We start from the raw sequence: 72,089 nt of genomic DNA, 5'->3' as shown, positions 1-72,089 counted from the left end.
ACTTTATTTATTTTTCTTAACCCGGGCCCTATTTAAACATTGTCTGGCATGATGTTAACTAGTACAGGCCATAACCTCACTGATCGCTTTAGTTTAGAGAGACTTAGCACTGCTGCATCCTATCACCAGGCTCCTATCCAATCCAATGGGGCAAGTGTTTTAGCTTTCAAAAACCTTTTCCAAAATGGGAGTCTCACAGTATAATCAGATGTGTCTTCATATGTTCTACTGAGGGAATGGTTGCAAACTGTACATTGCATCAAAAGTTCTGAGTTTCATAGGCCTTGTGCTAAGTTGCCTAGTTTGTATGCGTTACTTACTGGCCTGTGAAACTCATAACATTTGATACTATACGATTTGCAACCATTTCCTCAGTGGAACATATGAAGACACATCTGATTATACTGTGAGCTGATTATCCCTTTTGGAGAAGTACAAGTCTCATGGTTTTTGAAGACCTAATCGGAAGGTTCCCTGTTCGATTCTCGCTCCTCCCGGACAGCTTGACGATGTGTCCTTGAGCAAGATACTTAACCCCTAAATGCTCCGGTTGAGCAGGTTGGCACCTTGCATGGTTGCATGTGTGAATGTGTGAGTGAATGCGTGAATGTTAGGAATAAATTGTCAAGCACTTTGGATAAAAGCGCAAAAAAAATGCAGCCATTTACCATTTCCCATGTACCCCTGCCTCTGGAACCGCATGTAGCCCTGTTGACCTGGGATTAGATCCTGCCACGGCCTTCTCTTATGTAGCCTACCTGTGGAAGGCTCACCTGCCTATGGAGGAAATACATGTTTAATTGAGTTGGCTGCTCCGCTAACAGAACTTTAATTGAGTGTTTTCTCCCCACAGGTAAAAAGTTTGATCTGAGAGTGTATGTGCTGGTGACATCAGTGAGTATGTCATCTTTGTCATTTCCATGATGATGACTTGTTCTCTTGTGACACCCCTTGTGACTAATCATAACTGTGTGTGTGTGTGTGTGATCCTTCAGTATATCCCTCTGAGGGCCTGGCTGTATCGAGACGGCTTCGCCCGCTTCTCCAGCACACGCTTCTCCATCGACAGTATTGATGACCAGTGTATCCTTCTCACACAGGGTTGGGATAGTAGCGGATCACATGTAATAACAGTAATAACATAATTGTAATTGTACAATCATAATTGTAATTACATTATAATTATATTATAATGACACAGTAATCAGATCACATATATTACACCTTTTTTCAAGGTTTGAGAATAACAGAATAAACTGAACCAAATATACAATAGGGAGGTGTAGTCTGACGTCACTGTTGCTCCACCCGTATAGGGTTTTATCATTGGGAAAATGGATTATCGGCTATTGTAACAATTCTGCGGCATGGAAATTGAAAAGCTTTCCACTTTTGCACAAAATGAGTTCCCTTCTATCACTAACATTATTGTTTAAGCATTTTTGGTTGAAATAAAAGTTGGCGATTTTTTTTATGATTAATTGCGAATATTTTCATGTTGAGCTATAGATTGTGGATGAATAAACACAGAAAGGTACACCATGCAAATGTTAATGCTTTATTTGTTTTAAATGAGACGATTTAGAAATGGGCAATGGGGAAATACATTGCATTGGAAAGAGGGTGGAACATGAAAAACGGCAATGACGTAACCACTACACCTCCCTATACATGATATGTATTAATCATTTCACAACTGGGTTGGAACAGCATGATCTTTTCAATTAAGGGTGTAGGCAATTTGACCAGAGGTGGCCAGCATCATGAAGAGATTACATTATTAGGCCATTATTTTAAGAAGGTGATGATACCTGTATGGTACTGTAGATTAGGAGTTCCCAATTCTTTGGACCCCATCTGGAAAGATTTGTTTTCTTCAGGGACCCCTATCTGAGAAGATTTTTGTTGTATGGTAGGATTTAGATTTATAGATGCTTGATCACATTCTGGATGTTTTATATCCTTAATGCCTATTCAGACGTGCACCTCACCAATGTGGCTGTTCAAAAGACTGCACCAGACTACGATCCTGAAAAGGTGTGTAGGGGAGAACGGGGGACATTGTCACACGGGTAGGTTGTCACATTAATTATATTTCAGCACCAGAAGGTCCTGTCTCCCATACTTTTGTATTTAAATGTCCAGAATTGTGGTCAGAGTTCACCTACATTGTCATCTTTGGAGTGAAACAGCTGAATTTGAGGTGAGAGGGCTTTTTCTGTTTTTCATGTCCATTTTTAAATATTCCGCTCAGTATTTGTCTTCTAGGCTTTTACACAATTGGTTTATAATGAAACAATTATTAACCTTAAAAAGTGTGAAGGGATAGCTATAGTTTAGATTGTTATTAGCTAGCTAACTAGTTGTTAGATGGCTGTTAGCCTTGATGCTATCAAGACATTCCAGTTGGGCTTGGTCTTCACATTTTTTTGGGGGTTGGTTGTCACATGGAGTGCCCAGACCCTACATTTGCCATCACTGTAACAAGTGAATGAGTGTTCTTATTTTTTATTTTTTTTTATATAGGATGGCCTAAAGATGTGTTCCTGTTTATGTTCATGTTAAGATGCATTAAGTTATATTTGTCAACTTGTTAATGCAATTAAACTTTCAAATTTAGTTCTGCCTTGTCTTATTTTAAAGATTTTTTCCCATTAAAACACATGGTGACAACCAACCCCATAGTGTGTGACAACCATCCCCACCTGTCTTTGATAGGTGATTAACTCTTTGTTACAATACGTTGGAAAATGAGAGGGATACACATTTCAAGCCAATATCTTAAGCTTCAATTTAATGTAGGAATGACTATTGAAAGATGTTTTGATAATGAGCAATTCACACTAGAGTAAAAAGTGTGACAACGTCCCCCGTTCTCCCCTACTTCAAAGACCCTCAGACGTTATGTCATATAGGTAGATTTATACCAGTTTTCTATCAGTGGTTTTTTAAACAGGTCATTTTACCTACTGTATGATGCTCTACCAGACATAGTCACATTATCACAAGAATTACCACAAGACAGAAATACAGCACATACAGAAAAGTACTTGATTAACACAAGTTACTTTCAACTTCAAGTATGGAGGTAACCCTCTTTTGCCTGGCGTCCCAAATCTGAACCTTCCTGAACTTGAACTTCATGGGTTTGTGATGGATTATTAGTTAGTGTGTATGTCAAAGTACCTCATACATGGTACCATATTGAAGATAACAACTAGGGCTTTCCATCATTTACATTTACATTTACATTTAGTCATTTAGCTGACGCTTTTATCCAAAGCGACTTACAAGTTCTGTACGACAAGCCATCAGGAAGAGCACAACTCTATCAGCTGAGTAACAATGTTCATCAAAGTGTTGAGTGCTACAGTGTAGGTTAGTTTATTAGGACAAGTGCATGACAGTATGGTTAGTTAGGGTTAGATTTTTTTTTTTTTTTTTTTTTAATTCAGATAATGGTTGAAGAAGTGAGTCTTTAGTCGACGGCGAAAGATTGGACGTGTTTCGGCTGTCCTAACTGGGGTGGGTAGTTCATTCCACCATTGTGGGGCAAGGACTGAGAATAGGCGACTTCTCTTTGATGACCCTCCCGGAGCTTGGATAGGAGTAGGTCTGAGGCGGCCAGAAGATGCAGAGCGTAGGGGTCTTGAGGGTGTGTAGTTAGAGACCATTGACCGGAGGTAGGCGGGAGCAGTTCCCTTTGCCGCACGGTATGCTAGGTCAAGGGCCTTGAAGCGGATTCGTGCAGCAATGGGGAGCCAGTGCAGGTCCCTAAGAAGTGGGGTGACATGGGCCGACTTCGGTAGGTTTGAGATCAGGCGGGCCGCTGCGTTCTGAATGAGTTGAAGAGGCTTAGTGGCAGTGGCCGGGAGGCCAGCGAGCAGTGCGTTGCAGTAGTCGAGGCGGGAGATGACTGTTGATTGGACGAGGAGTTGGGTGGCTTCTTTTGTCAGGAAGGGGCGTATCCTTCTGACGTTGCTCAGGAGGAATCGGCAGGTTCTGGTTGTCGCTGCGATGTGAGCAGAGAAGTTCAACTGGTCGTCGAGGACAACACCAAGGTTCTTGGCGGTCGGGGACGCGGTCACAGCTGCATTCTCGACTGTGATGGAAAGGTCGGTCAGGGGGGAGGATTTGGCCGGCAGGTGGAGCAATTCTGTTTTGCTTAGGTTCAGTTTGAGGTGGTTGGTCGTCATCCAGGCGGAGATGTCGGACAGACAGGCCGAGATCCGCTCAGAGACGTGGATATCTGAGGGAGGGAAGGAGAGGAAGAGTTGAGTATCGTCGGCATAACAGTGGTAGGAGAAGCCATGAGACGTGATAATGTTACCCAGTGATTTAGTGTAGAGGGAGAAGAGAAGGGGTCCTAAAACCGAGCCCTGGGGGACACCCGTCCGCAGGGGGCGGGTGGCCGACAGGGTCCCTCTCCATGACACTTGGTAGGAGCGGTCATTGAGGTATGATGACAACCATGTCAGCGCAGAGCCAGCCACTCCCATTCCTGCGAGGGCCGCGAGGAGGATCTGGTGGTTGACTGTGTCGAAGGCTGCAGATAGATCTAGGAGAATCAGGACAGAGGAGAGGCCTTTCGCTTTTGCTAAGTGAAGTGCCTCTGTGACCGCAATGAGGGCTGTCTCTGTGGAGTGACCAGTCCTGAAGCCTGACTGATTAGGGTCTAGGAGGTCATTCTGTAAGAGATAAGCAGTAAGTTGGTTGGATACAGCACGTTCAAGTGTTTTAGAAAGGAAGGAGAGAAGAGAGACAGGACGGTAGTTGCCTATGACGGTAGGGTTCAGGGATGGTTTTTTTATGAGGGGCGTGACTCTGGCTTGTTTTAGGGAGGTGGGGACCACCCCCGAGTTGAGTGAGGAGTTGATGGTTGCAGTTAGGAATGGGAGGATGTCTGGTGCTATGGACTGGAGGAGTGGGGAAGGTAGCCGGTCCAGCTGGCATGTAGTCGGACGGTTCGACGTTACCAGTGTCAGGGTCTCGGCTTCTGTAATGGGAGAGAAAGATGACAGAGTGAAGGATGAGGTTCTCGATTCAGCATTTGGAATGGGTGGGGGTTGGGAGAAGGAGCTGCGGATGTTCTCCACTTTTTCCTCAAAGAAGATCGCAAAGTCTTCGGCAGAGAAAGATGAGGGAGGGGGGGGTGGGGGGGGAGTGAGGAGGGAGGACATGGTAGCATGCAGTTTGCGAAGATTCTTGGCAGATGCCTCGATCCTATGGTGAAAGAAAGAAGCTTTGGCATTAGTAATGGTTTTGGAGAATGTTAACAAGAGGTTGTGATATGTGTCGATGTCAGCAGTGAGGCGTGACTTTCTATACTTCCTTTCAGCTGCTCTCAGGACCTGTCTTTGTTCTCTCACTGGATCTGTCAGCCATGGACTGGGTGGGGAACGGCGGGCAGGTTTCTCAACGAGGGGACAGAGCTTGTCGAAGGAGGTTGCAAGGGCTGAGAGGAGGGTGGAGGTTGCCATCTCTGTGGAGAGAGCAGAGAAGGTGTCACTCAAAGGTAGAGTGGATAGTATGTCAGAGGAGAGGGTGGAGGGGGATAGGGAGGGCAGGTTGCGTCTGAGTGAGACGGTTTGAGTTGGGGTGAAGACCTTTCGGTTAAGCATGAGAGTTAGTGAGAAGGATATGAAGGAATGGTCAGATACATGTAGGGGAGTTACCGTGGTGTTAATGATGCTGGAGTTACGTGAAAATATGAGATCCAAGGAGTTGCCTGCTTTGTGGGTGGGAGGCATGGCAGTGGGAGTCAGGTCAAATGATTGTAGGAGGGAGACTACTATGACTGACTGAGATGAGTCAGGCAGGTTGAAGTCGCCCAATAGAAGGAGAGGGGTACCATCTTCCGGTAAGGAGCTTAGAAGCATGTCCAGCTCATCTGTGAAGTGATCGAGCGGACCTGGAGGGCGGTAGAGTGTAACAATGGTGAGATTGAAAGGATTAGAGACAGATACTGCATGATATTCAAAAGAGGAGAGTGACAGTGCTGGGAGGGGTGTTACGTTTGTAGTCCATGAAGGAGATGTCATGAGGCCAGTGCCTCCACCCCGCCTGGAAGGTCGAGGTGTGTGAGTGAAGTTATAGTTTGTAGATAATGCTGCAGGTGTTGATGAGTTATTGGGGGTTATCCAGGTCTCAGTTAGAGCCAGGAGCTGCAGATTTTGACTATGGGCGTAGGCAGTAATGAAGTCAGCTTTCTTGACTGCTGATTGACAATTCCATAGGCCTCCCTGTACTGTGACAGGTGTATTAGTGGCTGTAGGAGGGTAGGATAGATTAGCCGGGTTGCTAGCAAACTGCCGTGGGTGGGTTGAGTCTGTTCTGGGGGAGCAGATTGTGGATATGAGACACATTGTGGTGTCAAGAGTGGCAGGGAGGAAGTAGAGAAATAGCAGAGTGGGAGGGAAAGGGAGATTTTTCAGAGTGGAGTGTAAGATAGGATTATGATGTACTTAGCACTGGGTGGATCCCTGGAACTCCAGGAACTCCAGGAAAACTCCTCTTTGTCCCTCTTCGTTTCTCGACGCTTCGCTGACGCTAAGCCAGCAGGCCTTTAAATCCCTATCACTAATTAGTGCTTTCTAACACTCTCAGTGAATGAGCTGTCCTTCCACAACAGAATGTAGTACAGAGTGATTCCAGGAGAGGCTGAGGTTCTGCTTTTAAGCAGTGACAGGGCTCTGAGATCACACTCAGTACACAAGTGCTGTCTTTAAGCAGGAAGCAGCTTTTAATGGGGCACTTAAGGAAACAAAATGGCCGCTTTAAACACGCCCCTTAATCAAGTCAGCTGGTCAAGTCAGCAATCAAGTCTCAGTTTAAAGATATTACTAAATTACTTAAAATGTCTTAATCAAGTCAGCTGGTCAAGTCAGCAATCAAGTCTCAGTTTAAAGATATTACTAAATTACTTAAAATGTCTTACCCTGATGCAGTGTAAGTCTCTCAGTGAATGAGCTGTCCTTCCACAACAGAATGTAGTACAGAGTGATTCCAGGAGAGGCTGAGGTTCTGCTTTTAAGCAGTGACAGGGCTCTGAGATCACACTCAGTACACAAGTGCTGTCTTTAAGCAGGAAGCAGCTTTTAATGGGTCACTTAAGGAAACAAAATGGCCGCTTTAAACACGCCCCTTAATCAAGTCAGCTGGTCAAGTCAGCAATCAAGTCTCAGTTTAAAGATATTACTAAATGACTTAAAATGTCTTACCCTGATGCAGTGTAAGTCTCTCAGTGAATGAGCTGTCCTTCCACAACAGAATGTAGTACAGAGTGATTCCAGGAGAGGCTGAGGTTCTGCTTTTAAGCAGTGACAGGGCTCTGAGATCACACTCAGTACACAAGTGCTGTCTTTAAGCAGGAAGCAGCTTTTAATGGGGCACTTAAGGAAACCAAATGGCCGCTTTAAACACGCCCCTTAATCAAGTCAGCTGGTCAAGTCAGCAATCAAGTCTCAGTTTAAAGATATTACTAAATTACTTAAAATGTCTTAATCAAGTCAGCTGGTCAAGTCAGCAATCAAGTCTCAGTTTAAAGATATTACTAAATTACTTAAAATGTCTTACCCTGTTGCAGTGTAAGTCTCTCAGTGAATGAGCTGTCCTTCCACAACAGAATGTAGTACAGAGTGATTCCAGGAGAGGCTGAGGTTCTGCTTTTAAGCAGTGACAGGGCTCTGAGATCACACTCAGTACACAAGTGCTGTCTTTAAGCAGGAAGCAGCTTTTAATGGGTCACTTAAGGAAACAAAATGGCCGCTTTAAACACGCCCCTTAATCAAGTCAGCTGGTCAAGTCAGCAATCAAGTCTCAGTTTAAAGATATTACTAAATGACTTAAAATGTCTTACCCTGATGCAGTGTAAGTCTCTCAGTGAATGAGCTGTCCTTCCACAACAGAATGTAGTACATTATTTCCAGTGATATAAAATATGTGTATGATTATTATTGTTATTATTCTTCATATGTCACAGCAAATCTTTTGAGTAATCTGGCAGGAGCACTCATTCAAGGTTACTACGACTATGTGTGCACCTCATGGTACCAAAACACCTCAAAGGCGCTTAAAACAAGATTACAAACATCACAAAACAAACTGGTCAGACTACTACTTGACCTTACCCCCAGAACCCACCTCACCCCTGCCCACCTTGACAACCTAGGATGGCTTAGAGACGACAGAGTACAGCAACTTGCAATGGGCCTGGTCTACAAGATACACTATACGACTAAGGTACCCATGTACATGTCAAAATACTTCCCAAAGGTCAGTGAATGCCACAACCACTACACCAGAGGAAGCTCAACAAATCATGTTAAACCCAGATTCGGCTCAAACAAGGGACTAAACACGTTTTGCAATTATGCCACATTAATGTGGAACGCCCTACCCAAAGCTGTAAAGGAATGTGAATCCCTACCCACATTCAAAACCGCTCTTAAAGAGCACCTACGGGAGGCTGCAATTCGAAACTGGCCACCGTAAATGCCCAAAACCCCCACCACCTCCTAATAGACAGTCTCCTCCCCACCGCATGTATATATTCCCTCCCCGCCGAATGTATATTTCTCTCCCACCCACCCACCCCCTCCTAATGTACAGTCCCCTCCCCATCATATGTATATAATATACTCTGTCAGGATCTAGGGGTAACAGTACTGTATATTTGAATACCGTTTATGTCACAAATATATCAGTACTAAATACCTATATGTCCCTATGCCATAAATGTCATGTATGTTGTGTATGTCATAAATGTCTATATGAATTGAAAATGGGGGACCCTGATGTAAACAAGACAAACGTCTTTCTCAGGTCTGCATCCCCTTAACAATTGTGTGTATTGAGCCGTACTGTATTGTACCCATTCTGCAATCTGTTAAAGAAAGTTTTCATTCATTCATTCATTCATTCATTCATTCATTCATTCATTCATTCATTCATTCATTCATTCATTCAATCAACAAACAATTCATTTTCAACAACTTTCCTTCTATATGTAAAATTCCAGAAAAATATGGGATTTACAGTAGACAGTTTTGTATTAATATTGCTGTTCGGGGCGATACTGATATTTACAGATGTCGATATCTAATTACCATATCGGCCGATATATCGTGCATCACTAGTTGCAATTTTGATATGATTCACAATATTAGAGGGTGTGGTATTTATTGCATCCTTATTTTCATTTTCGTTGATATATCTTTGTGGGGGGCCTGTTCTAAACAAAGATGTTTCCTTTGTCTGTAGAATAACCTAGATAGTGAACAATCTGAATGATTTGTGGGCCAGAGCATATCGCAGGCTCAGCATTACAATACTTAATTTAGAATGGTATTTCACTATTTTCCAGACATTGCAGCCTCCTGCGATTGAGATATTACACTAGGCCATATTGCAATTTTGATACATTTTCCAGCCCTAGTTCACAGAATTGTTTCTAAATCAATATTGATTATACAGTCTTTTTTTACACCAAGTAGTAAGGTATCACACAACCCTAACCTATACCCTCTTCCCCTCTGTCATCCCTCCATCCCACTGTCCATCTCTCAATAGGGGTGTAAGTGGCAGATGCAAAACCTGCGGAGGTACCTGACGGCCAAACACGGTGACAAGACAGTAGACACCCTGTTTAAGGACATCGATAATATCTTTGTCCGCAGCCTGCAGAGTGTTCAAAAGATCATCATCAACGACAAGCACTGCTTTGAACTGTACGGATATGACATTCTGCTGGACCACAACCTCAAGCCGTAAGACCTCATACCAGTACATACAATATACATACAATAAATTATCTTGCTCTCCGGGTTTGCTCACCTAGTTGGCGATGTATATATTATGTATATATACCTAATATATATAGCCCTAATGTATATATATATATATATGAACATTGACATATAATATTTTTGAAAATTAGGATACTCTTCTACAGTAGGCTATATACAATAGGTGGAGAGACTGACCACATAATTTCTTCTATTCTGATTTCAAGGGCATTCTCTGTGGTATTTTATGAACGTTTGGGGTATTTTATGAATGTGCTGTCGTATTTTATAAACTTAATTTTTTCATGAACACTTTTATTTCTACCCCCCCTAGCCCATTCACCTGATTCTCATCAAACATGCTGTGTGGAATCTGGGACTAACATCTTTAAATGTGTAATTTGGATAATTGACAGGCCAAACCACATGACAGCCAGATCCAATAAAACTTCTGAAAGACGCATGGTAAAGGGAATTTGGGGAAGTGATTTGTTAGTTTGTGAACGCACTGTCCGATTTCCACCAAGCTTGACACATGTATTCGCCTTCCAATAGCAAGGAGGCCTGCAAAGTTCTGAGTCATCTGGCCTCTTGGTGGCGCTATTCTCATAAAAATTAAAATCATTAACTACTCCTCAACGGCTTGCCAGATCATTCATGATGATTTGAAATGTGTTTTGACTGTGAGACGCAAAACTATAGGACCACCGTTTTGTCTCCTATCAATTTTTTTCAAAGTCATATGCAATTGATAGGCCAAACCTTTTGACCGGATTTGGGTGTCAAAAGATGGATTGCGGATTCGGGTCGTTTCGGGGATATAGCATGTCTACTCTAGTTGTCGTATATTATAAACATGTTTCCAACGTTGAAATTAATATTCACCAGCCTTCCTTCCACCGACACATTAAACACATACAGTATCAAACAAAAAAGAACAAATAAGCAGTCAGTCAGATGTAGAGCTTACAACAACCATACGCAGTATCATATTAGTCACAGTGTATAATGAATGAATGAATGAAAACTTTATTTAACAGATTGCAGAATGGGTACAATACAGTACGACTCAATACACACAATTGTTAAGGGGATGCAGACCAGAGAAAGACGTTTGTCTTGTTTACATCAGGGTCCCCCATTTTCAATTCATATTGACATTTATGACATACTCAACATACATGACATTTATGGCATAGGGACATACAACATACATACAACAAACAGACATACAACAAACGATGACCATAGAATCAATAAAGTACTAGTAAGTAAGCAAGGAATTAATGATTATTTGTTTGACATGTATAACTAACTAATGGCCTGGGGGGAAAAACTGTCCTTGAAACTTGTGGTCTTTATACTACGATACCTCCTGCCTGCTGACAGGAGGAAGAACTGTGTGCTGCTGAGACGTGTCATTGATGATGCTATGGGCTTTCTTAAAGGGGCACTTCACCAAAAAACAATGCTGATTTATTTTGCATTATTTATGTAATTATTTATTTTATCTCACACACATCCAAAAACTCGAAAGAGTTCTGCACACATGAATTTTGTTTGACAGTTATTGAGAGTAAAATAGTTTGAATATGGCCACCATATTCGGGAATGTTGAATCCTTGTGTTGTGTTAATTACAGCTCCATGAAATGATGTAAGATGAAATATTTGCAATACTGTGTCTTATAGTGTCCGCTACCTTATGATTTCAACAAGCTTAACACGACACAAGGATTCAATGTCCCTGATGACATCACTGGTGGGCATATTAAAATAAATTTACTCTCAATAACTATCAAACTAAATGAATGTGTGCAAAACTGTTTTCGAATGTGTGAGATTATGTGCTAAATAAATTGGCAATGTTTTTTTGGTGAAGTCAAGTGCCCCTTTAACACACACACACGCACGCACGCACGCACGCACGCACGCACGCACGCACGCACGCACGCACGCACACACGCACACACGCATACAACCTCTACTGTATGTCCACACCCTCTTATGGTGTTGCATTCCTGGGAGGTGCACACAGTGGTGAATCTGCCTGTGTCGGGCTCTAGTATACACTGTTGACTTTCAATTGCTACATAAATCAGCACAGCGTATTGGAAAATATAGTGGGCATGCAATGATCAAGCCATAAATAAGAACAACTGTATTATTAATTGTCAGCGTCAGAATATGTCCTTGCGGATTCAGTGGGCAGGTTAATTCACTTCAGTGTTACAGCGCAGTCTATTTACTCAACAGACAGCCATTACTCATGGAGTGGTTTTAGGGCTCTAGAATAATAAGGCTTCATGCATCATGAATAATGAATGTGGCAATCCAACTTCATTTATCTGTCAAATTGAGAATAAGAAATAATCATAATGAATGTTCACTTAATTATGAATCAACATAATGCTGTGAACTAATACTTTCATTTGAATCACATATATTTGATTACAGCTGACTGAATCAGTCCTGTGACAATATTATTTCTAGCTATTGCACTTGGAATGTTCATTTAATTTAATGAACTGAACCTGGCTAAACATTTACCATTGTTTTCCTAAATCTGGAATCAAATCGAATTGTTGGTTGTTTGAATCATTGCACCCCTGAACGTCCTCATGTCGGATAAAAGGCCAGGTAAATATTAGGTAAATTTCATCATTCATGTCCTTTGTACTGTATGTCTCCGTAGGTGGCTAATTGAGGTGAACGCCTCTCCATCACTCACAGCCAGTAGTCAAGAGGACTATGAGCTGAAGCGTCGTCTGCTGGAGGACACCCTGCACATTGTGGACATGGAGGGCAGGTGAGAAACGAGGCGAGGTTTAAAGGGGAACACGACCCGAATGAAGAATTCCAACACGTCATGTCCATGGCCACACTCTCCCAAAGCCAGGAACCAGAGGATAAGACTCCAAACGTGTGATATAAAGTCTGGGGCTGCTCCATTGACAAAGAGCTTGACTATGGTAGTGTTCTCCATTCTGAAAGAGAAAACGTACTTGTATACTCAGTCAGAACATTGCCCTGGGGTCTTGACCATCTTTTCCAATTCACTGTCTATGGAGCAATTCCAGAAGGTATACCGGAATTTATTAATTATAGTTTTAGCACTCTAAGCTTTCGATTTAGGAGAGTTGTTCTTTTCCTGATATTTTTAGATTGTCTTAGACCACAGGAATAACATGTAACTGTTATACGTTCTAAAATAGGTTGTAGTTCAGAAAGCATTGCTATCACCTTGCATGGTTGCCTCTGCCGTCGGTGGGTGAATGTGGGAGTGAATGGGTCAAATGTGAGGAACAAATTGTAAAGCGCTTTGGATAAAAGCACTATAAATGCACCATTTGCCATTTGATATCACTGTGGGAACTGCATTTGGGAAACATGCTTTCAGCTATGCTGCTCCATTATCCTGGAACATATTACAAAAATATTTAAAGCTATAGATTCCCTCATTGAAATTGATCATTTTAAAGAACGAATTGGACACCTGCTTGCCATGAGTGATTTTTCATTTAAATGGTGTAATTTATTGTGTATACATTTTGATGTGTACAACACTTTCTCTCTCCTTGTGTGCTTTTGAGTCGTTCAAAAAGTAGTCTTGATTTTTTTCTCCCCAAGTATGTCATTTTAGAACTGTGTTGGTGACAGTAATGAGTGGATTCATTATGAATTGGAAATGGGGGACCCTGATGTAAACAAGACGAAAGTCTTTCTCTGGTCTGCATCCCCTTAACAATTGTGTGTATTGAGCTGTACTGTACTGTACCCATTCTTCAATCTGTTAATTAAAGTTTTCAATCAATCAATCAATCAATCAATCAATCAATCAATCAATCAAGCACCAAGTGTTTTGTAATCAGATTATTGTAATCCCGTCACATGTGACCCGTTGCCTCCTGTGAAGCCCAAATAATAGACATTAGCTACTTCAGAGGCCAGAGGGTGGGACCTATAAACACATTTACTATCCAATAGCATTGTGAGGCTGAACAACAGGACCCATTGACTATGTAAATGTGTTTAACATTTTCAAAAAATAAACATTTACAGACTTTTTTAAATAGCTAAAACCGATGCTGTAATTTTGCAACCGAGGGCCTTACAGGGTTAAAGGGAATTGGGCCACAGCTCACCTGTGTTCTAATTAGCTGTGGTCTGTCTCAATAGGCTGACGGGCAAGGAGAAGAGGGTGGGTGGCTTTGAACTGATGTGGAACGACGGGCCCGTCTATGAAGAGGACGGAAACCTGGAGGCTCTGGGCGGGTCCTGTTTCACCGCCAACACACTCCTAGGTAAACATTGCAAATGTTACAAATGTTACTTTTTTTCTTCTTAATTGAATTTTAATGCCCCAATTCTCAGATTCTATGACTTTCCCACGCTTTCAAGGACCATAGTTAGCCCGCTGCTTGTGTAAAGACATTACCTTGACATTTAAAATGTTATTAAAAAATTTTATTTCTTCACCAGGCACTCATCACATTGCAGGGAAGAAGTTAAAGTGTCTTCCGTTACCCTAGAAAAGCCCTGTACACCTTCCCCCTTTGAAAGTAATGGGTAGCCAGAGCAAGATCAGTTGTTGGCTATTGGTAGACATTGCTTTCGCTGATGAATGCTACTAAAACTAGTAGATTTGTGACAATAAGGACACTTCCCCCCACATTTTCACAAGTATGTTATGTTGAAAAATAAAGACTATAATACAGGATGTCAAGGTAATCCTGTGAGGGTCCACCTCAACAGCCCCCACCCTTGCACAGATCTTCCTCTACTCCTCAACAGCCCCCACCTTTGCACAGACTTTTATTCTTGGCTTTAGTGTTGTCTCCTATGTGTTTTAACCTTGTGTTATCTTTAGTCTTGTTCCCTTGTTAATTGTTATTTATTAGTTCCTTGTATGGTGGTTGTTTACTCTGTCTAGTGTTCAGTCTTTTCTTGTGTGTTTAGTTCTGTGTGCTTCCTTGTTTATTTCCCCAGAGTGTTTGGACTTGGTTCTCTCCCCATGTGTGCCTCGTTGGTAATTAGCCCTCCTGTGTCCCATGTCTTAATTAGTCTGCCTATATCTGCTGTGTGCTTCCTGTACTCCAGTGTCGGTTAATTGTTTTGAGATCCTTGTTTGATGTTTCGGTTCCATGTTGATGTCCACGTCCTTGTTCACCTTTGTTTCATAGTAAGTTTCCCTGCAGTCAATTGTTTTGTGTTTTTGGACTTGCTCTCTTTATGAGATTATTCTTTGTTTTTGTATTTTGCCCTCTGCCAGTCTAAACTGAGCTATTCTTGTTTTTGTATTTTTCTGCTGCCTTTGGAAGTATTTTTGTGAATATCCTTGTTGCTGCCCTCTTTTTGAAGTAAAGACATTTTTGATATAATTCACCTCTGGCTCCACGTCTCGTCTGCCTATTCTCTCTTCGTTCTGTTCTGCAATTGGGTCCTCAGACAACACTATCCCTAACAGAATGAACCGACCATGTTTGGACCCAGCGAACAGAACGAGGGAGGCTTTGAGCGCCTTGGAGGCGTTTGGACTGGGGGATTTTCCTTCCTCCTCCTTGGAGTAGAGGAAGGATATGTTGCGTCTGCTCTACTCTCAGGGAGTGGCACCCTGAGCTGGCCCCACAGCTGGAGGAGACGGGCAGACACTGGATAAAGTGCCTATTCCAGCCTCCAGTCTCCAGCCAAGCCTCTGCTGGTAAGGTCTCCACCACCAGCATGGCCTCTACTGCTAGCGTAGCTTCGTCAGCTAGCACAAGCCTGATAGCTAACACTGCCCCTGTAGGGGTTAGAATAGGCCCCGCAGCTCTCACTGCTCAGGCAGCTAGCACAAGCCCGATAGCTAACACTGCCCCTGTAGCAGTTAGCTTAGGCCCCGCAGCTCTCACTGCTCAGGCAGCTAGCACAAGCCTGATAGCTAACACTGCCCCTGTAGCAGTTAGCTTAGGCCCCGCAGCTCTCACTGCTCAGGCAGCTAGCACTAGCCCTATAGCTAACCCTGCCCCTGTGGTTAGCCTAGCCCTTGTAGCTTCGACAGCTACCCCGTTGGCTCCTACTGCCAGCATGGCCCCAGTTGTTAGGGCTGAGGTGCTAGCAGTAGCTATGCTGTCTGCTAGCTTAGCCCCTGCAGCTAACCAGGCCTCACCTGCTAGGACAGCCCCTTCAGTTATCAGGATGGGTTATTTCCGTGTTACTCCGACTAACACCTCAGTCTCGTCCGCTAGAGCCCCTGCTGCTAGCCTCTTAGTCTTGTCTGCTAGAGCCCCTGCTGCTAGCACCTCAGTCTCGTCTGCTAGAGCCCCTGCTGCTAGCACCTCAGTCTCGTCCGCTAGAGCCCCTGCTGCTAGCCTCTTAGTCCTGTCCGCTAGAGCTCTTGCTAATAGCGTTTCAGTCTCGTCTGCTAGAGCCCCTGCTGCTAGCACCTCAGTCTCGTCCGCTAGAGCCCCTGCTGCTAGCCTCTTAGTCCTGTCTGCTAGAGCCCCTGCTACTAGCACCTCAGTCTCGTCTGCTAGAGCCCCTGCTGCTAGCACTAGCCAGGTAGCTAACCTGGTCTCTACTGCCAGTTTAGCCCCTGCTAGAGCTGCTCTTGCTGCCCCTGTTCCTCCTCCAGCTCCCGGGGAGATCCTGACGTCTGGTCCGGGTCATGCTCCTGCTCCTGTCCCCGGGGAGTCGCCTGCCTCCGGCTTCTCATCTGGCCCCGGCTCGTCGTCTGGTCCCGGCTCGTCGTCTGGTCCCGGCTCTTCGACTGGTCCCGGCTCTTCGTCTGGTCCCGACTCCTCTTCTGGTCCAGTCCGACGCTGTGGTCTACGCCGTGGTATACGCAGTGTTCTGCGCCGTGGTCTTCATCTGCAGGGAACCCCGTCCGGGGTTCTGTGTCCGGTCCCGAGTCCGGCGCCTGGAGGGTCCCCCATCTGGGGTCCTGCTCTGGGCCTGTCACCCTCGCCCCTTTGCCCTCGACCTCCTCCTCGGCCCTCTGTCCCTGCTTCCAGTTCCCCTCGACCCCCCTCATCGGCCCTCTGTCCCTCCTTCCAGTTCCCCTCGACCCCCTCATCGGCCCTCTGTCCCTGCTTCCAGTTACCCTCGTCCCCCTCATCGGCCCTCTGTCCCCGTTTCGAGCCCCCCTCACCGTGTCCCTGTTCCCATCTCTAGCCCCCCTCTCCTGGCCTCTGTCCCCATCTCCAGTCCTCCTGATCCCGTGCCCCGTTCTCCCTTCTCCAGCCCCCTCTCTGGCCCTGTTCCTCAGCCCCGTTTCTCCTATGCCCCTCCTGGGTTTCTGTCGCCGCCCCCCTGCCCCAGTGTCACTCGTCCCGGCCTTGTCCGTCCTGACTCTTTCCCCCGGACTCTCCCTGTGTTCACCTTCCCTGGCTCCCGGCCCCCTGTCTTGCCCGTTCCCGGACGGTCCTTTTTGACGTCTGGGAGCCGTCCCTGGAGGGGGGGGGTTCTGTGAGGGTCCACCTCAACAGCCCCCACCCTTGCACAGATGTTCCTCTACTCCTCAACAGCCCCCACCCTTGCACAGATTTTCCTCTACTCCTCAACAGCCCCCAACTTTGCACATACTTTTATTCTTGGCTTTAGTGTTGTCTCCTATGTGTTTTAGCCTTGTGTTATCTTTAGTCTTGTTCCCTTGTTAATTGTTATTTATTAGTTCCTTGTATGGTGGTTTACTCTGTCTAGTGTTCAGTCTTTTCTTGTGTGTTTAGTTCTGTGTGCTACCTTGTTTATTGTTTGGACTTGGTTCTTTCCCCATGTGTGCCTCGTTGGTAATTAGCCCTCCTGTGTCCCATGTCTTAATTAGTCTGCCTATATCTGCTGTGTGCTTCCTGTACTCCAGTGTCGGTTCATTGTTTTGAGATCGTTGTTTGATGTCCACGTCCTTGTTCACCTTTGTTTCATAGTAAGTTTCCCTGCAGTCAATTGTTTTGTGTTTTTGGACTTGCTCTCTTTATGAGATTATTCTTTGTTTTTGTATTTTGCCCTCTGCCAGTCTAAACTGAGCTATTCTTGTTTTTGTATTTTTCTGCTGCCTTTGGAAGTATTTTTGTGAATATCTTTGTTGCTGCCCTCTTTTTGAAGTAAAGAAATTTTTTATATAATTCACCTCTGGCTCCACGTCTCGTCTGCCTATTCTCTCTTTGTTCTGTTCTGCCATTGGGTCCTCAGACAACACTATCCCTAACAGAATGAACCGACCATGTTTGGACCCAGCGAACAGAAAGAGGGAGGCTTTGAGCGCCTTGGAGGCGTTTGGACTGGGGGATTTTCCTTCCTCCTCCTTGGAGTAGAGGAAGGATATGTTGCGTCTGCTCTACTCTCAGGGAGTGGCACCCTGAGCTGGCCCCACAGCTGGAGGAGACGGGCAGACACTGGATAAAGTGCCTATTCCAGCCTCCAGTCTCCAGCCAAGCCTCTACTGCTGGTAAGGTCTCCACCACCAGCATGGCCTCTACTGCTAGCGTAGCTTCATCAGCTAGCACAAGCCTGATAGCTAACACTGCCCCTGTAGGGGTTAGAATAGGCCCTGCAGCTCTCACTGCTCAGGCAGCTAGCACAAGCCCGATAGCTAACACTGCCCCTGTAGCAGTTAGCTTAAGCCCCGCAGCTCTCACTGCTCAGGCAGCTAGCACAAGCCTGATAGCTAACACTGCCCCTGTAGCAGTTAGCTTAGGCCCCGCAGCTCTCACTGCTCAGGCAGCTAGCACTAGCCCTATAGCTAACCCTGCCCCTGTGGTTAGCCTAGCCCTTGTAGCTTCGACAGCTACCCCGTTGGCTCCTACTGCCAGCATGGCCCCAGTTGTTAGGGCTGAGGTGCTAGCAGTAGCTATGCTGTCTGCTAGCTTAGCCCCTGCAGCTAACCAGGCCTCACCTGCTAGGACTGCCCCTTCAGTTATCAGGATGGGTTATTTCCGTGTTACTCCGACTAACACCTCAGTCTCGTCCGCTAGAGCCCCTGCTGCTAGCCTCTTAGTCTTGTCTGCTAGAGCCCCTGCTGCTAGCACCTCAGTCTCGTCTGCTAGAGCCCCTGCTGCTAGCACCTCAGTCTCGTCCGCTAGAGCCCCTGCTGCTAGCCTCTTAGTCCTGTCCGCTAGAGCTCTTGCTAATAGCGTTTCAGTCTCGTCTGCTAGAGCCCCTGCTGCTAGCACCTCAGTCTCGTCCGCTAGAGCCCCTGCTGCTAGCCTCTTAGTCCTGTCTGCTAGAGCCCCTGCTACTAGCACCTCAGTCTCATCTGCTAGAGCCCCTGCTGCTAGCACTAGCCAGGTAGCTAACCTGGTCTCTACTGCCAGTTTAGCCCCTGCTAGAGCTGCTCTTGCTGCCCCTGTCCTCAACACAGGTCTCCACGTTGACGAAAGGCCTCTCGCTGGCGGGACAAAAATAACCCCCTGCTATTCTCACGGCTAATGTCAATGGTCGTAGCACAAGCTAACAGCTAACTCAAGGCTAACTGATAGCATCAAACGAACGTTCCCAGCCGAGCGCAGCCGGCAGCTAACGTCTCGTAGCTAAACAGCTAACTGGCTAACAGTTAGCTCAACCAGGCTATCGCTAACCATTAGCTAACGCAGAAGCAAGTTATGCGGCTACATACAGGTGCTGACACCAGGCCAGCCGCCACACACCGTTAGCTACTAGTAGTACTACAACAGCTAGTCGGCCAGTTTAGCTCCAGAGAGAGAGAGAGAGATGTCCACGGCGGGAATAGAATAGAGTTAATAGATTAGGTTAAAAACTCACCAAACGTCCAAGAGGATGGAGACAACCGCGTGGAGTTGACGAAGTTCATCTGCCAAACGACCATCCTCTTCATCTTGGCTGTATGCGCTGTCTCTCTAGGTTAGCTAACACTAGTTAGCCTTTAGCTAAGCTAGCTACTAGCCGACATCATCATGGCTATACCATGACAAGGCTCCGGCCATTTGTCCCGCTAGCGAGAGGCCTTTCGTCAACGTTCCTTGGTGACCGACCGACTGATAATGACCGACCTTTTTCTTCGTCTTGGCTGGCATAACTAAGCATAATAGTCAAAAGCTGCACGCGCAAAATAGTCAAACGCAGCTGACTGACGCTGGCGTACTACACATGATGTAAGTAAAACCACTCCCTTCGTTGAAACCAATAGTATGTCTGCTGCAGAACCCCAGAGGCTGAGCTCCAATAGTGAGTCTGTCTGCAGACCCAGGAACAAGTCAGACACATTCTACAAACGTGTCTAATGTGAAATATATAAGCATATAAGCAAAACTAGATTTTAGGTCTGTGATGAAAAAGGGCCTCGCGGGAAGGGGGGCCTCGCAAATTTTTTTTTTTTTTTTTTTTTTTTTTTTTTTGCGAGGCCCCCCTTCCCGCGAGGCCCTGTGCGACCGCACTGCTCGCACACCCCCTGAGGCGGCCCTGACTGTAGGGTTCCACAATACACAGATACTAGAAAAGTATTGAGATACCCAACTGTTAAAAACGGTTCAATACTCCATTTTATTAGTATCGATACTTTTAGAATAATAGCCTGGTGCGTTGAGTTTAGTGGATGCGTGATAAATATTTAACTTCATTAGGTGAAATATTATAAAATAATTAAGTCTGCTATAAGCCACTCTCCCTCTCTCGTGTGTGTATGTACATTTACTATAGGCTACTTTTTTTTTTTTTTTTTACATGAATTAGGCTAACAATCCTGATTCCTGAGCCTATTTTATTCAAAAGGAAGATATTGATTTACATATGTATATATATCATTGTTACGAAGGATCAGATTAAACCGAATATATATATTTATTAATTGATATATATTGCATAATATTTGTATATCGTTTGATATCCCTTGTGTATTCCTTGTACATATACACGGAATATCCCTTTAACCTAGTACAGACCATAATATTTCGTTCTCTTATTGGACAGCGGTCCCTTGGGACAGCGGTCCTGTCCCACTGCCATACCCCCAAGGTCTGGTTCAAAGTCACCGCCAAAGACTTGCCTGGACATGAACGGCTCTGTGCAAGGATACGAGACAGGAATAAAGCTGGTACTAGTTTGTTCACCTAACGTATAAATACGGCGCAGGTGAATACAGAAGTTAAGTTACCCAATAAGTTGAAGCCTCACCCACGATACAACGTGCGGTGAAGTATGGCCTGTTTGGCCCCAAATAGAGCATTGAGACCGCGTGCGAATTAATAACTGAAGTATCAGAGTTTAACGCTGTACCGTCGAGTTCGACCTATTCTATTAATTCAGTAATAGTCTATTTATGTATAGTGTATCGTGCGGCTACCGTTCTACAGTGACCAGCATCACCAACGTTTCCTCGTACCAGCTAGTGTGCTTATCCAGGCTGGGCAGCTTACCCTGGCGCCTTCACCCAAGGAGCCCTAGACGAGGACCGTGTGGACATGTACACTGGATAACCTACCCGACGACTACATAGCCCTTTTCGGCTGGATTATATTTGCTTTGGTCCTGTAATTGATGGAGCGGAGAATCGTCTACACCCACAATTGTGTGGGATTTACCCTGTGAGGAGCAACGTCGAGCCCGCCTCTCAGAAGCCTGAGGCTGGCTAGCTTTCTTCCATGCGGAGCTGCATGCCGGAGAACAGCTGTTATTCGTCTGCGGATCAAGAGATTATTGCACCGTCTCCTGTACTTGGAGTCTCCCTATTCTTCGTTGACCCAGACTCTGCTACCGACAAATCCTCTCCCCTTGCTGGCCTACAACCGGAGGGACCCTACCAGTATCTCCCGCTGCCTTACTAGTGTACCATAGATATAATTCCTAAGATACAGGTGGTATTCATTATCTCCTGCGTAATATGATAATGGACTTACGTTATTGATTTGCTTACGTACATTCTTTCGCCTTATAAGCGCAACCCTACGTAAAGTATTGTTATATACTATCATTGCTGCTAATAAATATTATTATAACCCAGTTTTGTGTGGAACCGTGTCATTGTGGGAAGTGTTCATCTGATATACCTGTGTACTGTATGGCCAGTAGTAATGTACATAAGACAGTAGTGGTTTAATGATACCATACTTATATAATACAGTCAGGGAATTGTACCCCTCAGTTACAATCATATTTTTAAATATAATCGTATCTCCTGTGCACAAGGGGGGGGGAAAGCACAAGCACTAACATATTGTGGAGTGGGGAAATAACACATAATAACAAATGTAGATTTAGCTACATTATAGCACAGCAGCTGTATCAATAATTTTATTATTTTTGTTTCAACAGCATCAAAATGTAATTAATTAATCTAATATTACATTACATAACTTTTCCTGATATTTCATGTTTTTGCCGTGGTATAGTTTTAGAACCGGTATCACGACTGGTATCGGTATCAAAGTCAAAATATTGGTATTGTGACAACACTAATTGCAGGTGGCAGGATGACTGCTGTTTTCAGTCCAGCACAAAGAAATAATGCTCTAGCTAAAGAACCCAACTTACATCTTGAATAAGAGACTTTATTCTTATAATTACACGAAACACATCCATTTTATAAAAAAAAATAACAAATAAAGTGCAGAACAGGACAAAACAGTGAGACAACAACAAGACAATAAAGTGCATGTTGTCAGTGCAAAATAAAGTTTAAAATTCCACCCCTAGCAGCTCACCATAGCCATGTCAGCCATGTCAGCGCAGAGCCAGCCACTCCCATTCCTACGAGGGACCCGAGGAGGATCTGATGGTTGACTGTGTCGAAGGCTCCAGACAGGTCTGGAGAATCAGGACAGAGGAGAGGCCTTTTGCTAAGTGAAGTGCCTCTGTGACCGCTGAGGGCTGTTTCTGTGGAGTGACCAGTCCTGAAGCCTGACTGATTAGGATCTAGGAGGTCATTCTGTAAGAGATAATCAGTAAGTTGGTTGGATACAGCACGTTCAAGTGTTTTAGAAAGGAAGGAGAGAAGAGACGATATTTGTCTGACGGGGTTCATGTTTTTTTTTTATGAGTGGTGTGACTGGCTTGTTTTAGGGAAGTGGGGACCACCCCCGAGTTGAGGGAGGGGTGATGGTTGCATTTAGGAATGGGAGGATGTCTGATTTGGTGTCTGGTGCTATGGTCTGGAGGAGTGGGGAGGGTAACTGATCCAGCTGGCATGTAGTCGGACGGTTCAACGTTACCAGTGTCAGGGACTCTGCATCTGTAATGGGAGAGAAAGGGGACAGAGTGAAGAATGAGGTTCTCGATTCAGTATTTGGAATGGGTGGGGGTTGGGAGAAGGAGCTGCGGATGTTCTCCACTTTTTCCTCAAAGAAGATCGCAAAGTCTTCGGCAGAGAGAGATGAGGGGGTGGGGGAGTGAGGAGGGAGGACATGGTAGCATGCAGTTTGCGAAGGTTCTTGGCAGAGGCCTCGATCCTATGGTGAAAGAAAGAAGCTTTGGCAATAGTAATGGTTTTGGAGAATGTTAACAAGAGGATGTGATATGTGGCGATGTCAGCAGTGAGTTTACCAGTACCATTTCCCATGCACCCGATTGATATCCTGGTCTCTTAGTAGCGTTCCGGTACCAACACGGATCTTTGCTGATCTCCAATGACAGATGGGCTTGATCTACTTTGAGCTGGGCACTGAGGAGTGTTGCAAATCAGCTTTCTGCGTAGCTCCGCTAGCAATGCCTTCACAGCACACAAGAGCGTTAATCAGTATTATTGTCCAGTAAATGGACGACTTGGCTTCGCCGTCAACCAGCTAAACATTTGACAATCGTGTCATATCGCTTATTGGTGAGGTGCTGTAACGTTGACTAATACTGCACCTGACACAAACACACATTTCACTTAGGTATAGGTCATCAAAATGAATGAAATTAATTTATAAATGGAATATTTTATTTTAAGAAAATTAGTTCAGGTTCATAAAACACTTGTATGGCTCAAGGTTCAATTACTCCCCCAGTAAGAGGGGGGGGGGGGGGGTTAGGAGACAGCATGCCAGGAAGGCAATGGTCAGGGTATCTGCCGACCGACGGCTTCTCGGTTACAGTGGGTGACAATATTATCACAAGGAAAGATGAAATTACCTACCTGGGTTCCATCCTAGAGGCTAATCTTTCCTGTGACAAAATGGCATCCAATGTAATAAAAAAAGTCAACCAACGAACGCGATTCTTGTACCGGATCTCCTCTCTGGTAAACAAGAATACCCTGAAGACTCTAGCAGGAGCACTCATTCAAGGGTACTACGACTATGCTTGCACCTCATGGTACCAAAGCACCTCAAAGGCACTAAAAAACAAATTACAAACATCTCAAAACAAGCTAGTCAGACTACTGCTTGACCTGACTCCTAGAACCCACCTCACCCCTGCCCACTTTGACAACCTAGGATGGCTTAGAGTAGACGACAGAGTACAGCAACTTGCAATGGGCCTGGTCTACAAGATACACTACGCGACCAAGGTACCCATGTACATGTCAAAATACTTCCCAAAGGTCAGTGAATACCACGATCACAACACCAGAGGGAGCTCCACAAATCATGTAAAACCCAGATTCGGCTCAAACAAGGGACTAAACACGTTTCGCAATTATGCCACATCAATGTGGAACGCCCTACCTAAAGCTGTAAAGGAATGTGAATCACTACCCACTTTCAAAAACACTCTCAAAAAACACCTACGTGAGACTGCAATTCGAAACTGGCCCCTACAAATGTCCTAACCTAGTTGTACAGTAAATGACCAAGTAAGGCTTTGTCAGTATTCCAATGTACAGTGTAAAATGTGTGTGTGTCCCCTACCCAACCCCCCCCCCCCCCCCCCCCCCACCTCCAATGTACAGCCCTCACCCACCCACCCAACCCCACCCACCCAACCTCCTCCAATGTACAGTTTCTATGCCAAATGTATATACACTCTTTTTCTGGACACTTTTGTATCACAAACAGTACTGTATTTGCAAATCTGATATGTCATAAATGTATAGATGTAGCAGTACTGTCTATCTGTATGTCATGTATGTCATATATGTTATGATGAATTGAAAATGGGGGACCCTGATGTAAACAAGACGAAAGTCTTTCTCTGGTCTGCATCCCCTTAACAATTGTATGTACTGAGCTGTACTGTACTGTACCCATTCTGCAATCTGTTAATAAACTTTTCAATCAATCAATCAAAGGGTCATAATAGTTCAGCCATGATCAGCTCTTTCATATTTTGCCATGGATGTGGTCAGTGCATAAAAAACAGGAAATCATGTGTGTGTGTGGGGGGGGGGGGGGGGGGGGGGACGACGACGACAAGTTGGGTGTAAAAAAACATTTTGACTTTCTGAGGGGTATGGAGCTGGACACGTTCCTTTTCTAACATTGGGCTCTTATGGATAAAGATGCTGAGACAACTGTTAGTGCCACAAAGAAAAAGACGAGTTACTGCTTTCTCTGCAGAGCTGAATGAGACTCAGTTGGCTGTATTGTGTATATGCTAAGTAGCTCCCCCTAAAGGTGAACATACGTATGTGTGTCTTACAAATCTAAAGATGCTCTCTAGAGCCATTTTCAGAAAAAGAAAATGAGGAAGATGACAACGAGTTCAGTTTCAATTTGCACATGACACGTCTGCACATCTATTGCTAAAGACTTACTAGATTCTTATCCATCTATCTGATCCATCCATCCATTCATCCACTGTCCACATCAGTCTGATCCATCCATCCAGAGGAACCACCTAAAATAATTATGTTCACTAGATGGCAGCAACAGCCAATCTATCAAATCTTTCTTTCTTTCTTTCTTTCTTTCTTTCTTTTTTTCTTTCTTTCTTTCTTTCTTTCTTTCTTTCTTTCTTTCTTTCTTTCTTTCTTTCTTTCTTTCTTTCTTTCTTTCTTTCTTTCTTTCTTTCTTTCTTTCTTTCTTTCTTTCTTTCTTTCTTTCTTTCTTTCTTTCTTTCTTTCTTTCGTTCTTTCTTTCGTTCTTTCTTTCGTTCTTTCTTTCTCACTGTTTAAAAAAAATAAATAAAAAATTCTCTCTCCCCTAAATTAGTCCCTTAGTTCCCTACGCTGTATGTTCCCACGTCTGTTTCCAAATAGGTTAGGGAACATTGTGCTTAGGGAACCTAGTTTTCCATTGTCTGCTGAATAATCAGAAACAATAAGAACCTACATGGTACATGGTAATCCACATAAACCTGAACAGCTGCCAGAATCTTATATGCATGCGCAACAACAGCAACAGCAAGATGACTGTGCACTCCTGTAACTTCCCACGAGAGTGGATGGCCTCATCTTATAAATACATGTATCTCTGTGATACAGTTCAGCGATATAGGTCACCATGTGGAACCTATTTACATTTAAATACAATTTTATGAGTCATTGAATCCAATGAATAATTCGATGGTTGATGAACAATTTGCCTTTCATCATACTTGAGGGATGAGAGGATTTCTATAAACAGGACAACAACTCCTGGTGGGATTTTGTCCCAGGCTGGCAGAGGTATGTGGTCCCACACATAGCGGATTACATTAGTCCGCTATACGCCACCACTGGAGAACACCAAAGCTCTGATCAGAGGAACTGTATGAGTCATGTTTACATCTACAAAACAAATCAAACAAAGAGGAGAGGAAGGGAGGTGAGAGAAGAGGAGATGAGGGGATGGGGGAGAAGGAAGGGGAGAGGAGGGAAAATGAGGGGAGGAGAAGGAAGGGAGGGGAGAGGATTCTTTTTTCATGGTGTTTAATCGTCATTAGCCAGCATTCAAACTCAAATGTTGGTACTGGTTGTTGATGCTAATATGCTAAACTGCAACAATTATATTAATCTGAAATTAAAAAGTGATCACTGAGATTATGAATCCAAATGTATTGTTATGTGATTTGATTTTTTTTCTTCTATAGATGACAATATCATTATTGCAAATGCCTTCAATCTAGAATGAGATCACCTTGGAATACATTTTATTTTGAACTGAATTTTCCATGGATACTGGAGGCAAATTAATCCAGTAAGTGGATGATATTAGTGATGTACTCCAGTAAAAAATAAAAATAAAAAAAATAAAAATAAAGGAGAGAGAGGAAATAAAAAGCGGAAAACAAAAGTAGAAACTAGTTCAAGTCTGTCCGGCTATATAAACCCCTTAGCTACGAACATAGAATGTTTACTTTTGTGAGATTGTTTGAGGAGTTGCTTTTTCCCCACAGTGCGGCAGACTGGGATCACTCACTTACTCTGTAATGGACAACTTTCTCCTACTGCTCTGACACAGCACTACTAACATAGAACGTAGTGTGGAGAGTGGTCAGACAAGCGATGCCTAGAGCTGCATCTCACTGAATTAATGTTCACTTGCAACATAAGATAGCACTCCTTGGCTCATCAATTTGTTTTACAAACACAGACTGGAAACACTGGGTCTCATTCACCAACAGACTTAATACAAAAGATCAGACAAATTTTTGTCCTAGCGCCACTTAAGACATTTTCAGGCCGATTTTGGGATTCACCAACGGTGAACGGCGATTTTTGGGATTTCACCCACTAATAAGCTACAAAACCAAAAGGTTTATCATATCAAAACATAATCTAGGGATGTATAGGAATAATAAAATCACATCTAGAATTTGCCCACCGAGATGGTACCAAATCGTCCAATTTGGGGATTTTGTCCAAGGATTATTTAGAAGAAATCTAAGAACCTTTTTCACCTTGGGCGCTCCTCTAAAAACTCACATTGACAGCGAGTATAGACAGCTGCCCCCAGATAATAGAAATCTTCACTCACATTGATAACAAAAAAGCTTCACTCGCATTGATAACAAAAAAGCTTCACTCACATTGAAAACAATTACAGAAAGCCTCTGCCAGCTACTAAAAGCTTCACTCACACAGAAAACTGCCCCCAGCTCCAAAATGTGTCCTGTCTGATCTGGGCCTGAAGGAAATGTATGCTGGTAGGAGCCGTGACAAGTGCAACTGTTACTTTAAACACTAGGTGTCAGTGGTGATCAAACTATCAGCCTCAAATAAACCAGGACACAACAGCCAGGTCATACTCTATTTACAACACTTAGAAACATGTTTCTGTGTTTCTAGTCTTGCCTATCTGGAATCAAACATGTCTGAGAACGATTGAAACACACCCCCCAGCGAGACACAAACAATTTGGTTTTGATTTTACAGGAAGGATTAGAGGAACTCTGTGTACTGCATACATAATGAGAGAAGGTCCTGAGTAGGAATTTCCTTCCAGGGCAAACAGAGCTGTATGTATTTCCACACATTAGAGATTAGATGAGTCTACTGTGTCACTACAGCAGAGCATCAGACCTGAGCACACAGAGAGGTACCACCAGATGAACTGTATGAGTCACATCTGCATGTAGTTTTCATTTTTCATTTTTCATTTATTTATACAGGAAAGGGTAAAAAAGACATTTCACAATGTACATTTAAACTGTCCTGACTCAGTTACAAATGGTTTTTCAGCAGGTTCCTATTCTGCAGCACAAGAAACAATCATTTTAATACAAAACAAATAGGCAGTTGCACTACATACTATCATATAATCCTGACAAAGACATTGCATTATAGTAATTGTGGACAGCAAGGACAAACATGCAGTCATAGCCGTCAATACAAATCGGCAGTATAAAAAAAAAATTAAGACCTAGATTACAGATGTTTTCTATAGCATCAGATGTTGTTTGTAGGCCTGTTTGAAATGTGAGATGGAGGTTATTGCTCTGTTGTGGAATGGGATCTTGTTCCAAATGTTGGTGTTTGTGTGGAAAAATTATCTTAGTCCATAATTATTTTTGTAAGCCGGTACTGGAATGAGTGCATGTGAGATTGATCTGGTGATGCGTTCTTGACTTGTATTGAGTCTTGGGAGTAAAGCTGTGAGTGTTGGGGAAGAGTTAGTCAAAGTCAAAGTCAGCTTTATTGTCGCTTCTCATAATGTGCAAGAAAACCTCTGCTTTTTATTTAACATTTAAAAAGAAATAGTTTTTTATTAATTTATATATAAACCAAGTGTATGCAGTGATGCTGAACTTTCCCAGCGGAACACAAGTTACTTAACGTTACACAGTTATGTTATGCTTGTTAAGCTATGAACGTTTAGCTTGCTAACGTTAAGATAGCAGGAGCCGTCAGCCAACAAAGATGTTGTTTCAACAAATGGATTCACAAAATGGATTACCATCCAAACGTTATTGAAGCCTCCTGTGACCAGTAAGTAGGTACTACTACTTTTAATAACCATTTTTGACATTTTTGTTCTACGTTATGTGCGTAAAGTCAAGACTCGACAGCACTGAACCAGACAAATTATTTAGGAGCAAATTTTTTACATGATTAACTCATTCCGGGCCAACAGCACCCTCTGCTGACGGCCCTTCCGTGCCAACGCTATATCCAATGGAGAATAGGACTTATTTGCGAGTGCATAAAACATATCAAATATAATAGCAATAGATCTAAATAACACAGTGATCGTCAATGAGTTGCTTCCAGTCAACATGTACGAAACAGATTGTTTTTTCATTGGTACATTTCCGTTTTATACCGTTTTGAATACGAGTATAGTTTTGGAGATTTATAGTAATTCCAGAGAAAGACACGATAATAGCCCTTTAGGGAATACACAAAACACGTTGTAATTTTTCGGCTGATTTATGAATCGTTTTCAAATGAACGCTAGATTATCGATAGGAGCATGTACGAAGAGAAGCAGGGTCTGAAAAATCGCTTCTCCATACTTTGGTCGGTGCGAACCACACACACACACACACACACACACACACACACACACACACACACACACACACACACACACACACACACACACACACACACACACACACACACACACACACACACACACACACACACACACACGCACACACACATGCTCCAATGGCGGTGATAGGAACATCTGATTACCCCAAGATTCGTAACATAAAGGCCCTACCTCACATCTGATGTCATGCAAAAAGATTAATCCAATTCCTGATCGCCATTCCAAATATCGATCGCGTCCATTGATCCAATGTTATAGTCCAAAACACAATGATCCACGATGCTCCCAGTGGGGGGACTCAATGCGATAGTATCCAGCTGCATGCCCGAGAAGTAAAACCTGGACCGGACTTATTTTTTTGATGCACAGTCCCAGCCAATCCAATCCAATGATGTGCAATACCATCCGGGAGACGATAGGCGGCGGTATTTGCCCTTTTGCGAGCTCAGACCCATTCCCAACGATAACATCAGGTTGGATGGATGAAAATGAATGGATAAGACGTACAAACACCGGAGGAAAGATCTAGACACGAGGAAATGACGGAAGAAATAGCTCAGGCGAGCGTGATGCAGGTAGGCAGGGACGGAGACCCCGTGGAGCCTGCCTGGTTAGCGAGGTTCCAAGCGATCATACTGGCCAGATACATGTCGCCAAGGCTAGCCAGGAGCTACATGGCTAACCGGGCGAGCACACAGAATATTCAAGACAGCATTGATGGAAAAAGGGCCGGCATCCAAGCTGAAATGCAGAGCGCGTTGACTAGCCAACAGGCTAACGCAGTAGCTAACCAGGAGCTACAAGCTGGCAAACAGGCTAACACAATGGATATCCAAGCTAACACGCGGAACATCCAGGGCAACAGCGATGGACTCGGGGAGGAGTTGGAGAAGGGTCTGGGAATACAAGCTAACGTGGCGTTGGACCGCAGCGAGGCCTGGCCGGAGAAGGAGCTGCAAGCTAACATGGAAGTTATCACGGTGAAAATTAAGCAGCAAGGGATACAAGCTAACGGGACGCGGGGCCGCAGCAAGGCCTGGTGGGCGAGGGAGCTACAAGCTAACATGGCCAACACGCGGACTGGACTCGATGCAAGGTGGGGGGTTCGGAGGAACATGGAGGCTGGTTCGGGAGAGGCGAAACAGACGGCCCCCGGGGGAGGGACAGGGAGACGCTGGATACAAACGGACCAACCGGGACTCGGGCACCGAGGTCGGCCGGACCATCCGCACACTAGATGCAGGCGCGGGGGTTGCCCGGGCCGGCCAAGATGCGAACACGGAGGCCACACACACCAACCGGGACCCGAGCACCGAGATCAACCGGACCAGCCAGAACTCGAATAACGAAGTCTCACACACCAAGCAGGACTCGAGCACTGAGGTCATACACACCGACCAAGATTCAATACCACATATGCATATAATTAGATAGAGAATGGAGGCAATGATTCAAGACATACTGCAGACAACACACAGACCACTGGGAATACAGACAAGGTGAACACATTAGTTGGGGAAATGGAGACTTGACTCGGGACATATAATACAAATAATACTAGACTAAACTATAGACACTAACACACAGAACACACAGCTAAGAGGACGGGGAACATGGGAAATCACATTCAGAGACCTGAGCGGGAGCTCTGGGAATGTACTATCATATGAAAGATAAAAATTCAAATAAAATGTTGGACAATAATAGGGACATTGGAGAACCCCCACAGGGGACATCTCCGTCGTTATAGGAGGGGCCCTATCCAGGAAAGCCTTACCCCTCCAACCCGCCAACAGGGGTCAAACAGGGTTAAAAGGAATTACCTGGGAAGTGCCAATTGTCTTTAGTCTTCTTTTATATTATTTCTTCAGAGTTATGTTAGAATAGCAGTTGCTTTAAATGTGCACATGGACAAATATGAAGGACAAGAATTCAAAATGTTGGACATGAAGAGAGGCATGGAGAGCCTCCTTCGGGGGGTATCTTCGTCTCTGGGGGGGGGGGCTTCTCCAGTGGTAGGGCTGATCCCCCTCCAAACCGCCAACCGGGGAAAGAGTGCGAACCATATAACCATTTATATCCATGTAATTTTTTCTTATGGTGTGGTTCGTTTTAATTTCATAAATGTATGCGGTGATGTCGGTGACATGGGAGGTACAGTGGGGTCGGGGGGAGGGGCCATCGTTCCGGCGGTTCGACCCGGGGGAGGGGGGGCCTTGCGTGTTGTGGGATTGGTGTGGGGGGGGCGAGATTTCCTGGGGTCCTCGGCCGTCGTGGCCGGGCGGTCTGGTCCGGGGCGGGGGGGCACCGGGCTTGGGGTTGCGGGGGGTCGGGGGCCATTGAGGCGTGGTGCTTAGGCCTTCTGCGGACCTGGGCTTGGGGCTCTCGTGGGCCGGGGGCCTGGCGGTCGGGCGGGGGCGGGTGGGGGCTCTGGGTGCTCGGCTCCGTGCATGGTGGACCAGGATATGGGTGTGTTCTATCTCTCGGGGAGGAGGGCGGGAGGGAGGGGTTTCTCTCAGGGGGATCCGGGAGAGTGGGATCTCGTGGGTTGTGGGTTCGTTGTGCGTGGGGTGGGGGGCTTGGTGACATGGGAGGTAGTGGACTTGGCTCGGTGGGGGGGAGTATCACCCCTCGCTCCTCTACTGGGTCTGGCCCAATCAAATTCAAGGTACCCGTGTTGCTGAGTGCTGGGGACGGACCTGGGATGCGGGGGAGCCCGGTTTCTAGGGGGGGGTTCCTCTGACGGGGGTCTGGACGGCTGAACGAGGCCATATTCAAGGGACCCATATATGTATGTTGTTATGTTATGGATGTCAATGTAAATGTTGTGTTGTATGTCTATAAATGTTAAATAAAAATGTAAGGTTAAAAAAAGAAAATGAATGGATATCGCTAATAAAAGAAATAACGATTAAAACCCGACTATACTCGTGATTGGCACGGAAGCGATGGCGAGTTAACCCGACTATACTCGTGGTTGGCCCGGAATGAGTTAAACAACTATGGTTCGAACGTCCGTTCGAAAAACCCTGCCAAAGTTCGAATCCCAAAAACAGGTTTCGGGGACAGCTCTAGGCCATTGAGTCACATATAAAATCAGACATGGGGTATGCGTGGGTTACAGTAACTTCACACTCACACAAACTTCACACTCACACACACTTCACACTCATACAAACTTCACACTCACACACAATTCACACTCACACAAACTTCACACTCACATAGGCTTCACACTCACATATGTTTCACACTCACACAGACTTCACACTCACAGGCTACACACACACTTCACACACTTTTTTTTAATCCACTTTTTCTCCTCCTATTTTCTGTATTTTTCCTCCCATCCCAATTTTAGTCGTTATGCCAATTCCCCCCTCCCATTGAATGAATGAATTAATGAAAACTTTATTTAACAGATTGCAGAATGGGTACAATACAGTACGGCTCAATACTCACAATTGTTAAGGGGATGCAGACCTGAAAAAGACGTTTGTCTTGTTTCCATCAGGGTCCCCCTTCCTGGTCGTTGCGCTCATGTGCCCCCCACTGGTCGGTCTAGGGAGCCCTGAAGTCTATCACACGCTTCCTCCGATACATAGGAGATAGCCAGCAGCCTCTTTTCACCTGGCAGCCAAGACTCTCATTGGTGAAGTGTAACGCGTGGGAGGTCACACTACCTTCACCATTTCCCTCCCTCGCTGTGCAGGCGCCCTGACCGACCTGTAGGAGTTGCTGTTTACAACGACCAGATTACCACCCACCGGCTTCCCTCCCGCTGACACTGCCTCACTCTCACACACGCACGCACGTACACACACAGATTGTTTTGCACGCATACACCTATACACAGCCACGTTGGAACTTTAAATCGGTAGTGGGTGCTTTTTTTATTTTAATTTTTTTTTTGCGGTCAGGCCACTGAACTTAGAATCAGGCCAGGCCAGTGTTTCTAGTTGCACCAGCGCAATAGTTAGATAACCTAGGTGGGGAACAACCAGGAGATCACTAGCTAACCTGTAATAATCCCCCCCAGAAAAATGTACTTTGCATTTGATATATTGCAAATATATGCCATCACACACACTGGCATTTAAAGGGTTAGAATTATAAAATGAATATGTGGTGTTATGATCAGGGCTGAAGTTGAATAAAATATTGTATTTATCAATTACAAAAAACAGAAAATCCATAAAAATCTGTGTTGTTGCTAATCATACATATGCTAGCCTGTTTTTTAACAATAATTTGTGATGCCATCACAAACACTGGCATTTAAAGGGTACAAATAAAAAAAATTCCTGCACCATAATGCAGGAAATTAAGTCTTTGTAACAAAAGAAATTCCTGGTGGGGGACCCCCAGACCCCCTGCTTAAAAAGTGGCCTGACTGGGGCTATATTTCCTGGCCTGAATGATTTCCCCAGTCCGGCCCTGGTTAAAAGCCTCCAATGCTTATTAGTGTGTGTGCGTTTGAACGTTTGCATGTTTCAACCATACATTTCCGTTAATTTTTTTTTTTACCTCCTATAATAGTGGGGGTCGCGGCTCTCTGACACCGTTTTTTTTGGGTCGCGGCCTGAAAAGTTTGGGAACCCCTGGTCTAGCCTGTACCCCCCATACATGTTGCTGGCCCCGTCAAAACAGTATCCTATCAGCCTCTCCATGGGCAGGTCGAGGCGTAAAATTATTTTATACACAAAAACAGCGTCTCGGCTGTTGTGTCTGGGCCGGACATTGTAAAAACCCCAAAAGAAGTTCTGAGCTTCCAAGTTGTCATCGGCAAACTGTATATTACACGAGAATTGTTCTTTTCCAGTGAGTGACATCAGTGGTTCCGTCAGCGCTCAAGCCAAATAATGGGCTTTTGGATGCTTTGCCTCTAATTTGTCGCTGAATATCATGGGCAAACAGCTGTAAGATTTCGTTTTGGATGTTGTTGGACATCCAGTTGTCTCTCTTTTGGAGCCAATTCTTCAACTCGGGATCAGACAATACACATAATACACACAATATTAAAATGGTGAAGTGCTTTGAGCAGGATAAACTTATAATATACAGTGTTACAGTTATACAGTTACAGTATATACAAATATATAAATACTGCCATACAAAAAAAACATAAAAAAATATATATATATTTTTTATTTATTTTTTGCAATAACTGAGGGGGGGTGCTGCAGCACCCCCCGCACCCCCCCTTCCAACGTGCCTGCCTATACATGCGCATGCACATGCATACAAGCACATACACATACTGCACATACGCAAACAGTGTGCACAGTCACTGTGCAGATGCTAGCTAATGGTGTGCACACTGTCACTGTGCAGATGCTAGCTAATGGTGTGCACACTGTCACTGTGCAGATGCTAGTTAATGGTGTGCACACTCAAGTCAATCCTCATTATCCGGCTTGCTAACGGCATCACTCAGCAGCTGGTAAAGGCTCCCGGAGCCAAATTGCTAACCGCTAATCAGTAGAGGCAACAACCCTTTACACAGATGGTGGAAAGTTGGCGCAATATGAGCTCATGTATTTGCCAACAAATGAAAATTGGATTGCTTTCTGTAGCTGCATCTTTCCTCCCTTCTTTCCCATATGCTCTCTCTTTCTCTCTCTCTCTCACCCTCTCCTCTATATCTATCTGAAAACCTGATGAAATTATCCATTTCATCATATAAAAAAATCCTCCCAGAGATTACATATTCTGCTTTTAATCAATCACGCTTGACATATTGTAACACCAATCAGCATGTGTCATTGGTCTCATTGGGCTCTCTCACCTATTCAAAATGTGTGCACTGCGTGCATGCATCTATGTGTGTGTGTGTGTGTGTGTGTGTGTGTCTGTGTGTGTGTGTGCATGCATGGGTGGATACTCTCTCCCCTATTAGAAATATCAGTAAGTGTGTGTGAGAGAGAGAGAGAGAGAGAGAGAGAGAGAGAGAGAGAGAGAGAGAGAGAGAGAGAGAGAGAGAGAGAGAGAGAGAGAGAGAGAGAGAGAGAGAGAGAGAGAGAGAGAGAGAGAGAGAGAGAGAGAGAGAGAGAGAGAGAGAGAGACGAGAGAGAGAGAGAGAGAGAGAGAGAGAGAGAGAGACTCAACAACAGTGTGATTGCTCTCTGGGGACCTACATTCTCAGATATATGTGCACACAACACAAAGCACATGTTGCAGGTTAAGTTTTAAACAGTGTGCTGGTGCTGCAAGGTGGCTTGTTCAGGGCAGGGGTGCATGTCAAAAATATGAAGTCCATTATAGTGAAAAATCAATCCAATAGTTATGGAGCTGCCGAGTATCGACTACAACTACAATCCTTTTCAGTCAATATATACGTGCTTTATTGATCTAAAAAGCTTGACACTTTCCCACATTACAGTCAAAAGCTACATTTTGTTGCAGGTTGTTGCAGGCTGCACATTGTTAAGATCTAATAACGTTTTCACTAAATAGCCAGCAATATTCTATTCAGCCAGTCTAATATTGCAATAATTTCAGATTCCACTATAATCCTGACACTCTCTGGGTCGTGGCCTATAAGAATCACTCCTCCAGAGCTCAGGATCATGAGGGCATAGGTCTCAGGCATAGACGTTACTAGGTAACAGACCCCACCAGGGACCTGCCCTACCAGGACCAGGTAAAAGTCAAAGTCAAGTAAAAGTGTCTGTCAAGGTCCTGGACGAGACCTAAAATTGGACCATGGATGGTAATGTGACAGAATTAACCACATAATTATATAATTTTGAGTCATATATCATAACACACTTAAGGAGTTGTGGGTGAGGGAGGAATTTGTGACCTGGAATAAGGGAGATGTGTTGGGGATGTGTGACCTGTGTTTATCAAGGATGTGTATGGTAAGGAAGGCAATAAAAGAGTTGGCTTTCGGAGATAACAGCTGTTACATCTGTCAGAGACTAGAGAGGTACAGAGATAACAAATATTCAAGACAAACTTGTATAAAGACATAAAAACTGAGACAGGAATTTTACTATAAGTATTCACATACACATTAGAGATCATATCAATGTCTTAGTCATGCAGACTGATCCTGACATTTGGTCTTGAGTGAATCCTGGCTAAATAAAAATATGAATGACTATTGGACAATTCTGGAAAGTAGTTAACTGAAACAAAAACAAAACCACTAATTCCCTACCTAGAGATGTTAAAGTAGATGACTGTGTCTTGCCTTCAACAGGCACTTCACAGAGGCCGGTCATTTATTTGAAAGAAACTATACAAACTATGTCATTTCTCCTTTCAGCCCCTTTCACTTATTGATGACGTACTTGGTACCTTGCAATGTATTGAAGTGCTCTATTGGAGAGGACAATTTAGATTTTCTTTGAAATATAAAACTGACCCAGTTAACAGTTAACATATATTTGTTTTATCTCTCCATTTCCACAGTGTGTTTTCCTCTAGCTAAGAAATCTGCCAGGGTGATTTCCCTGCCCAAAGGAGGTGATAGGGATAATTTGGACAACTATCGTTTGGCTAGGTTGCTTGGGAAAAGTTCTTGGTAAATAATCAACTAAAGTTTTTTCTCTCAAATCACTCAATGCTAAATCCACATTAATCTGGATTCAGAGCCAATCACAGCACAATTTCAGCCACCACATTGATTACCAGGGGCGGACCTAGCACATTTGGCGCCCTAGGCGAGATTCACCACTGAATTTGTATGGCTTTTGCCTCTTCATAGTTCTCTAACGTTAGTCTTTCTTTCCTCAACGCTCAATTCTATAAACACTTGACCGATACCCATCAATGCACAGCGCTCTAGCATGTTCTGACTGTGAACACCTAAAGCTGAGGCTCAGACCGACCGACCGTTTTAGATTTTTGGCTCATTTTCCCTTATGTTAGAATTTTTTTTATGTAAAAATAATGGTTGCAGATATAGAGGGGGGCGCCAAAACTGCACAGAGAAAAAAAAATTAAAAAAATTTTTTTTTTTTTTTTTTTTTTTGGCGCCCCCCTCTGGGTGGCGCTCTAGGCGACCGCCTATATCGCCTGTAGGAAGGTCCGCCCCTGTTGATTACTGATGACATCATTTCAGCTTTAGATAGGAAGCACTATGCTCCTCTCTTAGATCTATAGATCTGTCAAAAGCCTTTGATAAATGATGAATCTAAGGGCAGAATGATATACAGAATCCAAATGCTTTAGATTGGAAGCAGCAGCATGTTTATGAACTGTGTCTCCAAAACAGACAGAAACTGTTGAGATCAGAGGTTCTGTGTAGGATTGTTAGTAACTGTCTAACTGTACATATGGAAATTCCTTCTGTGTGTGTGTGTGTGTGCTCTACTGGGCGCACCTTTCTACTCTAGAAAACTGCGAGATAACTCATCATAACTCGTACACACAAGCACTCTGTCTCTACTCATACAGTAGTTGATGTTTTAGCGCGACGTGGGTATATACACGGGCGAGGATGAAAAGCATGTTAGACTACTTTTTATTCATAAGTTAACGTTCCGTCGGGTCCGCGTGTATTCTCGAGAATGATAATAATAATAATGCAGGACCTCTTCAGATTATATTATCAACGACAGACAGTGAGAAACACAACCCCCCCCCCTCTCGCGCTGAAGAATATGCATATTAGATCACTCAGTGATTAACACCTATGCGCTGTGTGTGTGTGCGCGCGTGCATGTACGTGACGCGTTGTAGTTTCGGGGGAATACAGGGATATTTAGAACTATACAATTGAGCAAGAATTAAACATATTTACAAGTCGTATTATGTTTAGCAAGTAAGGATACATATAGATTACACTATTATGCACTCGAAATTGTCTTTGTGCTATTTTTACAGATTTTTGAAAAACGGGACTTCCTGAGCATTTGTGAGAGATTCTAATTCTTTTGTTCTCCGCCCACGGGAGCAATAGGCCCCGTTGACTTCTAAGGGTTAAGGCTCAAGATAGAAACCATGCCTCTTGACCACATTATTGTCGCCCTATAGTCAAATTCTGTTAACAGGTTATGGGCCCAGATAACGCCGTTATTATTTTTTTCTTTTTTTAGCGATCTGAAATCATATTGCATCACGCGAGCCTACCCTAGTCTACCCGAGCGCCGCCGGCGATCAGATGTGGAAAAAAGCGCCCCCTATCGTCTCCCAGATGACATAAGGGATTTTGGAATGGACTCAATGAAAATGGATGGGGAAAAAAATCCTGTACTCCACATTTTCCAGTCCACTGATGCAGCCGGGGTTATCACAGTTCATTCTGGAGCCTCTGAGACCCGCGGAATCATGTGTACTACTGTATCACGTCGGATCTATACACTTATCGATTTTTTCGAATGGTGATCAGGAATTGGAATATACCAGTTGGATACCATCTGATGTCAGGTAAGGAATCTATGTTATCAGTTTTAGGATAATCAGACTCATTTTGATGAAGATATAAGCTGTTTTGTGAAATGTCCTCTATCGGTTTCACTGTAAAAATCCAAGAGGAAATGAACACGGCGATTATCCGTGCGCGGCTCGAATGTGCGTGCGTGCACGTATAATATTGATCATCTAGCGTTTATTTGAAAACGATTCATAAATAGGCCGACAAATATCAACGTTCTGGAATATTCCAGTAAAAGACGATTATCATAGAATGGTCCAGAATGGACAGTTTTTTACCTCAAAACGGGTGCTTTTCAAAATGCTCTCAAATGGCTGATATTCTGCGACACTAAAGACAGGCCGAGAAAGCCTGGCGGTATTGAGAGAGCATTTCATCGGGCGAGGAAGACCCAGAGTTGTGGCCCTCTACATAGCACTAACGGGCCTGAGGAAGGGGACCACCGAGACCGTGACCAAATACGTCAACAGAGCGGAGCAGATCACAACGCCATTGAGGAGTGCCGGAGAAGCACCAAGCGATGGGCTAATGATGGCGATGATAATGAGAGGACTACCGGAGCTGTACAAACCGTTCACACTCCTGGTAACACACGGTTCAACGGACATGACGTTGGGACAGTTCAAAGCTAAGTTAAGGAACTTCGAGGCCTCGGAAGACACCCACCCAGCCGCCGCAGAGGAGGGGGAGAGGGTGCTAAAGGCCCGAGCGACGCCAAGGGAGAGAACCAGGACCACGACGGAACTGGCATGTTGGCGATGCGGAGATAAAGGCCATCAGAGAAGCGAATGCACAAAGACTGTCTGGTGTAGCTTCTGCAAATTCACGGGGCACACAGACAGAACGTGCATGAAGAAACACAACCAGAGCGCGCGATACGCGCATGGACAAGATGGCGGCTACGGACGAGACGACGGCCATGAACGAGACGGAGGCCACGGACAAAATGGCGGCTACAGACGAGACGAAGGCCACGAACAAAATGGCGGCTACAGACGAGACGGAGGCCACAGACAAAATGGCGACTACGGACAAGATAACGACTGTGGATGGGGTGACGACAGCGAACACGATGACGGCGACGATCAACGTGAGATGAATCGAGACGACGCCCGGATAAACGATGGCGGCGACGATCGACGTGAGACGAGTCGAGACGACGCCCGTAGAATAACGGGACAAGAAGACTGCGTTTTTGGAGCGAGGACGGCGGGGCATGGCCGGACTGGCCCAGCTGCAGCGGGCCCAGAGAAGGGGACTGATCGTGGACACGGGCGTGTCGTCCCATGTCATCAACGACAGGGGTCGGTTCAAGAACTTTGACGACACTTTCCACCCGGAGAGGCACTGCATGGAGCTGGCGGACGGTAGACGCATCTACGGATTGGCACAAGAGAGGGGAGACGCACAGGTATGCCTCACGGACAGCAAGGGGCGCCGGCGTATGGTGCCGCTAAAGAACGCTCTATACGTACCATCGTTCCCACAAGGACTATTCTCTGTAATAGCTGCTACTGCAAGCGGCGCCAAGGTATTCTTCGATAAAGGTACAAATGTTCTTGTAGAACCTGACGGTACCCGGTTTGACATAAAGATGTACCAGAGAATATATTATCTGAAAACGGAGTGTAATGACAACGACCAGTGTGATGATAATAATGATGTGTGTAGCGAGACGGCCAGCCACGATATTCAGTCATGGCACGAGATTATGGGTCATTGTAATTACAAGGATTTATTGAAATTGCAAATAGTGTCAGAGGGCATGCACATTGAAGGGGAAAAGCGTAGACCTGACAAAAATTGTGCAATGTGCAAAACGGGGAAGTTTACCCAACCGAGATACAGAAATCCCACAGACAGAGTAAGGGTACCACTTGCACTAGTTGACATGGACCTAGCAGGCCCAGTAAGCAACGAGTCCATAGGAGGTTTTAGGTATGTACAGTCTTTTACAGACGTGTGTACAGGGGCAGTGTTTGTTTACTTCCTAAAAGCAAAGAGTGACACACTCCAGGCCACAGAGAAATTCCTGGCAGACGTAGCCCCTTATGGCACAGTAAGATGTCTGAGATCCGACCACGAAACCGAGTTCGCAAACAGAGAGTTCCAATCACTGTTGAGAAGGTATAAGATAAGACACGAGACATCACGTTCATATCCCACACACCAGAGCGGGGTGGCAGAGAGGGAATGGCACACCCTTTTCGAAATGGCTAGGTGTAAGCTAGCAGATAGTAACTTACCAAAGAACCTGTGGCATTATGCGGTGCAAGAAGCCGCTTACACCAGAAACAGGTGCTTTAATAAGCACTCGGGCACCACCCCGTATACAGCGATAACAGGAAAGAAGTGTAATCTAGCCAGAATGCACCGATTTGGATCAGTGTGTTATGCGTACCTGCAGGACAGGGGAAAACCCAAGTCCAAGGATGTAAAAGGATTTTTCGAGGACTTCTGGTTTGACTTCAGCATGTAGTAGTCACGTTGGTCATGAACTCCGCTCCCGTTCATTTTAATTTAGCTTCAAAATCCACTTTTTACAACACTAATGTGTTTAAACCTCGACATATATATTAACTTAGATCTTCTACTAACTATATTGACAGAAAGAATCAAGATGGCATCAAAGAAAGACCATGTAAAGAAACGCGGAGCAGACAATCTAACGGCAGAGCCTGTGGATACGCGCTCCGTGCGGGCACGGGCAGGCGAGTTCGAGAATAAAACAACCGATAATATCATCTCTTCCACCGCTCCCTCAACCTCACCCGAGACAGACATGGAGTATACATCATCCGATTTCAAGTCTCTGGCTAATCTGATAAAGAACTTGACCGACAAGGTAAAGATCTTAACCGACAAGGTTGACAAGCTTGATGATAAGATTGATAAGGTTGACGCCAAGACTGATAAGGCTGACGTTAAGGCTGATAAGGCTGATGTTAAGGCTGACGCTTTCAAGGTATCTATCGAAGCTAAATCCGAAGAATTTAAAGCAGCGGCTGCAGTACAGACCGAGCGCATTATTGCAGTTGAAACCACCTTGGGCGAATATACACTGAAATTCGCTGAGGGCGATAAGGCTCTACATGACGATATCGCGGAACTAGCGGTGAAGATGGAAGAGTCTGACAAGAAACTTTTGCATAAGATACTTGACAACAACGAGAAAACAACGGATAGGTTGTTCGAAATTGAACGTCATTCCCGTAGATTTAATATCCGTATAGTGGGATTGGATGAATCAGTCAAATGCACAGACGACTCGTTCGCGACAGTGTTAGCTGAAATTCTAGGTTCAGATATCCTCCCTACAACGCTACAGAATTGGCACCAGAGACTACAACAGCAACAAAGCGAGGGTGATCATTGCTAGCCTGCGTAAAACTGAAATAAGAGATACGATTATCAGGGATGCACGAAAGAAGTGGGGAAAACTGCTATACAACGGGAAACAAGTGTTTTTCTACGAGGATATGTGCAGGGAGGCTATAACCCTACGAGCCCGTTACAAGGATGTGATGCCTCAGCTCTTTGAGAAAAAATTCCGTCCTATCCTACGTTATCCAGCGAATCTTTCCATTGTGGAGGAAAATGGAAAAAGGTTCTTGCTCCGTTCGCCTGAAGAGGCCAAAGAATACATGAAGAAACCACAACGTTTATTCATCTTTTTTTTTTATCTATGTTGGATAACTTTGCTATGGCTCGGACACCAAAAACGGCATCAAACAAGCTTTTGACAACATTGAGGTATAAATAGTTTAATACGAAACGCTAGACACTATATTTATAGATTCATGGTTTTGTGCAGGTCATGATTTGATGTCGACATTTTGGAACATTCTGGATTTTTTCAAACGCTCTGTGTCATATTGGAATATACTGGAATACACTGGAATGATATTACTCTATGGCATGAAGAATGCCCTGGAACATAAACAACAGCCTTCCACAAGTCATGATCGGTGCTAACATTCTGGAATACACTGGACTTTTTCAATGAATGCCCTGGAACAATAACATCGGTATGTGACCTGCACATGAACCAGATATGGAAGAACAACAACCTTCATAACGGATTAATGCCCACCCTTGTCGGGGGACGAACTGCATACAAGTATTTAAAAACCTCCTTTTCATCTAGATGTGTAAGCTTGGCAAAGTTATTTTAAAATTTAAGCAGTTGTTCCCTAATTTTTGGGATCTCTATAATCTAGTTCTAAACATCTTTCTTTCTTTTTCTCTGTTTCTGAAATGTTCTAACCTATACATGTTAGTAGAAGGTTTAAATGAGTATACTAATTGAGGCATATTTTTCATTTTATTTTATTACATTAACGGGAGAGTGGCTAGGCCACGTGTGACATTCTATTAAATTAGAATTAAAAGTTTTAGATCCTATGGCAATTTGCATAGGAAAGTTAAGGATAAATGGCTCATTCTGGGCTAACCGGTGGTGTAAGGGAGGGTGGAGTTGTACGCGAAGGGGGTGTCAAAGGAACACAGGTACCTTGTATGGCTCTTTAAGGGAGGGGGGTTCAGGGGATTATATGTATATATGTATGTTTTTAAGCTCGGCTCTCAACAGGACCTCAATAATCGGATATATATCCATTGTGAATTCGTACTCCAGACGAATTACAAACAAGTACACAACAACTTGTATAGATTATGGCTAGTTTGAATATAATGATTTTGAATACTGGGGGAATAAACAAACAACATAAACGCAAAAGCGTGCTCACGCTGATGAAAAACAAACAGGTTGATGTGGCTCTTTTAAGCGAAACGCACCTTTTAGTGGAAGACAAAGTAATGCTAGCGGACAACATATATCATAACATTAGCCACTCTTCCTTTGGAACGAGATCCCGTGGAGTTGCTATAGTCGCGAAACGGAAGTTGAATATTGAATTGCAGGACGTATGGTCTGATACAGATGGTCGGATAACCATAGCTAAAATTGTATACAGTAACAGGAAAATAGCGTTGGTAGCGGCATATGCCCCAAATCTTTACGAGGCTAACTTCTACGCTACACTCACCAGAACAATGTTAAACCTTCCTGAATACTCATTTATAATTGGCGCGGATTTTAATGCCATTTGGGATCCCGGGATGGATAAATCTTATCCCACCATTTCCAATGATCAGAAAAATGCATCTAATGCACTAAAGGATTGGTCTAAGAATACAGGTGTAATTGACCTATGGCGATCACTCAACCCAACGGCCCGAGAGTACTCTTGTCGATCTACAAGACACAAGACATTCTCCAGAATAGATTATGTTTTTGCATCCCCTAGACTATTTGATAACTATGACGTGGAAATGGTTCCCAATGCACTATCAGATCACAGCTATTTACTCTTATAAGGATCATTTGGTATACTGTCATCCCAAGCCCCAATATGGCGATTTAACTCGATATTGCTGAAAAACAATGAATTCATTACACAATTCAAAGAATCACTTGTTGAATTCCTGCTGGAGAATGCGGAATCGGTCCAGGACGCTTATAGCTTATCCGCAACAGTAAGTTACTTCCGGGGTAGGCCTGATTGGCCCCGACAGGCACGTGACGCGCAACTTTCTCTGCCGCGCGGCACGCTCCGCGGAGCCGAGCGGCAGAGCTTGCGGAATTACGTAACCGTCCAAATACGCCATGACTTTCATTCGGCGCTTCAGCTCACCTGGCAGAGCAGCGGTCCTGCGATCCTGCGGTCCGTTGTTGACGAGTTTGAATCCCATCAAATCTTTTTTTTTTAACGTGATTTTTTTTTTAACGTGTATTCTTTCGCCGGTTAAGGTTAGGCATGGTTAAGGTTAAGGTTAAGGTTAGGCATTGTTTCGGAGTTGGTTAAGGTTAGAACGGTTAAGTTTAGGCGCTGTTAAGGAGCTGGTTAAGGTTAGAGTTTGTCTTAGAGAATGGCAATATTCTTTCTATGGTTAAGGTTAGGCATGGTTAAGGTTAAGGTTAGGCATTGTTTCGGAGTTGGTTAAGGTTAGAACGGTTAAGTTTAGGCGCTGTTAAGGAGCTGGTTAAGGTTAGAGTTTGTGTTAGAGAATGGCAATAGACAGCCTATTTCCGCGCGACAGCTCTCAGCAGCCTCGTTGCGTGTCCTGAGTTTGCCGCGTCACGTGCCTGTCGGGGCCAATCAGGCCTACCCCGGAAGTCACTTACTGTTGCGGAACAGTTACAGGCGTCCAGGACCCCAGAATATTATGGATGTCGGTAAAGGGATTTATCAAGGATTTCACCGGGGTCTTTTCCTCCAAACTACGCAAGAATCGTTGCTCAAAACTGGCAGAGCTGGAAACGCTTTACTCTTCGTTATTTTCCTCTTTACAATACAACTACTCGGTTCGATTGGAATCTCAAATTAATGTGTTAAAAAAAGAGATTAACGCCATTTTAAGACAACAATCTGAATTTCAAATACGTAGCACAAGACAACATTATTACTTTCATGGTTCTAAACCAAGTCACCTACTAGCTATGAAGATACGAGCCAACGCAAACTTTGCAGATATCCCTACAATTAAGGCCCAGCAAGGACTTGTTACAGACCCTAAAAAAATCAACGAGACATTAAAAAAGTTTTACTCCAACTTGTACAAATCAGAAATGGCCTTCGATCAAAACAAAATGGATATATATCTTAATCAAATTAACCTACCTAAACTATCAGAGGAAGACGCTAAACAGTTAGAAACACCCATCACACTATATGAACTTAGGGAGGCTATATCTGAAATGCAAATTGGTAAGGCTCCTGGAAGGGACGGTATCCCACCAGAATTGTACCTCTCATGCTGGGATGTAATTGGACCCCTATTACTTAATATAATTTTATACTCAATCAAGGAGGGGAATTTCCATAAGATCGACAATATTGCACTCATAACAGTCCTCCTTAAAAAAGGCAAAGACCCCACCGATTGCGATACTTATAGACCCTTGAGCCTCCTCGGAACCGATATCAAGCTGTATTCCAAGGTATTAGCCATCAGACTTCAAAAGCATATGACATCTTTAGTTCATCCTGATCAGATTGGCTTCATAAGAGGCCGCTTGATCACGGATAATATAAGACGGTTACTACATGTGCTAGATGCCAGCAAGGATGCTACCCCACCTATAGCGATGCTGTCCTTGGATGCGATGAAAGCCTTTGATAGGTTGGAATGGTGGGCAGTACTAGAAAGGATGGGGTTAGGAAACGGAATCATTGATATGATAAAAGTATTATACAAAGACCCATCGGCCATGATTACAACAGGTATAATTACCTCCGAAATCTTTCCGGTATCGCGCTCCTCCAGACAGGTTTGCCCTCTTAGTCCCGGACTATTCGCTTTATCATTAGAGCCTTTAGCACAGTATATAAGACAATCCCAATCCATAGAGCCAATCGCAATTAAGGGCACACAACATCATATTAGTTTATATGCGGACAACGTAATATTGTTCATGCAAAACCCTACCACCTCAATGCCTCATCTTCTCAAGTTGATTGATGACTTTGGCAATCTATCGGGATTTAGGATAAATTGGCCAAAGTCGGCCTTCCTACCACTTAATGCCCCTGCAAAGAATATACTCCTTCCAGAAAAAATACCAATGGTAAAACACTTCAGATGTTTAGGAGTTGAGGTATTCCCTACTATAAGCCAAACGGTGAAGTTTGGAATAACAAACCTCCACGAATAAAAAGATCCACCGCACAGAGAAACAAAGCCGACGGAGGTTTAGCATTTCCAGACTTTTACCACTATTTTAAAGCGTACTCTTTAAGACCACTGACAACCTGGTTTGACTCCCAAGCATCTGTATCCTGGAGAAACTTAGAAGAAAATATAGTAGCACCACATAGACTGCAGGACATAGTATACACCATATTATCAATTAAGCAGTGTTGGGACTAACGCGTTACAAAGTAACGCGTTACAGAAACGAAGTTACTTTTTGCCGCAACTAGTACTCTAACGCATTACTTTTGAAATTCAGTAACGCTACTTACGTTACTGAATGGTTCGTCACTGCGTTATTTGCGTTATATACGGCGTAGATTGATAGCGAGCGGTAGTGATTATTATTATTATTATTATCCTCATCCCCACCCGCGTAGAATGATACGAGGCGAGTCTGGCCACTGGCCAATCAGAAGTGCGCAAGAAATGCGGCTACGGAAAGAAATAGACCCTCTCTATTGTAAACAAAACAAACGCTCGCTATGAATCTATATAAAAAGAACGCAGTAACAAACTAACAAACCATTTAGCAACTACTTGGAGAGATAATTAATATACAACATGGAAACGAGATAAAGAACATGTTTGAGGCGCTGCTGGAGTCAACTGGACTAACGTAACGTTACTACATCTCAACCACCGCAGACTTTGGTGAGTCAGTGCAATGTGTTCACTGAAACTCAAGTTGATCAACGGGTTTTGACTGTACGAAATCTGCCAGGGAATCTCATAATACTAATCAAACAATATAAATATAGTCCTTTCATGCACAATTGATATCCTAACTATTCTAACGTTGCAATGCTTTGATTGATATCTTAAACAACGTTGCAACTTGCAAGATGGTGAATGAATGAATGAATGAAAACTTTATTTAACAGATTGCAGAATGGGTACAATACAGTACGGCTCAATACATACAATTGTTAAGGGGATGCAGACCTGAGAAAGACGTTTGTCTTGTTTCCATCAGGGTCCCCCATTTTCAATTCATATAGACATTTATGACATACACAACATACATGACATTTATGGCATAGGGACATATAGGTATTTAGTACTGATACATTTGTGACATAAACGGTATTCAAATATACAGTACTGTTAGCTTTGGGTAGGGCGTTCCACATTGTTGTGGCATAATTGCGAAACGTGTTTAGTCCCTTGTTTGAGCCGAATCTGGGTTTTACATGATTTGTTGAGCTTCCTCTGGTGTAGTGGTTGTGGTATTCACTGACCTTTGGGAAGTATTTTGACATGTACATGGGTACCCCGGTCGTATAGTGTATCTTGTAGACCAGGCCCATTGCAAGTTGCTGTACTCTGTCGTCTACTCTAAGCCATCCTAGGTTGTCAAAGTGGGCAGGGGTGAGGTGGGTTCTGGGGTTCAGGTCAAGTAGTAGTCTGACCAGTTTGTTTTGTGATGTTTGTAATTTTGTTTTAAGCGCCTTTGAGGTGCTTTGGTACCATGAGGTGCACGCATAGTCGTAGTACCCTTGAATTATAATGGTTATAATGAAACGCTCCGGCGACATCAAGGCTGTTCCTTCAACCGGCGCACTTCTTATTATATGACTCGGGACAACATTTGTTTGTGTCAGATTTGTGTTTGTATCTAGACCACATTGCTTAGCAGAGTTCGGTGATGTGAATGGAAACTGTCAAGTTGATCAACCGATTTTGAGTACTATAGGGCATGGGACTCGGGAGCAATCTTTTTTTTTTTATCTTTTTTTTTAAATAACTAAATAGTTACTTTTCACAGTAACTCATTACTTTTGGGTGTAAGTAACTAGTACAGTAACGAAGTTACTTTGAAATGAAGTAACTAGTAAAGTAACTGAGTTACTATTTTTCAGTAACTAGCACAACACTGCAATTAAGTAATGCGAATTGAAATTTGGCCCTCTTATTACACATGTGATTCGGATATGGCGTGAAACACAAAAAAAATATTCTAACCAACATAAATGGCATAGCCATACTCCCCTATTCAATAACAATGCACTCCTTATTGGAAAACGACCTATCAGATACCCCAAATGGGAAAAGCAGGGCATACATACATTGGGAGATGTTTTCAACAAACTGGGTTTTTGTAGCTATCAAGATATACGTAACAAATTTAACCTCACCAGTTCCACATATTATTTCTACGCACAGTTATTGGAATGTTTGAAGGCTCATGGAGTCCCATTAAAGATACCAATTGAGCACCACAGATATCACAAATTCTTCTATGAAAGAGAGACATCGAGAGGCTTTGTATCTGATTTTTATCATCACTTACTAACGTGTTCGTATGGAATCCTTCCCCTAGACTCAGTCTGGAGGAGGGATATACCAGACTTGGAAGTAGATTTTGATTGGCAAGAAGTCTGGGCAAACGTTCGAATTGCGTCACGCAACCCGGATCATCAACAAATTAATCTTAATTATATTCATAGGACATACCTGACTCCTATAAGATTGAACAGAATGGGACTTAGACAAGATTCTCTATGTTCCTTATGTACAAATGGTGATGAGGGTACATTTATGGATATGTATTGGGATTGCCCACCTGTTAAGATATTCTGGGAAGAAGTGGCCCTGCAATTATCAGAATTCTTATTTCTGAACATACCTGTACAGCCCTCTGTATTGCTGTTGAATGATGTCTCTCAGTTTGCAGCCCCTATACAGCTAAAGAGACTAGTTTTATCCGGTCTCACAGCTGCTAAAAAGCTGATAGCATCACGATGGATTCAACCGGATAAAATGTGCCGGAAGGTATGGGTTCTTACCTATCTCGATGTGATTTATCTAGAGATATCTACAGCAAGAATTTTAGGTGTCAGTGAAACCAACATTGGATTCTGGTTAGAAGTGGTGGAGAGAATAAAGGCTAGCATATGAATTGTAGTTCCTGGTTAGAAACAAATGAAAATGGATGGATTATCCAAGTGGGGGTCCTGGGGGGGAGAGCGAGCAAGAGCATATGTATGTATTGGATTGGATTGCAAGTATTAGGTATATATCTTGTAAACTACATTTATATTGATTCAAATGGATTTACTTTGGATATTTACTGTTAATGCTTGTGTGTCTAATTTTATGTTATGTTAAATAAAAAAATAAAAAATAAAAAAAATCGTAGGACACGACAGAGGAAGTCCTGCTTTCCTAGTTTATCACCCCGGTAACGGGAGAGTGCAGAAACACATGCTAGTCAAGTTTGTCACGAAGACAACCTGTGAGAGCAAGACACAGACAGAGGAGCCAGAGCTGGACTCCAGAGCAAGGTGTGTAGAAACAGAAACACATCACCCCAGTGTACTTAGTACAGTTGTGCAGACAGACAGTCAGCAACCCCCAGAGGGCAATGATGAGGAGCACCTGAGGGTGACCTCAAGTGCCCCAAGCAGTGGGAGGTATCCCACAAGGGAACACAAACCCCCAGAATATCTGCCAGACTATGCCAGGAAAGGGAGTGACGAGGAGGACAATACACCTACCCCCGTTGAGTACTACTACAGGGTAGTCAGTGGGGTAAACCCGACCTTTAAGGAGGCCACATTGTCCCCCGAAGAGGGCAGACATACAGTGGGAGGAAAATGGGTGTATTCAACCAAGTTACCAGAGGGCAGACAGACAGTGGGAGGGAAATGGTTGTATTCGATCCAGGAGGGTATTGAAGACCACGGTAAATACAAAGTATGGTTCATAGAAAATGTATTAAATGCTGAAGAAATTAGCCCTATGTTTGGTCCCATGTTTAAGTACAGAGGTGGATGAGTTACCAGGTTTAAAATACTGAAATGGATCTTATGTTTAACCCCATGTTTAAGTACAGAGGTGGGTGGTTTACAATGTTAAAGTACAGAGGTGATTCAATGTTTAAATACAAAAGAGGATCTATGTTTAAAATACAGAAGTGGAGGATTTGATCATCACTCCAGACCACAAAAGAAAGACCTAGGCAGGTTAAACCATTTTATAGATATGGACTTCGAACAGTCTGCCAACTGTGTAAAAATATCCCAGAAGAGATATGTGGGAAAAGGTCCTGAGATGTTTTTGACTGAAGTAAGAAATGTATAGATAAACTGTGGGTAGCTTCATTCTGTTGGACAACCTGTACTCGCCCTGACCTATGTTCTGTAGTGAGTAAGAGTGTCATAGTATTTTTGTTGACCCCACAGAGAATCATTGAACTACGTCAAAAATATGTTTTTTGTTATCCCAGAGGTGCTGCAGACGGACAGCGGTGTTTCAGAAAAGACAACAAAGGTTTAAGGGCTTAGAGCCTACAGTGATACTATCAGCCTGTGAAGCTGAGTATATGTTTCTAGCTATGACAATGCAAAATGTGTTTATCTAGAGCAACTGCTCGAAGTGATGAAGATAAGGTTATGAATGTATTGCTCAAAATGCAGTAGGTAATTGAAATGTATCCTCTATACCGAATATGGTGTTTTTGAAGAATGGGCGTTCTGTCAAAACCGTTTAAAATGACTCTTGTTTATGAGGACAACCAGGGGACCATTGTGATTACTAGGAACCCAATGTGTCAATATAGATGTAAACATGTCATTATAAATAATATCATCTCATCAGGTATGTCATCAGATAAGAAAGAATGACACCGGTTTACTGTCCAATGGACGACAGAGTAATAGATACTATGAGGGAGCCTGGTTCAAATTTAAATTGAAGGGATTTGCAAAGGTCATGTTTAATGTGAAGATATTGACTGTCATACCCTATGGATGTTTTTGGGATTATATTATTTCCTTTGTTAAATGTTTTTCCAAGAAGTCAGCCAGTATGCTAATGCAACCTAAGTGGGAGTGTTGAGATCAGAGGTTCTGTGTAGGATTGTTAGTAACTGTCTAACTGTACATATGGCTGTTTACACTAGTGACTGTTTACCTGCATATATAACTGTCTCCACCAGTGACTGTCTAGTTGCATATATATCTGTTCCCACTAGAGGGCGCTCTAGGCGGAGCCACCCAGGTACACCACCTTGTGGCGAGTATAAAAGCAAAGGTATACTCCCACTTCGTTCTCTCCCACAATGTCTCTCAGTGAGAGAAGACCATGTATGTTACTGCTGCTCTTTCCATGTGAATAAAAAGGAACAACGCCAGTTAAGGCTCAAGATAGAAACCATGCCTCTTGACCACATTATTGTCGCCCTATAGTCGAATTCTGTTAACAGAAACACTGCTTCAATGACCGTTTTTGAGAGTGGATATATCCAAATCATCACAAACAGTACCTTTGAGAATAACATTAACTTGTTTTGTTTGCATTGAATACCAGTTTAAGATTAACAAGTGCATCCTGCACTAGAATTAAACGGGAGTTGTACTTTTCCAATGGCTAGTGTCCACTAAAGTGGCAGTAATACATTAAGGTTCAGTGTTCCAACCATAGATAGTGTGTAGATAGACATGTGTGGATATACACCCTCTAGCTTTAATCTTGTTGCTCAAATGCCAGTGCAGACAGACAGACAGAACTGTTGTCAGACAGTCAGAGAAACAGACACATAGACAGAGAGACAGATGGGAGAGATACAAACATGATTGACAGACTGACAGATACTACATTATATAGACATGCATGCATTCTGTAACAACCCTAACCCTAACCCTAACCTAACCCTAACCCATTAAGTTAAGGTGTTGTGTTGTGTATAACAAGATTCCCCATGGTTTTCATGATGGTTCCTCGTAGTTTTTAAACTGGCTATAATAGCTGTGTGATTTTCCCAAATTGCAAAACCAAAGCTTTCCAAAAAAAATAAAATTCTTCATTAGCATGTACAGCACAAGCTAGGAGTAGCCTGCAGTAGAGAGTAAGACAGGGTGGAACTAAGAGATTTAACATCGTGAATATTCAGTTAGGAGAGAGAGAGACACTGAAGAGGGACAAAAGAGAATACGAGCAAGTAAATGTTACTAAAAGGGAGATTTACCCAAATTAATATTCAGAGAGAGAGAGAGAGAGAGAGAGAGAGAGAGAGAAAGAGAGAGAGAGAGTGTGAGAAAGAGAGAGAGAGCGTGAAAGAGTGAAAGAGAGAGAGAGAGAGAGAGAGAGAAAGAGAGAGATAGAGAGAGAGAAAGAGAGAGAGAGAGTGTGAGAAATAGAGTGAAAGAGAGAGAGAGAGAGAGAGAGAGAGAGAGAGAGAGAGAGAGAGAGAGAGAGAGAAAATGAGAGGCTCAGTCCCCATGCTTCTCAAATGTTTAACACACACAAGTCAAGTCAAGTCTATTTGATATAGCACATTTCAACAGGCGTATACTCAGGGCTAGATCCACAAAGAATGGATTGCACAGTGCTAATTGCACCCTTACTTACAATTCATTATGAATTGAAAATGGGGGACCCTGATGTAAACACGACGAAAGTCTTTCTCTGGTCTGCATCCCCTTAACAATTGTGTGTATTGAGCCGTACTGTATTGTACCCATTCTGAAATCTGTTAATATAATTTGCATTCAATCAATCACAGCGCAGGTGGTCCCCCATTTTGAATTCATTGCATCAACAGCATTGCATCAAGTTCAAGTTCAATTTTTTTTATTAGTTGTCATACAGAAATACAGAATACTTTTGCATGACATGCTTCTTTCTGTTTTGCTCCTGAGAGTGTGCTAGATAAAATAACAAGATAGTATAAAATAGTATAATATAAGTATAAAATAGAAAGTCAAGTACGTAAACAAGTGTAAACAAAATAAAAAGTTCAATATACATATATACAGTATATGTACAGGCTATACTTCTGTACAGTCTATACAGTCAGCTTCTATACAGTACAGTGTAGAATGGTGAGGTATAGTTTAGCTTGTGGTGCCACCTTGTGGTGGTGTGGTGCAATGAGGTGCATGAGATTGATGCCAATAAATATAAAGTGTGTTAGTGTCTAAAAGTGGGTAAAGTGGGTGCTACAGTGTGTTGTTTATTTAAAGTGAGTGTGTGCATGTGGATGTGTGTGTTGTGGGTGTATTTGATGGTATGTTATTGTTCATTGTTCATTGAGCATCCTGATGGCCTGGGGGTAGAAGCTCCTTCTGAGTCTCTCTGTGCTTGCCATGAGACTCCGGTATCACTTCCCTGACCGCAGCAGTTCAAAGAGGCAGTTGTTTGGGTGGCTGGGGTCTTTGATTATTCTCTTAGCCATACCCATACAGCGCTTGTTGTAAATGTCTTGGAGAGTGGGAAGCCCCCCTTCAATTGTGCGTTCGGCTGAATGGGCCACTCTCTGTAGTCTGCTACGGTCTTGTGCAGTGCTATTCCCAAACCAGGAGGTGATATTGCCAGTCAGGATGCTCTCTATTGTGCCTCGCAATGTATTGTTGAAACAGGTTACCTCGATGGAGTATTTAAGCCCTGCCTGCACGGCTCAGCTCGGCCCAGATAACAAACCACAGCGTTTCTAATGTAGTGCAGTTGCTGCCACAATGCGTTAGGGGGCGGTGTAGCGACTATCCTGATGTCCTGGTAGACGCTCGGTCTTTGACGCACAATTAGAAAAAACACAATGTCGAGTCGGTGTCACCTGCCGTTGGGTGAAGTACCCATTTAATTGAAGTATTTAACATAATACAAGTGATGAGCCAAACAATAATGTCTGCATAATGCTGTTAATAATACTGAAAACGTGCGAGGGTACGTGCGTGTGTTTGTCCGGTAAAAACCGTGAGATCTCCGTCCCCATACCTAGATACCTTAATTGACATAGCCTACACCTGTGCCTTTATTCAAAACCCATGTGCTCCACGTGGCCACCCAGTGATGAACTTAACAAACTATAAAACTTAACACAAAAACAATCAAATAGCTCCTACAGGCGGTATTGACCATCTGCAATCGCAGACACACTCAGAACAGTATGCACAAGGTGCCTTGATGAATTATGAATGGCAATAGCCAATAAAAGAAATAACGAGTTAAACAAAAATTCCACATTTTCGTCAAGTAACCTTATTCCACATTATTATCAAATAACCTTATTCCACATTATTGTCAAATAACCTTATTTCACATTATTGTCAAGTGTTCAGGGCCCAGCGTTGAATAAACATGTTACAATGTACCTTAATATCATAACGGCTTCTATAACCCAGTGCGCGCCGTCTGTAACTGATAACGTGGAAAACGCCATCTTTCCCCTCATGGTTAAGTGAGTGCACTCACATAACATATTTCACATTCTTATTGACGTTATTAAACATTCAACTTATTTCACAATTCTCGTTACTCATATCACCTAACATTATAACTTCTAACGGTAGTGTTTCCTGTACTTTTCACAGTGTACTGACCTGAAACAATAGAGTAGTAGTCAAGAGGAATGAAGACACAACCTGTTCACTTCTGCTCCAAATCTCCTCTAGCGTGAGAGGGCGGAAACCGTCAACTTAGGGGACCTGGCGCATCACCTGAACTAATTGGTTAACTTCCTGTATAACCAATTCAAATGTGAATGTCAATTAAATGTGAACTTAGTTAATTATATTAACATGTAGCTGGCAACATGAAGTTTACCACAATTCTTCTAATCATAATAATTAGATATAAACAATTACAAAAATTACACAAGATTATGCACATATTCTTGAGAGTACCACATTAATGGAGATCATGTGACACTAACGTGACGAAATTATTCATGCAATGTCGTTGACTGAAAACGACGACACAAAATGTAGTTCGCAAAATAAAATCTTGCTAAACGTTTATTCAACATCAACTTCAACGTAGGGGTGGACGGTATAAACGGTATACGGTATAAACGGTATGAATTTGCGCTACGGTATGGATTTTGACTATACCTTGTGACCGGTAGAGCAACTCTAAAGTAGCAATGACGTAACCACAGTGTGGAGGGAGGGGGCTGCTAAGTGGAGCTAAAATTTGCTTGCTGAGGCAGGGCTCTACAGTGTGACTATTTCACTCGCAAAATAGATATGTGTGAACTAGAAAAAATATTTAGGAGCACAGAGGCTTTGCGTAGTGGGCGTGTCAACGCGCAATTGTCATTTCATAATAGACACGGAACAGAGTGGACCTTCAATTCTAGAAGCGAACTAGCCCTGCGTTGCACACAGCTGTGTGACAACTTCACTCGCGAGTCGCTCAGTTTCTATGTGTAATGTAAACTCTGCGATGGGTCCAATCGTCTAACATGCTTTGCATCCTCGGTCCCAAATCATTCAGAATTTACAATAAACTAAAAACGGTAAACTAAAACAGCTGATCATTCTTCAAACCACTACATACACCCCCTTAAATTCTGCTTAATTTGGGAATACTCCAGAACGTCACAAAACAAGAAGGGCAGAGGGAGAGAGGGGGAGGAAAAAAGCCTCTCAAAAAGAGAAACCAGAGCACTGATGTGATGTCAATTTGAAACCCTTCCAAAGGAAGTGCGTAAGAATAGGGTGGTACTAGACCCCACACTTATCGCAGACAAAACAGAGATGCCATTTACACCTCCAATACCTACATAACTCTTGCTCTTACTACATATCTAGTGATTCACCCTCTTCCCTCAGCGCCATTAATCCCATATCAAACTAGACAAAGGCACATGGATCTTGAACCCTTGCTTGACCATTATCTAGGATGAAATCAAAATCAAGAAAAGAAAGAGAAGAGAAAAATAACTCTTGGTCATCTAGACCGGCAACACACATGTAAGGGAGCAGGATCAATAACAGCTAAAGCATCCCCAACCCGCTGTCCTGACATCTCCCAAATCAGCCTCATAGGAGGTCTGACCCGTCTCCCAACCCGTGTAACAACTGAACCAGCGTACAGATGAAGCCTTTAGTTTTCATGGACACTTTGCCGCGAGGTGCGCATTGTGATGTCACGTCATTGGAATTCATTAGGAACCCAGGCTGCTGTTCTGTTTTATGCCGCCAGGAGGAGCAAAGTCGACCGGCGGCAGTCTGTTGACTTCCTCATTCATCACTGTGCCTTTGTGTCGATAACAGACGAGCCACTGTCAACGTTGGGACGGCGCGAGACTGAGCGAGACTTTATTGTGAATTTAAAATACGCTGGTAAAGTGGGGAGGGAGATTGTTCATTCAAGTAAGCTATAATACAGTATTATATGGCCACCAGACATATTCTCTCCGTGAAATAGAATTTATCCGTTGAGCAAAACGCTGTTTTCTTTTACTTTGAAAAATGGTCACTTCCGCCTCAGTAGCCTACTGTTGGTAAGCTAGCGAACATTGCATTCCTTATTCATTTCAGTAACGTTATGTTTTCAAAGAATTAAGGACATGTCAACAACAGGGTGGATCTGGAATGCAACTATGTCTGGATTATGCATTGAAACTCGAAAGACAGTAAATAAACTAACTAATAAAACGTTCAAACTTCCAACTTGTGTATTGTTTTCATAAAAGTCGACTAAGATTATACTCTTGTATTTTGCACTGTACAGTATGTCACAGGTGAGCTTGCTAGCCATTTGATTGTTAACGTGATACTCTGCAGTGCAGGTGAATAAAGTAGAAGCACTTCTTATAGTGTACAATGGGGGAAATAAGCTACACCATCAGGCCAGTTTAACTGTTTAACTGTATAGAGGGGCATTTATTGTACTGAAATAGCTTAACATTAAGACAAAGTCACAGAAGATTACAGACTGTATTAAGCCCAAACTGAGTAAAAGAGAATCGAAGCCTAAACAAACGTGTCGCCCTTGTAGTGGATAGACTATATATCAACAACCAACTGTTTAGGGACTCCAGTATCACTCCCTGGTTATTCTGAAACCCATTGAGACTATTGCTTTATGGTCGGTAGGCCTACTGACACTTCCTGTATTAAGCTTGCATAAGGGTTTGGTTATAGCTCGTATCAATGTGTGTAGCCTGAGAAATAAGTGCTATGAAATTGAATGTATGGTCAAGGCTAACTGGATTAATATCCTTGCCATCTCTGAAACGCACCTTGATGATTCCTTCTCTGATTCTGCTGTAACTATAGAAGGTTTTAATATTTTTTAGAAAAGATAGAAACAGGTTTTGCATTTGGCATTTCATCTACATGTATTGATCATATTTATACAAACGTGCCAGGCCAATGCTCAAAGGCAGTCTCTGTTCCTGTAGGTTTCAGTGACCACAACATCATAGCAGTCTCCAGAATGACGAAGGTCCCAAAAGCCAAAGCAAAAATTATTGTCTCATGGTCATATAAGAGTTTTAATGTAGAAGGTTTTATTAATGAAATGTCGGGTATAAACTCTTCCTCCCCATGCATTTGAAATGTAAGAGACTGTGCCATCTGATTAGCACTACACTCAGTAGTACTAATTTGTATATTTACAGTTGAATCACCTGTACATTGTATATTACTGTTGCACTTTACTGCTACATTTTCTGGTTGGATGCCAAACCTCTTTTCATTGTACTGTACTTGTGCTGTATAATGATAATACATTTTAATCTAATCTAATCTAATCTAGAGGAAGGTGCTGCAACACATGGATCATCTTTAGACAAGGTTTAATAAGGTGCAAGGTTCAAAGTAATCAATTATTAGTATCAATTTATTTGTCTAAAGATGATCCATGATCCTTTTTGATGACTGCTATGGTCTAAGTGTGAGTAGCACGGTCCTCATCTGAACAGGTTTAGAGTGTGAACTCTCTCAAATGGCAGTGATGTCAGTCGATCCAAAAGGCATAATTTTTATATAGTGGGGACAGAATTATTAACATTTGTTAACAGTTCTCGTGAAAGTTGATGGATCCAAAACCATGTCTCGCACAAGGTTTACAGAAGCATGCGCATCCAAACGATAAATACTAGGTGCTGGACAGAAGAGCACACTTCCTCACACTAGAACATGCTCCCATGAATGACAGAGGTGTTTGTGTGTGTGTGTGTGTGTGTGCGTGTACAGTACAGCTCAATACATACAATTGTTAAGGGGATGCAGACCAGAGAAAGACTTTCGTCTTGTTTACATCAGGGTCCCCCATTTTCAATTCATCATATGTCTACATACTGTAGACATACTGTATCATTGTCTCTAAAACACAGACTCCAAAAAGCTGGTTCTTTTTTTTATCATTTTATTTTTCAAACATATTGAAGTACAGTACACATACAGTAACCAGAATCAGAACAGCAGTTATAATGTAGTAGAAAGGGTTGAGGAGAAAAGCATGCGCCATCCTCATCATCATTATCATTCCACTCTGCAGTCAGAGGCGTGAAAAAAAGGGAATATTTTAAACAATGGTTATATGATGTGAGAAATGATGGTAAAAATCTATGGAATGTTTTAAATCACACCTAACTAACCTTACTGTCATGCACTTGTCCTAATAAACTAACCTACACTGTAACACGCAACACTTTGATGAATATTGTTACTCAGCTGATAGAGTTGTATCCTTCCTGATGACCTGTCGTACAGAACTTGTAAGTCGCTTTGGATAAAAGCGTCAGCTAAATGACTAAATGTAAATGTAAAATCAAATTATGGGTAGAAAATCCAATGTCTGTACACCTTTTGTTGAGTCATATGGAATTGTCCTAACCAAACCATGTGATATTGCCAACCATTTTAACGATTTTTATGTAAGTAAGATATCTCATTTTTACCCAGCTGATGAATGAATGAATGAATGAAAACTTTATTTAACAGATTGCAGAATGGGTACAGTACAGTACAGCTCAATACATACAATTGTTAAGGGGATGCAGACCAGAGAAAGACTTTCGTCTTGTTTACATCAGGGTCCCCCAACATATATGACATACAGATAGACAGTACTGCTACATTCATACATTTATGACATACCAGATTTGCAAATACAGTACTGTTTGTGATACAAAAATTAGAGTGCAGTTATTAAAAGGAATGGACAGTGGAAATTATTATGCACCAGTGACCATCTTTGAGGACAACCAACCTGTGTGCCTGCTGCACCAACAATTAGAATTTCAATGGTGTGTGTTTGTGTGTGTGTGGGGGTTGCGCCGCATTCCAATGTCACACCTACATATACACAGTATAGTCACTCTACCCCCCTGTTGGGATGGAGGGAGAGACGAGACAGACTGTTTTCAAGTTTAATGTACATTAGATCTCTTGTTTTCAAGTTCAATGTACATTATATCTCTTGTTTTCAAGTTTAATGTACATTAGATCTCTTGTTTTCAAGTTCAATGTACATTATATCTCTTGTTTTCAAGTTTAATGTACATTAGATCTCTTGTTTTCAAGTTCAATGTCTGTTGTGTTAATGGATCTTAATCACATTAGATCTCATGTGTTCCAAGTTCAATGTCTGTTGTGTTAATGGTCTTAATCACATTAGATCTCATGTGTTCCAAGTTCAATGTCTGTTGTGTTAATGGATCTTAATCACATTAGATCTCTTGTTTTCAAGTTCAATATCTGTTAAGTGCTAATAGAGTGTAAGGTGCTAGTTATATGACTCTTGAAATAATGTCATCTAGTGGCTCAGGAGGTAGAGCAGTTGTCTGATCATCAGAAGGTTCCCGGTTCGATCCCCCCTCCCGGCAGCGTGTCAAAGTGTCCTTGAGCAAGACGCTTAACCCACAACTGCTCCTGATGAGCAGGTTGGCACCTCTGCCGTCTGTGAGTGAATGTGAGGTATAAGTTGTAAAGCACTTTGGATAAAAGCTCTATATAAATGCTGTACTCTGTCGTCTACTCTAAGCCATCCTAGGTTGTCAAAGTGGGCAGGGGTGAGGTGGGTTCTAGGGGTAAGGTCAAGTAGAAGTCTGACCAGTTTGTTTTGTGATGTTTGTAATCTTGTTTTTAGCGCCTTTGAGGTGCTTTGGTACCATGAGGTGCAAGCATAGTCGTAGTACCCTTGAATGAGTGCTCCTGCAAGAGTCTTCAGCCATGTCCTCCAACACACAACCTAAAGAAGTTTGACATCCAACCAGAGTGCAAATGTAACAGTAAAGTGCAATAGTGATATACAATGAACAGGTGATTAAACTCTGTGTAAAATATATAAATTAGTACTACTGAGTAATAGTGCTAAAATAACTTGTTGTGATTAATGCATAATATAGTTAGTAATAGCAAGTATAGCATAGGGGCATAGCCCCACTCTGTAGCTGATGGCTATGGAGTGAAAAGAGTCTCCAGTTTGACAGGTACCTGCAACATAAAAAGAAAATACATTAGAGAAGATAACTGGGTATGGAAAATTACATGAAAATAGACACAGACTATAAATAGCTAATGCATCTATCTACTTACTTACCTATCTAGACAGACGGCCAATTATTAGGTATGGGAACTGTCTGATTTACTAAAAAAGTTTGCCTTCTTGTCAATACAATTCAATAATGCTTTATTGGCACAACTGCATTTTGTTACAATGTTGCCAAGCAAGTAGCAGTGCAATTGTCTCTGGCAATATTGAATTGATATAACAGACACAGACTATCAATAGCTAATCATGCATCTATCTAGACAGAGATACAGACAAATAGCTAGCTAGTCTATTGATAGTTATGTACAGTTCAATGTACAGTTTCCTCCCCCTCAAATGTATATTCTCTTTTAGAAACTGTCTATATATATATATAGACAGAGTTGTCTGTATATCCTGTATGTCATAAATGTCTGGATGTAACAGTAGTGTATATCTGTATGTTGTGTACTGTATGTCATAAATGTCTTGATGAATTTAAAATGGGGGACCCTAATGTAAACAAGACGAAAGTCTTTCTCTGGTCTGTATTGTACCCATTCTGCAATCTGTTAAAGTTTTCAATCAATCAATATATCGTTTAGTAACATTAGCTAGCTAGCTAGTGATTGATCGATTGAAAACTTTATTAACAGATTGCAGAATGGGTACAATACAATAGCTTAAAGACGTGTTTTCACCATGTTAAGGCTAGACGCTCTGGCTAGGCTAGGCAGCTGTATGCTAACATTTGCCATTGTGAGATTGTCGACTGACAAAACCTACCGTGCTGTTTTTAGTGGGAACAAAGTCCTTTCGGTTGGTATTCTTAATCCACTTCTGCCGAATATCTTGGTTGTCTGCATGGCCAGGGAATCGATGCAAATGGTATGGTCTCAGACACGGGCAGTGGTCGGTCAAGTTGAACACAAGTGAGGCACAGAGCCACGAATTTCATAATAAAAGCGGCGACTTAAAAAATATATAAAAAAACGCTTGCGCCCAAAGGACATTTTATAAAACGAGGCATGATACAATACTATACATACAATACAATACTATGTATTTTTGCCAAAACATGTGGTCAGAACACAGTGCATTTAGTCCATTCGCTCTCATTCTCTCTCTGCCTCTCTCTCTCTCACTTTGTCGAGGGCGGAGCTCTTCCTGAATGAACAGAAAGCAGGCACGTCGGCACGTTGTCACACCAGCTGTATTCGAGCGCCCCCGCTGGTCATTGTTACCGTTAACGATGCCCAAACGGTCCCCAAACAGTGGTTCCAGGACTATACCTGGCTTCATCTGTATCTATCTTGCGGTTGTGTGCAAACTACTTGCTCAAGCTGAACCTCAACCATATGCAGGGAGTCACTACAAGAGATGGAGTCTGTGTCAGCTAGGAGCGCCCCCCTGTGCGGGCCTAGGACTGGTGAGTGGGCTGCATTGCTTGGGTCTATGTCAGGTAAGTGGGCAGTACTGTCCAGGCCTGGGCTGGTGTTAATGCCTTCCTTTATCACGTGGTGGTGAACAGAGCTATCAGTGGCATTGGCCAGGATGCCATTTGATTGAGAGATACTGCTCGCCCGACTCGATGGGCCATCCTCATCATCAGGATCCACAACGTCAGGGCTGCGCATGAGCCAGTCCATGGTCCTGACATCGGAATCCTCCATATTATTCTCCACCACTGAGACCTGAATACTCTTGCATGCTGCATCACTGAGATCTGTGTCCCCAGGAGGGTTCGGAGTAATGTCTTCGTCCAAGGGAAGGAAACTAACTGGGATGATGAGATTTCTGTGCACCACCTTCTCTCTGCCATTTTGAGCGTCTCTGATCGTGTACACATTAATCTGGGACCTCACTGATACGACATCATACAGGGTCGAGTTCTACTTGTCAGCGATCTTTCTCTTGCCTCTCTCACCCCAATTAGCCAGCAGTACACAATCACCCAGAGCCAAAGGTGAACCCTTGACCTTACGATTGTAAAGCCTTGCATGACGTGCCTGCTCATCATGGCTCTGTCTCTGGGCAATCCGTGCAGCCTCACTCAAGTCTCGCTTCATTTGGGTGACAAATTCGTGGTGGTTGACAACGGTCTCGTCATTCAGTATGTGCTGGAACATAATGTCGATGGGCAGACGCGGGACTCGCCCGAACATCAAGTAGAACGGGGCGAAGCCGGTTGTCTCGTGCACCGTGCAGTTATAGCTGAATGTTAACATCCGCAGCATCTGAGGCCATCTAGACTTTTCCTTTGGGGGAAGTGCTCTTATCATGTTCCCCAAGGTCCTGTTGAAGCGTTCTGTGATCCCATTTCCCATGGGATGGTACAGGGTGGTATGTGACTTATCCACTCCAGCCATCTCCAGAAGTTCCTTTATAAGCCTGCTTTCAAAGTTGGCACTTTGATCTGAGTGGATTCTCCTGGGGAAGCTGTAGATGCAGAAGAAGTCGTTCCACAACCGACGGGCAACTTGTTTAGCGGACTGGTTCTGACAGGGGAAGGCGTGTGCCATCTTAGAAAAATGGTCTGTCACGACCAAGACATCAACTGTTTTTTTTGTCGCTCAACTCTGCAGACCAGAAGTCAATGCACACCAGTTCCATCGGGGCGGATGTTCGAATATTCTCAATGGGTGCATGGGCTTCTGGCTCGGGTGTCTTTCCAAGGATACACCTTTCACAATGCTTCACATAGTTTATTACGTCTCTCTCCATCCCAATCCAGAAAAATCTTTACCTGGCAAGGGAGAGCGTTCTTGACTGGCCCTGGTGACCGGCTGCATCATGGACACCCTGGAGAACATGCCGCTTAAGATTTTCAGGCACAATGAATTGAAAGAGCTTCTTATCAAGCTTGCGATCCCTCTTCAGCCTGTGTAATATTCCATCACGCACCTTCAGCTTCTCCCAGTTTTTAAGAAGTTTAGTGACACAGGCTGGCTCAGACATCCTCTCACGCCTGGTAGGCTTTCTATGCCATTGCACATAGTATAGAGCCCTGCTGATTGTCGTATCTTGCTCCTGGAGACTCCTGATGCGGCTTTGAGGGATAACAATGGACGGGTCCTCTTCAGGTAGCTGGAGAGATGATGGGTTAGTACCGGGCAGCATGGACACTCCACCGCTACGATGAGCCGATAGAACTGGAGAGACCTCCTCCGAACCGATGGAGCCTCTTCCAAGTCGTGAGTCCTCCTCGTCCTGAGCAGCACCATCATCTGACGCTCCCTCGCATACCACCTGGACGGCTTGGCAATTGTTAGAAAGCCGAAAAGCATCCTGCACAACACCCTTGACCACACCATTGACCTCATCCAGCAGCGCGATCTAAGGCTCTTTAACAAGGTGGTGACTCACGCATGACTTGACGAATGGCTCACGGCTCAGAGCATCAGCAACAATGTTCTTGGTCCCTGGGACATACTTCAGGTCAAAGTCATACGCAGCGAGCTTGGCGACCCATCGTTGCTCGCATGCATCCAGACACGGCTTTGTTAGGATGTAAGTCAGAGGGTTGTTGTCGGACCACGCAGTGAAGCGCCTTCCCTTTAGCCAATGGCTAAACTTCTCACAAAGGCCCACTTTAATGCCAGAAATTCCAGTCTGTGAGCTGGATAATTCATCTGAGATGGAGACAGCATCTTACTAGCAAAGGCGACTGGCCTTGCAATTTTCTCACCAGGTGGTATTTGGGAGAGAACGGCTCCAATCCCATCAAATGAAGCATCAACAGCAAGGATGAATGGCTCATTGAAGTCAGGGTGGGCTGAGGTGACGCTGTGGGCTAGGTCGTGTTTCAGGGTCTCGAATGCACCCTTACATGCAGGGCCCCAGTCGCTTGGTGAGAGCTTCAGAGGGAGAGGGGACTTTTTCTTGGGCTTCCGTCCCACGTTGGCTTTATGTTGAGGTCTCTGTCCGGAGAGCAGCTTGAAGAGGGGTCTGGCCTTTGCGGAGCAACCCTCAATGAAGTGTTGATAATATAGCACCATGCCCAGGAAAGACTGCAGCTTTTTCTGAGAAGGGGTGACACCAGCGCTCTCCATCAGGTGAACTTCTTGAACATTGTTAATTGCCTCAACCTTCTCAGGGTCCATCTTCACCCCATTCTCACAGATAATATGTCCAAGAAACTTGACTGTTGTCCTCAGAAAGTGACATTTCTTGGGTGCTAGCTTGAGATTGTCGTTCTTGAGGCGTGAAAACACCATCTCCAGGGGCTCGAGGGCTAGCTGTTCACTGGGGGCAAAAACCATCAGGTCATCCAGGTAACAGAGCAGGCTGGTAAAATGTTCATCTCCAAAGATAGACAATGAATGTTGCAGGGCTGTTTGACAGTCCTTGGGGTAGCCTGTTGTATTCATGGAGGCCGAAAAAGCGGTGTATCTCTTGTGCTCCTCGTACAGCGGCACATTATAAAAGCCAGATGTCAGATCCATAGTCGAGAAAAACACATTCCCTCCAAGCGCAGCGAGGACATCATTCTGGTGAGGTAGCGGATGGGCGTCCCTCACAGTTCTCGCGTTGAGCCACCGAAAGTCGGTGCAAATGAGCAGGTCACCATTCTTTTTCCATACCAGAACTAGGGGTGATGCGTACTCACTGTACGACTTCCGGATGATGCCTCTCTCTTCCATCTCATTCAGAGCAGTTCTCAGCTTCTCATAGTGGTTCGGTGGTACTCGCCGGTAGGGCAAGCAGAATGGCTTCTCGTCAACAAGGTGTATTTTATGGATGACATCTGTTGCCTCTCCACAGTCCAACTTGTGTCTTGAGAAGATCGACTCGTATTTCTCGACGAGTTGCAGAAGTCTGTCTCTCCACTCATCAGACACCTCACAGGCTTCAAGATTCAGCTCATGTAACCCCAGCTTCTCCTTTGCTCTTTCCATCTCTTCTCTGGAAAGACATCTGCAACTTTCATATTTCTCTTCAACACAACTGTCTTATTGGTAGGGTTAATCAGTTTGAGAGGGACCCACCTGTCGCCCCATAATGGCGTGATGACTCGTCCAACCATGATATTCCTGGGCCTGGATCTCGACTGGGTCGGTTCAACAATCAGTGCTGCCTGTTGATATGCCAGCTGACTCTGGCAACTTTCCCCAAACCAGGTGTTCACACTGTGGCTGTAGTTCAGCTTGACTGTGCCAACTTTGTCAGGCACAGACTCTCCCTTCCACCTCTCCGAATTAGAGAGAAGAGACAAGAACCGTCGACAGTCATCTATGGCACCACCTGGTTCAGACATGATCCTCCATTAACTCTCTGTGCTCTTCATCAGCTGTAAAAGTCTCTTTATAGCATTGCTGCCCAGTATCAAGTCATCTGTCTGCCCAGGGATCACTAGCATTGGAATAAGCAACTCGCAGCCAAACACAGTGACCTCCGACTCATACACCGCCTTTGGTGTGACATGATGCCCGCCAGCGCCAACCACAATGATATCATCAGCGGGATATTTCCTGACGTCAGGGTTGTGTAGCAAGAGGCGGGCCTCTGCAGCCTCACTCAGAGAGCATGCCATAGATCCACTATCTATCATGGCCTTCATCTGGACTCTGCCCGCCACAGACACGTCGGTATAAAACAGACTATCAACTGCCTGAAGTTTGTGTATCCCCTGGAACACCACCGTCTTGCCAGAAGACGCAGCAGAGCAAAGCGAACTATACTCAGTCTCCAAATCAACAATGTCACAGCCGGGAGTGTCACCACCATGATCTGCACCATCCTCCCCCAGGTGCAGATCTACTCGTTTTCCGACTGTTGATGGGAGGCAGGTCTCCTCCCATTGGGGCAGTCACGTCTGGAGTGACCAGGTGCGTGACACAAAGTCTGTTGTCACGGCAGTGAGTGAAGGCTGAGTGAGCAGCATTGTGGCAGACAGTACAAGGCATGTCATGAAAACCATCATCCCTGGGCTGCTGTGGCCTGGTCTGCCTGTTTGAATTGAACCGTGTTGCAGTAGTAGCAGCGGGTCTCTGCAGTAAAACCTTCTCGAGCATGCTAAAGACACGTTCAAGAGCAGAGGACTCAGTACTCTTTGCCTGTGACAAGTCCTGGCCCTCAGGAGGCAGTGCCGCGGCCTGTGAAATATCCATTGTGTTCACTGTCACCTTCTTTTTTGGCCCTCTATTCGCTGCAGCCCTCAAACTCATCTCACAATGGTATTCATTCAGTATGTCTTGGACCTCATGCGCTGACCATTTGTCAATCGTCTTTGACCTGAATGTCATGGCGAGTTCTTTGGAGGGGCAGTTTCTTATGAACATATGTGCCACCTCTGTGCTCGGGCAATCCAGTGACTTACTCTGCTCCTTCAAGCGCTCAATGGCGAGGTCCACTGCACGATTAAGTCTGAGCCAGTAGTCAAAGGCATCTTCATCTCTTTCTGGTAAAGTCGTGTAAAAGTCTGCCAGTGGAAGAGGCGAGCACAGGACTGTGTCAAAATGTCTGTGAAGGAGGCCATATATAGCCTCAGGGTTGCGGGTAGTATCAATGTCACTGTTTCTTGTGCCAAACCTGACCACATCTCTAGCCTTGCCCCTGAGATGAATGAGAATTTCATCTGCCTGCTCTTCAGTCCTCAAATTCCCCCTCTTGATGACATTTCTCATTAGGTCCTCCCACTGACTCACCCACTGAAACATTATCAGACCCATCCCCTCTGAAGCTAGGGGGATCTCTCATTTCTCTGTGGGACACTAGCTGGACCTGGGACAGGTCAAGTACTCGTGAGCTAGATGAATTAGAATCAGCCTGTGCAGGCGTGGAAGTGGGAGGTGCAGTGCTAACAGGTGGACTAAGCTGAGTGAGAATATCATGTGCTAGTTGGCGACTGACCTGTTGAATCACCTCCCACATCTGACTCACGAAATCAGCACTAGGTGTAGCAGGGCCCGGCGTGGACGTACTAACGACCGGGACTCCATGCATGCTATCTACATGAGGATTGTGAGGAGGAACCCAGCTCCCACTGACTAAAGGAGCCTCCGTGGAACCTCTACTATTCTCCACACCAACAACACCTGGCTGAAAAGGAGGAGGACTTTCAAATTGCAAAGCTCCAGGCACATTCAAAACGCCTCTACCCCTACCCACACTCCCTCCTAGTGGGGTGTTGAACCCTCCCCCAGCATAATTCATTTTTAAAAGTCTGGCAAAAATATACAATGTTGTCAAAATAAACTCAAACTGCTCAATTGAGGAAGCAGCAATTACAATAGAAAATAACTGCTACATTTACAAAGAGAGGACTAAAAGCTGTGCATTGAGAGAAGTACTAGCCCCGATCCACGTAGACAGGCAGCAGCAGGACAGTCCCCGGGACGTGAAGATGAAGCTCATCTCCAGCGAAGAATCAACGAGTCACAGCACCAATGTGACCACTGTGTTCCTGCCCTGCATGAATAATGGACACAGGAGACGTGATGGACGGAGTACTTATTTTTTTTACTGTCAAGTATAAGAAACATACAATGCCGTCAGCCTTAAGCACTCAATGGTGTTGGTAGTACACACATCTCTCTTATCAATCACAGATAGACTGAAGTATATGAATCAGACATTAGAATAAAACATTAGAAAATAAAACATTAGAATATAAAACATTAAAATAAAACATTAGAAAATAAAACATTAAAATAAAACATTAGAAAATAAAACATTAGAATAAAACATTAGAGAATAAAATAATTCAAAACACAATTGACCAAAAACATCATAACATACCTGTCAAGTATAAGAAACATACAATGCCGTCAGCCTTAAGCACTCAATGGTGTTGGTAGTACACACATCTCTGTGGTAGGAGAAAACTCCAGTTAGAACACACACTTCTCAGCAGAGCCAGGTGTAAAACCCCTCCCCCCCACAAATACTAGCTTGCCAACGTGCTCATATAAAAGTTCGTGAAAACGGCAGAATCTCTTATAAACAAATACACAACTGCACATCATCAACATTAAACCACTGTTCATAACTCTGTTCATTACTTGGAAACCAATTTTTTTTTTACAATAAACTAAAAACGGTAAACTAAAACAGCTGATCATTCTTCAAACCGTTACATATGCTTCAAATTATACCGTGATATACATTTTAGACCATACCGTCCAGCCCTATTTCAACGTCTACACTGTTTACTTGCTACTTGCTAGCTAACAGGAACTCTTTTACCGACAGGAAAGTAACAAACAATTGTCCGTGCCCTTATCCCCAACACATCGTTCCGTGGGTGAATTATTGTAATGTTCTGGGGTTTTGTGTGTTGCTCTAGTTCTATGGTCTTAGGGGCACCACTGTTATGCTGGGGGTGTTGTTTCCCCCCGAGAGATATGGGAGGACAGACCGGATGTTACGTTGTTGTTGTTGTGAAGCTAGCATAATTTAGCACATAGCTGTGTTGTGTATGAGAAGGGAAGTATCAAACTATCAACCTGTAAAACCCCATATTGAGCTGGAAATAAAGCATGTACAGAAGAGGAAACTCTCCTCTTTCTTCCCTACATTACTGCATTCGCTACATTATGTTGATCCACCACAATAGAACACATTAAATAGCTTACATAAGTCTAACGTTAGCTTTTTTTTTTTAGAAAAAGCTCACGCCAACTTATGTGGCTGTAACTGAGTGGCGAAACTAAACAAAAAAGACTCAAACGAAAATGCTCAGACAGCTGTAGTTGACGGAAACTTGACTAAACGAAAAATAGATAAAGGTGACTAAATATGATGAATGCGAAAAATAGCATTTTGACTAAGACTAAAACTAAAATAAAAAATAGCTGACGAAATTAATACTCCACGCACACAAACACACACACACACACACACACACACATACACACACACACACACACACACACACACACACACACACACACACACACACACACACACACACACACACACACCACACACACACACACACACACACACACACACACACACACACACACACACACACACACAGTCGCATACTCACATATTATGCATATGTCCACACACTCAGAAACGCACGCAAACATAAATACACACACACACACCCAGTTCGGCATCATATTCCTTTGACACATGAATATTTAACCTGTGTTTTGCTTCAGCCTCAAATCTTATTGAGTGTTTCAACATGACTTAATATCAGCTGACTTCACACATATTTTTCTCTTCACAGTGTTGGGAGTGCAGCAAGACTGCTGAATACTAAGAGGTGAAAGCAAGGCTTGTGTGTGTGTGTGTGTGTGTGCATGCGCTTGTCTGGACGTGAATGCCTCAGTATGTATGCCACTGTACAGTATGTGTACTGTGTGTGTGTGTCTGCATCTGTGTGAATCTGAAGGTAATCTCATATTAATTCATCTGCATTTACAGTTCACGTTGTGTCAGCAGAAGGAACCAACATGCAGCTGCTGGACCTCCTGCGGTGAGGATTAATACAATGAACATGATATTGTCACTGTGTGTGTGTGTGTGTGTGTGTGTGTGTGTGTGTGTGTGTGTGTGTGTGTGTGTGTGTGTGTGTGTGTGTGTGTGTGTGTGTCTGTGTGTACTGAGAGTACTGACTGACGGGATATAGATATGAACAGGCAGACATATTTTCCATTTGTTAATTTTTCTGCTGGAGAAATGGATTTTGCTTGCTTTCCACTGCCGTTGCGCTTCCTGTCTCCACTGGTCGTTCTCTTGCTCTCTTAGACAGCAACACTTCTCTCTCTCTCTCCATCACTCACTCCATCTCTCTCTGTGTCTCCCCCCTCTCTTCTTTTCCCACCATCATCACTCCATCTCTCTATGTGCCTCTCTCTCTCCATCTCCTTCCATCTCTATACACACTGTTCTCTCTATCTATTTTAGTCCATCCCTCTCTCTCTCCATCTCCTCTCATCCCACGTATCTCTTTCTCTTGATTCTATATTGATAAAGTAAATCAAACCTAAAAACATTTAGTAATTTAGCTGACACTTTCATCCAAAACTGAAGTCTCTGCATGTTTTTTTCCAGGAGGCCGGTAATAAGTGCATTACAGCAATCCAGTCTGCTGAAATTAAAGCATGGATCAGTTTTTCAGCATCCTTTTATTCTATATAACATGGGCTGACTTTGGTAGATTGGAGATCAGGCCGGCCGCTGCATTGTGTATGAGTTGAAATGCCTTGGTGGGGGAATCCGGTAAACCAACTAGCAGTAAACTCCTAGGGTAAACCTGAGGAGGAGCGGTTGTGTGTTCTGTGTGATCTGGGAGTGGTGGAGGATGAATATCATTTTGTTTTTTATTGCCCTTTGTACACCACTTTGAGGAGGGCTTTATTTGAAAAAATTCAAATTGCAAACCCAGATTTGTTTTGGCAGTCTGAGAGCTGTATGTTGAGTTGTTTTTTTGTGGAGGACATCTTCGGTTTTGCAGGATTTTTGGAGAAGGCATGGCACCTGAGACAAAACACACTGTATCCTATATAATTGTATTTGAATTCACCTTGTTTTTCTGTTTATTTATTTACATTGAGTACAGCTTGTGTTATATTACGTTTTATTGTATTTTCTTGTATTTTTCTTTTTTTTTATGGCCATCTTGGTCTATGTCATTTGTTAAGTAATTGGTAAAGTATATTATTATATACTTATTGTTATGTGTCTTGTAAGCCCATATGGGCTGGGCATACATCTGTATGTAAGACACGAAAATAAAAAATATCAAATCAAATCAAATAAAAAAAGCAGTGCATTGCAGTAGTCAAGGTGAGACACACCTAGTTTCTTGGCGGTCGGGGATGGAATCACAGCTACGTTCTCCTCTGTGATTGGACGGTCGGTCAGAGGGGAGGATTCAGTCGGCACGTGAAGTAGCTCCATTTTGCTTAGGTTCAGTTTGAGGCGGTTGGTCATCATTCAAGTGGAAATGTTGAACAGGCAGAAAGGCCCTCGACCTGGCATACCGTGAGGCAAAGGGAACCGCTCCCACCTACCTCCAATCAATGGTCTCTAACTACACTCCCTCAAGACCCACACACTCTGCATCTTATGGCCGTCTCAGACCCACTCCTATCCGAGCTCCAGGAGGGTCATCAAGGAGAAGCCGCCTATTCTCAGTCCTTGCCCCACAATGGTGGAACGAACTGCCCACCACAGTTAGGACAACCGAAACCCATCCAATCTTTCGCCGTCGACTAAAGACGCACTTCTT

Source organism: Notolepis coatsorum (genome assembly GCF_963971535.1).
Source record: "Notolepis coatsorum genome assembly, chromosome: 11".
Classification (NCBI taxonomy): Eukaryota; Metazoa; Chordata; class Actinopteri; order Aulopiformes; family Paralepididae; genus Notolepis; species Notolepis coatsorum.
Note: the sequence above shows the minus strand (reverse complement) of the source record.